This window comes from Anastrepha ludens, chromosome 3, assembly GCF_028408465.1.
Source record: "Anastrepha ludens isolate Willacy chromosome 3, idAnaLude1.1, whole genome shotgun sequence".
In the NCBI taxonomy this organism is placed as follows: domain Eukaryota; kingdom Metazoa; phylum Arthropoda; class Insecta; order Diptera; family Tephritidae; genus Anastrepha; species Anastrepha ludens.
Genome location: NC_071499.1, coordinates 2,066,252 through 2,136,791, shown reverse-complemented (window position 1 = coordinate 2,136,791; position 70,540 = coordinate 2,066,252). Strand labels below are relative to the sequence as shown.

The 70,540-nt window shown below is 37.7% G+C and overlaps 7 protein-coding genes across 14 annotated transcripts; 3 read left to right on the top strand and 4 right to left on the bottom strand.

Moving 5' to 3' along the window:
• Positions 1–22,223: 22,223 nt before the first annotated feature.
• LOC128856818 (endoplasmic reticulum membrane-associated RNA degradation protein-like) lies at positions 22,224–36,996 on the bottom strand. Of its 3 annotated transcripts, none has more exons than XM_054092175.1 (5): positions 36,793–36,996; positions 36,412–36,740; positions 35,186–36,354; positions 34,865–35,025; positions 22,224–23,641 (listed from the first exon to the last, which is right to left on the bottom strand). In XM_054092175.1, the coding sequence occupies exons 1-4, from the start codon at positions 36,962–36,964 to the stop codon at positions 34,884–34,886; spliced, it is 1,812 nt and encodes a 603-aa protein (XP_053948150.1). In that variant the 5' UTR covers positions 36,965–36,996; the 3' UTR covers positions 22,224–23,641; positions 34,865–34,883. The 3 variants fall into 3 exon arrangements, with proteins under 3 accessions (XP_053948150.1, XP_053948151.1, XP_053948149.1); XM_054092176.1 differs by lacking the exon at positions 22,224–23,641 and adding an exon at positions 34,203–34,287; XM_054092174.1 differs by lacking the exon at positions 22,224–23,641 and adding an exon at positions 34,306–34,653.
• Positions 30,442–31,974, bottom strand: LOC128856819 (uncharacterized). 2 transcript variants are annotated; one of them, XM_054092177.1, is made up of 2 exons: positions 31,232–31,974; positions 30,442–31,166 (listed from the first exon to the last, which is right to left on the bottom strand). In XM_054092177.1, the coding sequence occupies exons 1-2, from the start codon at positions 31,972–31,974 to the stop codon at positions 30,620–30,622; spliced, it is 1,290 nt and encodes a 429-aa protein (XP_053948152.1). In that variant the 3' UTR covers positions 30,442–30,619. The 2 variants fall into 2 exon arrangements, with proteins under 2 accessions (XP_053948152.1, XP_053948153.1); XM_054092178.1 differs by having other exon boundaries at positions 30,442–31,163.
• Positions 36,997–40,601: 3,605 nt separating the features above from the next.
• Positions 40,602–43,894, top strand: LOC128859395 (myrosinase 1-like). The gene is made up of 7 exons (XM_054096427.1): positions 40,602–40,701; positions 40,769–41,048; positions 41,099–41,629; positions 41,697–42,031; positions 42,092–42,194; positions 43,460–43,563; positions 43,663–43,894. The coding sequence occupies exons 1-7, from the start codon at positions 40,673–40,675 to the stop codon at positions 43,790–43,792; spliced, it is 1,512 nt and encodes a 503-aa protein (XP_053952402.1). The 5' UTR covers positions 40,602–40,672; the 3' UTR covers positions 43,793–43,894.
• Positions 43,895–45,591: 1,697 nt separating this feature from the next.
• On the top strand, positions 45,592–49,616 carry LOC128856816 (uncharacterized). The gene is made up of 10 exons (XM_054092171.1): positions 45,592–45,830; positions 45,910–46,055; positions 46,131–46,219; positions 46,280–46,768; positions 47,506–48,170; positions 48,229–48,335; positions 48,415–48,534; positions 48,614–48,819; positions 48,886–49,072; positions 49,168–49,616. The coding sequence occupies exons 1-10, from the start codon at positions 45,730–45,732 to the stop codon at positions 49,518–49,520; spliced, it is 2,463 nt and encodes an 820-aa protein (XP_053948146.1). The 5' UTR covers positions 45,592–45,729; the 3' UTR covers positions 49,521–49,616.
• On the bottom strand, positions 49,607–50,727 carry LOC128856817 (proteasome subunit alpha type-7-1). Its single transcript, XM_054092173.1, has 3 exons — positions 50,509–50,727; positions 50,193–50,422; positions 49,607–50,138 (listed from the first exon to the last, which is right to left on the bottom strand). Exons 1-3 carry the CDS (start codon positions 50,608–50,610, stop codon positions 49,709–49,711), a joined length of 762 nt encoding a protein of 253 aa, XP_053948148.1. The 5' UTR covers positions 50,611–50,727; the 3' UTR covers positions 49,607–49,708.
• A 2,893-nt stretch (positions 50,728–53,620) lies between these two features.
• Positions 53,621–68,693, top strand: LOC128856813 (katanin p80 WD40 repeat-containing subunit B1). 2 transcript variants are annotated; one of them, XM_054092165.1, is made up of 11 exons: positions 53,621–54,144; positions 54,245–54,372; positions 54,429–54,646; positions 64,160–64,510; positions 64,570–64,705; positions 64,768–65,892; positions 65,946–65,987; positions 66,053–66,240; positions 66,370–66,459; positions 66,519–66,593; positions 66,657–68,693. In XM_054092165.1, exons 1-11 carry the CDS (start codon positions 54,111–54,113, stop codon positions 66,889–66,891), a joined length of 2,622 nt encoding a protein of 873 aa, XP_053948140.1. In that variant the 5' UTR covers positions 53,621–54,110; the 3' UTR covers positions 66,892–68,693. The 2 variants fall into 2 exon arrangements, with proteins under 2 accessions (XP_053948140.1, XP_053948141.1); XM_054092166.1 differs by lacking the exon at positions 65,946–65,987.
• LOC128856814 (peroxisomal multifunctional enzyme type 2) lies at positions 56,253–58,902 on the bottom strand. 4 transcript variants are annotated; one of them, XM_054092168.1, is made up of 4 exons: positions 58,686–58,902; positions 58,366–58,499; positions 57,507–58,283; positions 56,253–57,444 (listed from the first exon to the last, which is right to left on the bottom strand). In XM_054092168.1, the coding sequence occupies exons 3-4, from the start codon at positions 58,204–58,206 to the stop codon at positions 56,357–56,359; spliced, it is 1,788 nt and encodes a 595-aa protein (XP_053948143.1). In that variant the 5' UTR covers positions 58,207–58,283; positions 58,366–58,499; positions 58,686–58,902; the 3' UTR covers positions 56,253–56,356. The 4 variants fall into 4 exon arrangements, with proteins under 4 accessions (XP_053948143.1, XP_053948145.1, XP_053948144.1 ...); XM_054092170.1 differs by having other exon boundaries at positions 58,406–58,499; XM_054092169.1 differs by having other exon boundaries at positions 58,410–58,499.
• Positions 68,694–70,540: the final 1,847 nt, after the last annotated feature.

Genomic DNA, 70,540 nt, shown 5'->3' with positions numbered 1-70,540 from the left:
AATGGCTGAAAAGCGAAGAGGTGCGTTTGTTCAACTGCCGGTGTTTGTGTATGAGTTTCAGATAACGTGGAAGGTGAAAAGAATTTTTCCACTCACTTTAACAAAACAAACACGTAACATTGGAAACGCGTTTTCCTTCACAAAGCACGTGAAGGTGTATATGTATAAATATCCACACATATACATACATACGTTTGCGTGCGTTGAATAGAATGAGTAGAAGCAATACTTTTAAACAATATCTTTAACTATTTAAATCAGGTCAATCGTGTTTCTGGGAATATTTAACAGATATAGTTTCAGTGTCTTGTGATAAAAAATTGAGAATAAAAGTGTTTGCCACGCAAAGGGCTTAAGTAGCAACAAACATATCGCAACATATGGCAAAAAAATGTTTTTCTCTTGAGGACAATTAAGAGTAAAGTGTGCCCGTGTTGGCTGGTTAGCCAAACAACACTCGCATCGAAAGGTGAAACCTACGCTGAGGAAGGAAACGGCACAACAAAAACAAAAGTGGTTTTGTCATAAATGCAAAAACGTCAGTTTAATGACGGTGAACATCTATTCGTACATTTACTTTTTTGTTAGAGAAACATAGTAACTTAAAATCTTTCATCGACATTTCGACATGAATACAAAAAATATTAATAAACCATCGAATATATCGCATGACAGAAATAAGTCCGAATATCAGCCCGGAAACAGTCTGAAAATAAGATCATGCACATTTTTAGCTTCCAAAAACCTGTTCCCCGAAAATTATATAACTCCGATTTTTTACTATATAAATACTTTTTGTCAAAATCTTTTTTTTCATATAAAATTCTTAAAGCATATTGGTAGTGTGATGCGAAATATGAATACATTGAGAATTACTTCTGAGGCGCTAAAATTAAAAGAGATAAGATAAGGTTTCAGTTCCAAGGTTTCAGATGGGCCCATCGATGTTTCGATCGTTAAAAAATTGAGAATAAAAAAACCCTCAATTAAAAGTCGATACGGTAAAGGCAATTCATGGAGAAATGCAGTTTGACATATTCGTCCCTAGAATTCTACGACTTTTTGAAAACAAAACAAAAATATTTTGTAAGAAATTATGTCATGTGTGACGAAGAAGTCAATGAAGATGGATAAATGTTAACTGATTAGTTTGGCAGAGTTTAGCATGCGCGTGCAAGTTCATTGAAAGAATAAAATATACTAGGTTGTTCAATAAGTTTTGCGTTCGATAAGAAAAACATAATTTTCGTTTGAAATACACTTCATTACTCAGTATAGTCTCCCTGAACATCAATACACTTGTTCCAATGAGATTAAAATTTATGAATTCCATCTCTGAAGTGAGAATCCGGAAGGACTGCAAAATACGTCTCCACAGCTGTTATGGCCTCATCATTTGATGAAAAACTCTTTCCACGCATGCATTTTTCTTAGGTATAGAAGCAGATGGAAGTTGCAGGGGCCAAATCTGGTGAATTCGGTGGATGCTTCAACAATTCGAACTTTAATTCATGGATTTTAGCCATTGTCGAAATGCTCTTGTGACACGGTGCATTGTCCTGATGAAAAAGCATTTTTTTCTTTTGCAAACTGAGTATATTTTTTACGCATTTCAGCCTTCAGCTAGTCTAAATGGTTACAATAATATTCACAATTCATTGTTTTACCAGTTTTCAAATAATCCAGAAACAAAATTCCTTTCACATACCAAAAACTGATGCTAACACCTTTTTGGTAGATTTCTGACCATGAACTCGTTTCGGAGCCGAAGAACCAGTTCACACCACGCTTTACCCTCTTGTTTTGATTTAGGATCATGGTGATAGACCCAAGTCTCACCCATAGTGATGAGTCGCCGCACAAAATTCACTTTATCCTTTCGAAAAGGCTCTAAATATTGCTGTCACTCAAGTGTTTCAGTGACTCGACAATTCTCCAATACTATATCCTGTAGGTTTTCTATGATTTCTGGTGTTGTTGCTGTTGAATGTTCTTGGGAGGGATCATCTCCAAGGTTTGTACGACCACGTTTAAATTCAGTAACCCATCTTTCTGCTGTACTAATTAATGGCGAAAAGTCGTTATACACTTGCAACATTCGTCCTAAACTTCTTTTGCTTTTAAACCTTACAAAACTAAAAATTCAATCACTTGATTTTTTCTGTTGTAGACAATACTGTGACACGTCGATGCTAATGCTGAAAACAGTGACCGACGTACGCAATCCCTTACCGCAGCCCTAACGAGCACAAAATTGAGCAAAACTCAACCCGTAGAGAACAACTGCGTTCTTTTAGTTACATATTTACACAATACATCGGTTTGTGTATGTATGTGTTTGGTTGTATCTATACAATGTTGCCATTAATAATTTTTCACACATCCGCGTTATCAGTTACAATTTTTCATTGTTTAATAAACCAAAGCCAAAAACCAACAAATGCAAATAGTTCATTTATCTATAATTAACATTATTCAACAGTGTTTTTAAGTTATTTTAATAAAAATTATCATTTTTCTAAGTTTATTTTGTAAATGATTTCGAAATGTACTGCTTGGCAACACTGTGTGGTGAGAGAGCAATCAGCTGACAGGGTTCTACGGGAATTTTCAAAAATTGTGAAATAAAATCTACGATACTACGATACGGAAGGAAGTAATTTTTCATTTACATGGGGTTCTCATCAGTTTGATCGTAACAGCTGACAGGGGTCTGCGTCTACGTCGGCCACTGTTTTCAGCATAAATGTCTTGGAAACAAAGAATTATCTGACAGATTGAAATAAAACTTCGCGCACAGTCATATAAAGGCTGTAGCAAAAGTATGCAGTAGCAACGCCCTCTCTTATCGAACCGCAAAATTTATTGAACAACCTAGTATATAAATCTCAGAAAAATTTCTCAACTTTGATATGCTTTTATTCTACCTTATTTTCACTGCGATATCACACGAAATTGTTGCCCATAACTTATTTTTCCTATTTTTTGTGAAACATGATGGCAAGCAGGCATTTGCTCAGGCTCAAGTTTTAAACAGAAAGGTCGTTGTGCCTGTATAAAATTTCCAAGCCTTAGATTTCAGTTCCAGTTACATTTACATTTGCTGCCTTTGTGGCTCAAAATAACATACAAATCATGAAGGAACAAAACTAATTTAGAAACTAAGCAAAAAATTATACAGTTTCAAAATTCACAGAAAAATTAGGAAGTGCCCTGTTTTTAGAAATTAGTTAACACCCAGGCTTCAACAAAAAGTTTCGGTAATAATTTAAACAATGGCACGAATACTTTTCGATTGATTTAAAATTTTGCGTGAAACAAAGGCACATTGAGCCGGTAGTGTCAGCAGAACAGCTTATTTGATCTTCTTCTAATTTTGTTTAAATTAAAAAAAAGAAATACACTGCTCTCGCAGTTTTGCGCTAGTGTTTTTCCTACTACCTGTTCAATGTGCCTTGTGAAAAGAATTGAGAAGCTGTGCTCAATAACACACCGTTATTCGGCTCTGAGCGAATTTGACAGAATCAGCTGATGGGCTGACGTAACAAGGGATGTGTTTACAAAAGAACTGAGATTGTTTTGGTGATGTACGAAAAAAATCACTTCGTTGCCATCGGAACAAGGACTGATTGATCGAGTGTCTGAATACATATGCCGAATACTTTGTGACGTGATAGCCGAAATTCCCTTACAATTTTCTTTTTCATCATAGCTAATAACCAAACCTTAGAAATCTATCATCCTTGCCTTGCGTGAAACTGATTTTTATATTTTTTGTTATAAAAACTGAAAAATTATATAGAGTTGTTCAATAGGTGCGCTTCAACTTTTTTCCGATAGGGAGGGCGAACGACGCAATATTTTTTATTTTTCGCTTATCATTTGTAAACTTCATTAGTATACATTTCATCATGGAACGCTACACACTTGAGCAACGATTGCAAATTGTGCAAATTTTTTATGAAAATAATCGTTCTGTTGCTGCTACTTTAAGAACATTACGGCCATTTTACGGTCCATTTAACAAGCCGTCCCGTTTTGGGGTTATGTGAAGTCATTGGTCTACAGTAACAAGCCGGCGACGATTTGTGAGCTCAGAGCCAATATTAAACGCGAAATTGCTGGAATTTCGGCCGATTTATGCAAAAGAGTGGTCGAAAATTGGGTTCCACGATTGGACTACGTAAAACGTGCACGCGGTGATCATGCAAAAGAAATCGAATTTCATACTTAAATGTATATGTTCAAACTCGATAATAAAAAAAAATTAGTTAAAAAAGTCGAACCGTTTGTGTTTTATTCAAAAAAGTTCAAAAGTTGAAGCGCTCTTACTGAAAACCCCTATATTTCTTTGTACTCATTTCTTTGTTATCATTTTTTTATAATTATATTTGTCTATTTTGATTTCATATATAATATAAGTAAAAAAAGGAACAATTACTTTATTCAATTAAAGTTAAAGTTAAATTTTCAGTATCCTTCCAATTAAACTATGTAAGCTAAAATCAATCATAAAAGTGTTTTTAAGCAAATCACGTTAAATCTGATTGACACGGTTGGTTCTTTCTTGCATCTGGAGAGTCAAATTTGGTTTGTTATTAGCCATAGAGAGCGCCAAAATATTTCATAAATATATTTAGTGAATTTTCAAAACTATCACCTAAACCTCACTAGTATAGCTTATATTTTTGTGACATTTTGTCATCACTTTACCAATAAGATGACTGTCATCTCTACGTCAACGGCAAACTAGTTTGACTCCTTCCCCAACACAGTTAATTAAATGTCAGCCCCAAAGGGACCATCGCTGCTTTTCTTATAAATCACTGTCCAATTTTCGTAACGACAACAATGACTGAACCGAAAATTTGCCATGTCATGTGGCCCTCACTGACTTACGTTATGCCACACCCAAGCACTTTGAGCTGTGGCAATGCAACGAAATCATATAAAAAGCGCATAGGAGAGAAAATTAAGGCACATTTGCTTTTCAAGTTTGATTTTTCTTCTACTGTCAAGCAGAAAAATTATTTCAAAGAAATCAGGCATTATAATTTATATTCTTACGTCTTTAAAAGCCCAGTATGTTCAAGAGCACAAGGCTGAATGGATAAACTTTCAAGTTTTTAAATCGCTTAGTCCCACTGTGTCTGAAGACCAGTCAATCTAAGGAAGCGGAAGCAGCAGGACAATGATTCGACCAAAGTCTGATACGTCAGCTAATACTTCACACTTATTACGCTTCGTCGAATCGAAAATTGCAAAGTCACATAGCTGAACACCCTCCCCATTCGGCCAACAGAGTTTGGTGTGTCTTACTATAAGAAAATTCGCAAATGAACAATCATGGCAGTCAACTTCTACAATGAAAATGTAGACACATGTAGTTGAAGCATTTTGCTGAATTCCATCGATTATTTTGTTTGAAGGATCGAACGAAAACTTTCTAAAACACCAGGAGGACTTTTGATGTCTAAGAGCTTAAGAATAAAAATACGGTAGTGATTACGTGAAGAACGCACTTAGTCGCGTGGAAGGAAGGAATATTTCAAAATATTTAATGTTCCTGCAGAATCCACATGGTAAACATAAAACGACGGAACGGTAGACATAACTAGCTTTTGGTCTGCCGAGGAACCAGCATTCAAAATGGGCATCCCTCACAACACACACTGTCACAGTTGTAAACAACCAAAGAAAATGAAACGATTTTACATTTCCTCTGCGAACGCCCTGCCCTATAGAAGGACAGAATGTTAACCCTGTGCCAACCGCTGTTCGAGCAACTGTCTGGCTTAGAAACCAAGGGTTCAATCTTTCAATATTTTCTTGATTATTATTTATCCTTATCACCAATCAATGATTCATCTTATCCAAAACTGTGACTTAAGCATGTACTGTGTCATAAATTTATAAACAAGCAAAGTTATATCAGACTGCAACAAAAGTTGGAACCCCCCCTAAATCTGAGGGCCTGCTGTAAATAACCGTTAAACAACTTACGTAATAGCGAGGATGTGGCAGCAAAATGGTGCGGAAAGGCTAGTTGAATTCAGGATGAATCACCACTTCAACCAACCAACCAACTACTGCTGTCACCTTTTTTGGATTCGCGATTTCGCCTTTTTCCTTGATATTTTTGTCAAGAGAAATATTATATAATTCAGAAGTCATTTTACAATATCTGTTTCGTTTTAGCTCAAACGTCCGCTGAGATGATCTAAAAAATGTCTATGAAGGTAACCGATTTGATTTATTTTTAATTCCACAAACTATTGTAATATTTATATGTTCAGTGCATCGGTTATTGCAATTCCAGCTCTTTACTTAGCAGTGATGAGAATCTAGAGATGTTTTCTTGAACATTAGAGTAGTATCCGGATTAATAAAAGTCTGTTGGGGAAAATTTTTGATCGTCATCGTCTATGGAACAACCGTTTTATATTACTCCTCGATAGCAATAAATTTAATTAATAAAAAGCTGGAGCATATCAAAATGGGAAAATGATAAAAGGCTCCAAACATGTACATATGTATTTGTTTTAATCTATGTGGCTGTATGGATGTAATCGGCTGCATAATATGCATACTGTGAAAGATAAAAAGACTCATACATGGGTAAAGAGGCCCATGCATGGAGTCTCACCAATTGGAAAATCTCGATTGACATGTGTGCACACATATCAAATAGAAGACTTTGGCAAGAAATATCCATCGCATGCATTTCAATTCAAATCGAAAGGGCAACCATTAGCCAATGTCCTCCATGGTGGACTGGAATATACTATTATTTACTTTGAATGGAAGCAAAAAAAAAACAGGGATAAGTAAATTTTATTACGAGAATTGCATTGCAATGGACTTTGCATCAAAAGATTGGATGCATTGAGAGACATGAGCTGGGCTGGTAAGCTGCTGAGCTAGTCGAGAGTTGAAAGGCATTCACAGATTCAATGCAGCAAACAAAATGCAGCCTTCACAGTAGAATCCATGCCTCTTATTTTATAAAAGGGAATTAAATTGTATATTTATTTGAAAGCATTTCTGCTTTGCACTGTTGGTAGAGGTTGGTTGTTACATCAAGCTAAAGTCGGGTCGAGCCGAGTCGGGCTCTACTTCAAATGTTCAAGTTGCGCAACGCGGCGCAATAAGGACTCTCGGCAGAAGTTTACATTTGCAAATTGATTTCCCCATCTTAAGCGGCTATAGAATTGGCATCTGGTTGCCATTGTAAGGGCTGAATTATCAAAGCACTTCAAGCACACATACACACACACATTCCGGACTCACTCACTTAAAAAGTCACAGCACACAAAGTCACCAGACGGCTACTAGAAAAGGCAATAAAACACAGAATTGAAAAGGAAAAAGTCAAGCAATTTGCAATTATTCAAAGCAAAAAACCTCCACCCAACTCCATATCTTCTTCGCATCTCAGCTCACACCTCGCATAGAATGACAGCATGTGTGTATGTGTGGGTGAATTTTTAATATACTTTAATATTCGCAATTTCATATTTTCTTTGCTTCCTTTGGCGCTGCTGATTGTTATTCGCAAATTTTACAAGCTCATAAAAGTAATAAAACCGACGCTCGTGACACTCATAAATGTTAATGTGACAAGTAAACATATTCACGCCATTCGCCGTTTGCCAGATGTCTCGGCATTCAATTGTCATTTGAATTCGAGTTCACACTCAGCCCGAGCTTAAGTCGAAAATGCGCCTTCTGTATTTGAGGGGTTGGCGTCTCCCGTTTGGCATAGGTGAGTATGCGGGCAAATTGATTTTTTGTTTCCTTCCGTCATGCGAATCCACACACCTCGCTGCACGTAGCGATATTTAAATACACAGGTTGCAGCCATAAATGCCAGGCATTTGTATAATTTTCCAATTTTCATAAAATGTGATTCACACATTTCGGCGTTTCTGGATAATAAAATAATCATTTAAATAATTTATACTTGCAAGCGTTTAAAAACATTTACATACTTACATACATACGTATGTACATATGTGCATGCCTACATACCATGATAGATATATTTGTTTAAAAATAAATGTATGTAGCTTCATAAGCGTGTATGTAAGCACATAAGTGAGCACCCACCCGATTGCTATGAAAATTTGTGATTTTTTTTGCGTATGCTCGCGAGGTTTTGTAAGCTTATAAGACACCAGCTGGTTGGCGCTGAAGTCGAGATATATTTAAAAATCATATTTAGGGTCCGATTTGACTGAAACCTAAACTTATATGTGCATAATGTACTTACGTATGAGTCATAAATAAAAAAATGGTACTCTAGGTGCCAAGGTACTTATGAAAAAGACTCGTACTCAGACAAGAAAAAATATTCTACTGAACAATCTGTTCAGGGTCTTAGGCAGGAGCACAATGACTTTCCAGATGAAAAATATAAAAAAAAACCGATGACCAACAGGATATGTAGAAGCGAACATTCTTAATGGTAAACAGAAAGTATAAAATATTTTGATTCCGAAGACCAATCAGGCCGACAACTCTGTATAAATTATTAAATCTGGGTAACCGTATTTTTTGCATGGTCAGTTATGTTGCTTGCTCTCGAGAGGGGCAAAGACACAAACAATGAATTATTTTTACACAGGATAGTAAAATACTGTTGTGGCAGCGCAGCAAAGCGGACCGACGTACTAATTTTTAGAAATGTCACACAATTTTCTTAGAAAATACACAAACTAAAATTTATATCTATTATATTTTTATTTATTTAATGAATTCATACACATTTAGCATTTGATGCGGTAGGTCTGCACAGCACTTCAATTTGGAACTAAGTAAATTCATTCAGAATTATATCTCTATACTTAAAACAATACTCATGAATTTATAAAGAACGAAATAATATTTTCCTGTTCCTCTGCTACCACCAGCTGGTACCGCATCGAATACTTTCAGAGCCGGAGCGTTTGTATCCATTCGGACGATATGTCCCAGCTAACGGAGCCGCTGAATCTTTATTCGCTGCGCTATGTCTATGTCGTCGTAAAGCTCATACATGGCCTCATTGTTCCATGGCCTGTGATACTCGCCGTCGCTAAGGTGCAAGGTAAAGCCTCTCTCATTAAGCTTTGGTAAGCCGCCTCTAGCTCAAAAATCGAGCTTATAGCATACGAAGGGAGCTCATCATTAAAATAAATTGATTCTAACGACGCCAAATGTGGAAAAAGATGAAGTGTTAATGTCCTTCGGCCACATTCAGCAAAAGCTAGCAGCTTCTTCTGAGTCAATTTATATATTAATAAGGACAAGCTAACCCTAATAAGCGGGAGGCAATGGGGGTACCCATATCTACACTATATAAGAAGTATATTTTAGTCCACTCTTTAAACCAATGCGATCCCTGCGTTATTGCCTCGTCAGCCAAGATGCGAGGGGCTCTGTTTGCCCGATTAAGGCCACGTACAATAAATTGTATGGGATACTATAGAGAGTATCGAAATATTGCGGTAACAATCCTGATTCTAGGTGAAGCATATAGTTTAGGGTGTTTGAAGGTAGAAAGATTAACTTTTTTAGCTTTAGTTCATCCTTTTTTAGATGTTTCTCCTAGCTCCTTTTTGATGTTGCCCTACATATGAAGTGACCCCAGTTTAAAGTTGTCTCCAAAGGCAGACAGTTCTTCACGAGAATTTTTCCATAGCAGAAATACCAACAAAGGCAATCTATTACCGCCCGCGAGGCGACCGCAATTAGAAAAAGTATTTATTTTCTCTTTAAGCTTTGAATAGTTATAATGAAGAAGGTCGGCATAAATACCATTTAGCTTTCGAGAAGGTCGAAAAATCTCATGCTCATCTGCAGGAAAATGTTTGGAGAAGTCTACGACGTACATAAATAAATGGGTGCAGTGGTATACTGAAGTTAAAAGCATTAACATTACATTCATGTTTTATGGAAAAAGGGTATTAATGTATCCAAAGACACGATTCGAGAATGTTTACGTGCAGAAGGCCTCAAATTCCAGAGGACATTGAAAAAACTGCTACGCTCATTATCACACATTGAAAAAAGGTTTGAATGAAGACAGAAGGGAATTGGCCAAATGTAATATTAATGGATGAATCTTTTGTTAGTTGCTTACTGATCCTTTTGTACTGCTGATATTCGACAACTTCAACAGTTCGTTGAGCATCCAGCTTAAGGTTCATATTTGGGGCTGCTTTTCCGAAAAATGATTTGGCCGTTTATTTGTATTTACCGCCAATTTCAATGTAGTTTTGTTGAATAAAATTTATCAAAAAGCCAAGCTTGCATTTTACAAAAAGGCAACGATCCCAAGCATCGAGTCCGAAGGTGTGGAAAGTGGAAAGAAGTGGAAACAGCGAAATGGGAATGAAATGTTATATTGGCCTTCACAGTCGCCCGACGCCAACTCTATTGAAAATGTTCGGGAAATAGTTAAGCAAAAACTCAAAGAGAAACAATTACGGACGCTCAAACAGTTATCAAGACGAATGCGGCTGATTTGGTGGAGGAGATTTCCTTTACAACTTGCCTATAAACTAGCACAAGCTATGAATCGAAGATATGGGAGCCATTAAGGCCACTTGTGCTAACTATGTATTCATTGAGAATATTGCGTATAATAAATAATAAAAGCCTATACAATACAGTTTGTGGGAATCGAATTGGTCAAACAGTTTCTAATTTATGACAGTCATGCATCTATTATCATCATCATAAATTCCTACATAGAGTTCCAGTGTGGAACGTGGGGCCACAACGAATTTCTTCCATTCGGGTCTGTTTTGCGCCAATCTCTTCACTTCATTCCAGACTTCAAACTGCATAGCGCAGGTTTCTGACCCCAGCAGTCGTATCCGGGTATTCGCTGGTCTTCCATGTCTGCGTTTTCCTTGGGCGTTTCAGTCAATGGTGATCCTTGTTAAGTCAGCATTGGGCTCAGCTTCTATTAGACAGACTGTAATTCGGATGCGAGATGCGAATTAAAAAAACTCCCACATTGAATTCGCAAAATATTGCGTAAAAAATTCCCACTTTAAGTAAGCAAGAATTTGGGTGGTTGCTTATGCAATAACTTTCTTCATTTTAACAGAATTGTTGAAAACACTTTACTTACAACGTCTGAGCTTCGTGCGTATCTGTTTTTTAATGTCTGATGTACAAAGGGAAATGTTTTCAATATATTCATTTAATGAAGCCACATAACAACTATTTAGTGTAATTTAAACAGCAATTAGGCCACAGAACGTACAAACATACATGCATACATAATTGCTGATGGAGATATATTTATCATGGACCTAACTTCATGAAGTCCTTATCCCAGTTTGTGCTTCTATGCTTGGATGTATTTACAATCAGTTTTTGTATGTATGAGTGTATGTATGTACATAGTTGTAGTGCGGTTATAAGCCAAAGAAAGACAAACCAACCGTTGTTGTGTCCGGTGTGCATTCTTTGTCCATTGTAAGCCATAGCAGCATTGACGAAACTACAAGCAAAGTTCTTTAGAGTTTTCCGTCGCTTAATAGTGCACAACAATTCACTCACACTTTGCATCTTCTATAAGTACATACGAAGCTTATTGGATCGGATTTGAGGGGGAGGAAATTAATGCGCTACAATGGATGGCATGTAATATGCATAGCAGCTCATTAGGCGAACAGAATGGCTTAAGGATATTTTGCAATGTTTTGGTCAATCTACAAGTGAATAAATAGCAGCAGAGCAAACAAGGCGAGGCGGGTGGGCAGCTGGAGGTTTTGAACACGCTAGCAAACTAAAATACCGTGCCCCGACACTAAATGCAAGGAGTGAATAAGAAAAATTACAATGTGTCTTGGCACTTAATCTTGATCTGCTCCAAAATTCAGTTGTATCAATGATTATGAATATACAAAAATTGATATAGGAATAGTATATTTTTTATCCGCCACAGTTGAACCACCCTCAAATGGCATGGTCAGGCAGCGGACAGCGAACACCTCGCGGTGGCCAAATGTCACTAAGCTGTCACATGAAACAAATAACGACGATGTATAACCGTTAAGCCCCTTGCGCTAACCGAAAATGTCAAATTGTTATTGCGATACTTTGACGCTAAGTACCGTTATAATGGCCTCTAATATACCTCAAAATCGCTTAAAAACGAACATAAACAAACAACTAAAAAAAGATGAGGAAGAAAAAATCCAGAAGCAGCTAAGAAAACGGGAACTCATCATGCAATTAAGCCGACTATTATGGCGTGTTGCATATCCTGTATATTAAAAAACCTGTTACAAGAACAACAATAATAATAACGGCAATAACAGCCACAGCACCAAATGAATTGTAAATTAAGTGCGGTGTCATGTTTCACGAATTTCACACCGCGTCGACCAACCGATTAGCCACCACCCCCACCACAACCCCCATCCAAAATTTTCTGACGCTGCGGTGGAACTTTCAAGCATTCAGTATTTCACTTTTTCCGCATCAAAACACCCCAAAATAAGCTCGAGCAATTTTTTTTTATTCCAGTATTTTCGTTGGCTGTTTGTTTTCTCTTCACGGCGCAGAATTTAAACGCAAATTTGTGGCTTTGGCACCACATGTCAACCGTAATTAGTAATTGAAATCTGCTCCAAGATGCGCGCACTGCACTTGGCGGATGATTAATGGCTGTCGCTGGAGGCGGCACACGACGGTGTACGGCGAGAGAAGGGTGGCAGTCTGCCCAGAGTGCTGCCGTCCATTAAACGGACACCACGGATTAAATGCTTCTTTGCGTCGTATTGTTGTCCAATTCGGAGGCCGCCAGTTGGTTGTGAGTTCACTAATCACCTCCTTGGAATTTTTTTTTCTGCTATTTCGATGTTTACAAGAATAAAGAAAGATAAAGTGTCGTAATTACTTTTAATAAGTTTGGAAGAAACAAAAATTATAACTGTAGGTGTAATTGACCGAGGCTTGGGGTCTTAATAGTAAAACTGCGGTAGCTAAATGCCTTAGAGTGGTCGGCTTTAAAATACGAGAAGCGAATTGAAGCAAAACTCTCACTCTCCCTTTACTTTTTAAGAATGCACGTAATTGAACTGATTCTTTGTTTTTTCTTTAGGTACGCTGATTTTTACAAGCCTTTCCAGGGGATGATTTACAAAATCTAACAGCTTAGAATTACTTTAATAAGAAAGAAAAGTTTTTAAGTGAGAATTGAAAATCAATTATATTACTCGAAAAATTTTTAACCGATCAACTTTTAAGTTCATACGGAATCCTCTGGTCCTATAATGGAATTAACTAACGAATTTTAACGATATTCGCATGGTTATCTTTCCTTAACCACAATTTTAACGATTTTGCTATACGGTAACCCGTTGTATAGCAAAAATTGGTAGGTCAATATCAGCTGTCTCGGTTAGGAAGCCGATTATTGCAATTTAGATGACAACAATTTTGGTGCGGTTAACTCGAATAAGAAAATAAGAATTAGTGGTTTTAATTAAAACGGTGAAATTACATTATCAAAAGGTTGTTAAGTATTTGGCTAATGATTTATTGCGTGGACTGGTGAGCACTCAAACTGTGGATCGACGTTTGCTCGGGAATGTGGACAATCCGTTTTCTTGTATGGAAGCTTCTAAAAGGAGCAGCTTTAATCCATTGCTACAACAACCTCCGCGTTTCCTTTTCATACGTGGAAGGAAAAGGCGGCAACAGCTGGAACGCAGACTGCAAATGCAGTTAATGAATCTGTACTGTCATCAAGATCAATCTGAAGGTAGTGTCCATACCTCAAACTTTCACACGGGGCTAAATATTTGCGCAGTGATGACAGATTGAACAGATAGGTGTCCTTACTCTCGGGTCTGTCCTTGAATATTAAAATATGTTTTCATTTAACATTTTCCAGGTGTCAGTACATTTTCAACATATCCTACACCATTTCTAATAATGTACCACAAAGTGTAACAGAGTTTAAGGATCTTGGAGTTGGAGTTTTATTCGATAAAAAATTCTCCTTCAGTGTTCATTTTAATTTTATTCTTTCAAAATAGTACTCAGTTCTAGCATCGCCATTCATCTGAATTTTCTGATCCGTATACCTGCTGTTACGGATCTTGTTCGTTCTCACGTAGAGTATCTGTTATCATTTGGAGACCTTACGACCAATTTCGATAAATAGAACAGTGGGCGTTCAAAAAATATTTCTTAAGCAGGCATTACGTTCCCAACGAGTTAAGGCCTCTGTTCCATCCTATAATTCTCGATTACAGCTAATTAATCTACAATCTTTAGAAAAGAGAAGAGAACAGTGTTTTCAGTTTCGTTTATTTGCTGTGTTGTTAAGGGGGGGGGGTAAGGGATAAACGCTAAAAAAAAACACTTTTTTCATGAATTTATTGTAGCGAAACGGTTCAAGTCAGTTTATTAAAAGTTGTTGCATATTATAAAGTAACATTTCAAGAATATTTGATCAAATTTTCATGGAAAAATATTGCAAAATGAGCACATTTACGTAGACGTCTTTTCAAAAATACATTTTGCAGTAGTCAGCATATCTCAGCGTAGAATCATCTGAAACCAAAAAAATCGAATAATTTAGTTAAGGTATGAGTTAAACTTCCCCCCAACGTTTATTTTGACGATTTATTTTCATTTTCAGCCATTTGGTAGTCGTTTGAAGTAAAAAGTGATTTTTGACGAAAAAATGCCGTCATTTTGTAGGTGTAAAACCACCTTAATATAAAAAAAAAATGGCGAAAAAAAACGTTGGGGGGAGGTTTTTTATATGTAAAATATGTGTGCAAAATTTCAAAAGGATCGGTTGAGTAGTTTTCAAATGCCAATGACTACGCACTTTAAAAAAAAAGGTTCGAGAAAACCGCGTTTAAAGTTTGTAACGGACTACGCGCGCAACTGCTGCGTCTCGGCAGATGTTTGAGGCGGCTAGGCTTTATGCTCTATAACTTAAAAAGTTTTGCTCGGATTGACTTAAAATTTTAACACGGTATTTTTGAAATGTTTTACTACAATAACATGCAAAAAAAAAAAAGTCGATTTTATGGTGGTAGTCGGTCTGCACGACCAACTCACTTAGACCTTACAGGTCCGTTGTCATACCACTGTGCTACCCGGGAACCTCTTTTATCTTAGTTCGTGGAACCATTTTCTGGCTCTTATGAAACGTAATATTGATCCCAATCCCACGCCAGATAACTCTGTAAGAGAATTAAAAAAGTGTTTACCTAGAAAACCTGCTCTGATTTTATCTAGGGCTGGACAATTGCAAAGGAAGTACTCGACTGTTTCTTCCTCCTCCTCATCTCTGCAGATTCTGCAATATTCACGGGAAAAAACTCCTAGTCTCGAGGAATGCCTGCCAAATAGCCAGTGACAGGTCAAAAAGCCACGACCTTCGAGATATTGTCTCTTGAGAGACTAAGCAATTCCTTTGTTCTTTTCTTGTTTATTTGCGGCCATAGTAGCCTAGCTGTTACACGCGTATCTTCATTTCTCCATGACCTATTGGCCTCTTGGATAATGTGTAATTATTAATTTACTCGTGGCCATGAGTATTCCAATGGTACTTTTATCACTGAACAGTTGAAGAGCAGTACCTTTTCTGGCTAGCTCATCAGCTTTACAGTTTCTCTCAATATCTCTATGCTCCGGAACCCAAATAAAGCTGACCTTGAATACGTCACTAATATCATTTAGGGCCGCCCAGCATTCCTGTGCAACCTTCGATCTTAGTAAAGCCGCATTCATTGATTTGATGGCCGCCTGGCTATATTTTGTATATTGTATTTTCTATATATTGTATTTATAGTAGTTTTTGTTACGGCGTACGTATTTAGATATGTAGCTACTTCTTTTATAGCTCGAACGGATAGTTCCAGTCCTAATTCCTTCGAGAAATCTCCATAGCCAACCTTATCATCTAGCTTCAAAACATCTGTATAAAAATTTAATTTCTCCCTTCTCCATGGCCTTGGTTTATGGCTATTCAGAGAGTGCAAAATAGAAGCGTGGCCAAGCCGCCGGTCTTTCCATAGCGCAATACTTTTGAGTCTGAGCGCCGAGGCGGCGGCCACGTGATTCCCTACCAGATTCAGGGCAGGTAAATTGATTAGCACTTCCAGCGATTTATTTGGGGTAGTCCTTAAAACGCCAGAGACTCATAAAAAAGCTGTTCTTTGAACCTTACTCATGATTTTAGCGTAAGTCGCCTTTTGAGCAGATGGCCACCATACAAGTATTCCATACATTAAGATTGGCCTAACTACAAAAGTATAGAGCCAGTGCGTAACACGAGGTGATTTGATACCGACCGCTTTTTTGCAAGTATATAATGCAACGTTGGCCTTCTTTACTCTTTCCTCAATATTAGATTTCCACTTGAGTTTCCTGTCTAATATGAGTCCTAGGTACTTGACATTCTCTTCAAAGGATTCAAAGCATTTCCTCTTACACTTGGTTTTTTATTGCCAGAAATATTTCAATAAAGTTGTTTAATCCTTTATGCTCACCGTCAATGACCACCTCTCCTACTTGACTACGCCCCTGTATATGTACTATGACAATATTTCACAAATGAGTGGAACACCACGTCTTTTATGTTGATCAATTCTGAGTGTTTCAATTGAATTTACTCAATCTCACTATTTGCCGACTTTAGAAAGGTAAGTAGAACCTTATAATTTACTGTTCCTTTCAAATCCCACCAAACAGACCGAAGCATTTTCTTTGGCTTAATGCCAAATCAGCAGAGTTTCGCGAATGGAAATACGATTGATTTGTTTTAATTTTCACACCTGTTCAAATGCAAATAACTTTTGTTTAATTCTACAGAAGATCGTTTTTTGGACGTGCTATATGTAGTCTTACGAGATACTATATGACGCTATTTATACTTGGGTACATATAATATAAACGCCTGCACATTCATATTTCGTGTTTATGTCAACAAGAAAGGCGTTGCGTCTACGGATCTAAGGAAATCAAATCAGATAATACATGCATATATGTATTTATCCATGCACATAAAAATGTCCGTTATCGCACCACATTTGTCTAGAACTACATTTTAAATATTAGTCCAGCCAACCCACTAACCATTTTAAGCTTTTTTCGTATCATTTTCAATTTGTTAAGATGCATACTAACGTAAATTTTCTCTCCTAAACGGTATTTTTTACTAGTTTGCGTTTTAAATGAAAATCCAAAAAATTATAAATGCAAAGCACCACACTCATTTCACACTCAAGTAATCTCGCTTCGCTCTTAAGAAAATATTCCAGTGCACATGCTCGGGAAATTCACAAGAAAATAAAGAGTAAAGTAATTTGAAGAAGAGAATAAAACTCAGGTTCAATAAAGGCAATTTCGCTCTCGTTTGAAAGCAAACCGACTTCTCAGGAATGCTAAGTTTTTTTTTTCGTTGTAAAAAATAAACAGCAACAGCAAACCTTCGTTTTTTACATGGACTTTTATATAAGTTCATATGTATGTACATACATGTCGCCTTTGTCAACTACATATGCCAATATGTACATATTTCTTTTTACTCCAAACAATATTTCAACCCCAAAGTGGAGGACAAGTTGCTCTCAGCGCAAATAGCATTGCGAACTCTGGTGACACTCCTACTTGCAAGCAATAACAACAATAACAATCGTCGTTATCGCTGCATAAGTTGCTGCCGCTGCCGCTGCCACCGCCGCAGTTTCTGTGACAAACCAATTGTGTCCTTTGCGAGCAGCCAACTTGGGTCATTGTCGCTCCAAATAAATTCCAACCAATAAAATCGAAGACAATTTCTCTGCTGCTCTACTCTCGAATTACGCCTGCCCCTCACACCATGTCAGTTGATGCTGCCCGCATGAGCACTCCCCACCACCTCCAACATTTACAAGGAGTTGTAGGAATTTTCACGGAGGGTTTGTTAACCGTCTTTATGTGCTTCGGACGTAGGGAGCATTTTTACATCCTGCTTTTTATACTCTTCGTTGGATGTTCGGCTAGTCATAGGTATATAAAATGTGCACATGTATTTGTATGTGAGTGAATAGGTTACCCCAATGGTGAGTGCGAGTGCAATGTAAATGCAGTGTCCTTTTATTTAGTAAATATAAATAAAAATGATATTCCAGCATACATTTACTTTTCTTTGTTCAAACTGAATTTGGAAATGGCTTACAGCGGTTTGTTGGAATGGTACTCGCCACAGTTGGGATGTGAGATGCATACGTATGAATGTGTATGTATGTTCTTGTGCAATATATAAAAGAACGTGGACTAATACATACATACATATGTACATAATATTTATATATAAAAGTAGAGTGAAGGAATTTTAGTAGATAAGCGAAATGGCTGCAACTGAGCGTACTGGATGGTAATATCGTTGTGCGTGCAATAATGAATGCACTGCAATGTCCTTCTACAAGGTTCATCAGGCTGGAGGAGTGTGCATATCCCGAATTATCGATTTTCTGGAATTGTCTAGGGAATAGCACTCACATACATACTTATATATCTACATATATACAGGCTTACGTCTGCTATTTAAGGCAAAATTTTGCAATTTATACTCGTAAACCCTAGAAAAGAGTAAATGGATAACAAGTCGGTGTGGGCAGGACTTTGTTGCCATCAAGGCCGACGAGATTAATGTGCTGCTTGATGACCCACTCATTACGCAGGCAAATGTTGTAAGCGTTCGTGCAACGTGTGAAAGTGTAACTGGGCATCAGCTGCTGCTGTACCCCGTATTACACATCTGGTATATATGTATGTGTATGTCCATATATTTGTTTGTAGCCATTTGCGGTTTTGGAAGCCCGAACAACAACTAGGATACTTGTACAGAAGGAGAGACTGCGGCGAACTGAGAATAATTAACAAAAAGACAATTTGAATTTGACACGCAAAATGCGAAAATGTGTACGAAAAAATTTGAAATTGATTAAGTTGAATGTGGTAACGCGTTGACAGCTGGACGATGGACAAGCCAAACTAGAAGGACACTCACTTGTGTCACGGAAATGTATTTGCTACACCTCGCCCAAGCGCAAACGAAAGGGGATGGAAAAGCGCTCCAGTTAAGTGACACTATTGCAATATTTCATTAAAGCTACGTTCTAATGGTCAAATTCCGAAGATCATGCGTCAATTGGTTCTTCCCAATGGAATTGTAGAAAGTCCAGGCCGGAACAAATTCAACGCAAATGTAATACAATTCCAACAATTTTGAAGTAGTAACTGGGAGCATTTTAATGAATTTTATGAGTGGGGTGGATGCAAGCACTTCGATCGCCCTTGTGTGTACAACATTCAAAACATTATTCAGCAGTAAATATAACAAAGGGCATACACCGGTTAAAAAAAAGGGTACTTTTGTAAGTACAAGTAGATTTTACGGCAAATATTTTTCACTAATCAATACACTCGTCTTCATCTTTGAAACACACTTTTTCCCGTTTTCCAAATGAGTTATCTACGTCCTTCTTAGAAACGTGATTTAGGATGGTGGTCACAGCTGCCAAATGGCTTCAATCGATTTGATACGCTTTATTTTCATAATCAAATAAAGTGTGCGGATTAGCTAATAAGTAGACCGCAGGTGCCAAATCAGGTAATTACAGTGAGAAATAATAAGGAATAATTTTCGCTTTTGTCAGAAATTCGCAACTCTTGGCCGATGTAACGAGATATTATCGATTTGTTGGTCCTCTGACATCTTATGTGCCACAAATCATGAATTGGTCTTACGAAAGCAGAATCAAAATTAATTATTTTCAAAAACGATGTCTTACTATTTTCAATAAAATTACCCACCATTCCGCTGTTCTCTGTGGACAATCCACCCTGATGATAACTTGGTCTTTCACCGTTTCTCTGCCTAACCGTTTCTCTGCCCTGCAAATTTGGGTACGGGATAAATAACAAATAGCGCTGCTCTAACATTTCAATACCACTTTTGTAGAAAGGTTTATCCTTTGCCTCGATCGAGCGAAATTTCTTACCGGCGAGCATTTTTTAAGGTCTACGAACAGGCAGAATACGGTGGATGTGAGAGAAATTCGAAGTTCTATTAATGTAGTTTTGCCTTTGGTCAGAATCATCAACTTGTTTTTAGTCAACAGTGAGCAAACGCACCCACTTTGAGCAGACCTTTCTCATAATGAAATTCTCATGCAATATAAAAAACAAACACGTTCTTTTGATAACTTTACGATGTCAGCTAACGCACTCAACTTCACTTTTCGATCATTCAAAACGATTCTGTGGATTTTGATGATGTTTTCTGGTGTTACTGCCTCATTTAGACGTCCACTGAGTTGTGCATCATCAGCGCCTCTACGGCCACATTTGAAGCCAACGAACCATCGTTTTATTTTTCTTTCTGATAGAGCGGAGTCCCCATAACACTTTTCAAGCCATTGCTTCGCTTGAACGAAATTTTTTTCCATCAAGAAGTAGTGTAAATTTAAAACATGGAAAACAAAAGTAGCGTCGCTCTTACCACGATAAGTTCATGAGAATGGAATATCATGAAATTTTAACTGCTACAGTTAACAGTTTAAGGTTAGTACTAACGGAAAAAGAAGTGAATGCAATAAAACTAGTGCCATCTATGTGTTAGGCCCGGGACTTTTCAGTCCATGTGTTACGTGTTTATTATTTCCGCCTTTTCTCTCAATATTAATGACTATTTAATCGATGTTTGCAAGATCCAACTTTATCAGGTTAGTCCATAAGTTCGTGCGTATTTTACCCATAATTTCACTTTTGTACGATTTTTGCATACAAAAAATTATTCGCGAAACACAACGGAACTATTTAGATTTTCTTGGATATATTCTGCATTCAAAAAGTGATTTTAATCGCGGATAGAAGCACGTGTTGTTAAAAAATAAAATGGAATCTTCGAACGCGTATAAGAGGCATATTTTGTATTTTTTTATAGAAGGGGTAAAAATGCAACAACTGCTGCTGCACAAATAAACACTGTTCACTGAGAGGATACCGTGAGTGTGAGGACTGCGTAAAAGTGGTTTTCAAAATTCCTAAGTGGTAACTGCGACGTGAAGGATGCCCCGACCGCTGGTCGTCCTGAAGTCTTTGACTCCGACACCTTGCTCGAACTCGTGGAAGCTGAGCCAAATTTGACAGTCGATATAAAAGCTAAGAGGTTAAATTCATCGCATAGAACAGTTCACAGGCACCTGGTTCAGTTGGGAAAGGTTTCAAAGCTGTGGAAATAGGTTCCGCATAGACTTTCCGTCGCCAACCTTCAACAGAGAGTGAATGTGTGTTCTCAGCTGCTGCAAAGGCTTGAAAATTAAAGTTTTTTGAACCGTATCATTACTGGTGATGAAGAATGGGTCCTTTACAATAATCCTGTTCGCAAATGCCAATAGTTAGATAAAGATGAAACACCAGAACCGACCCCTAGAGATGGCCTTCACCCCAAGAAGATTCTCCTATCTATTTGGTGGGATATGGCCGGTATTGTTTATTATGAACTTCTGGAACCAAACCAGACGATATCTGCTGATTATTATTCCCATCAGCTATCAAACCTGAATGAGGCACTTAAAAAAATCTACCGTCTTTAGTGAATAGACGCAAAGTTTTCTTTCACCATGACAACGCAAGACCTCATACCGCAAGGCAAACATTAGGCAAGCTGAACTAGATTGGATGGGAGCTAACGCCGCATCCACCATACTCTCCGGATATTGCACCTTGTGATTATCACCTTTTCCGGGGACTTCAATCCCATATGAGTAACTAGAACTACTCCTCAAAAGAAGTTATAAAAAAGGATATCGAGGCGTATTTTGGTTCCAAGAACAACAAATTTTTTCAGCTGGGAATTAAAAATTTATCTAAACGTTGGGAAGACATTGTAAATAATGAAGGAAAATATATTTGTGATTAATAAATACTTTAAACATCTTTTTTATTAATTTTAAAACCACCTTTATAAAACGCACGAACTTATGGACAGACCTGATACAATGCATTGTTCTTGTAAAATATTTCAATGACTTACCTATAAACTGAAGCAAAAAAAATTGAGCAAATTCATAAAAAAAAAAAAAAGAAATCGTTCGTTAAAATGTTGAAAGACACCCAAACCAGAGTAAAATCGGGAAGAGTCTTGTATCCTTGTATCCACAATTCCAATTTTTCTCACAATTTATTTTACAAATTATTCCCTATATATACACATTTCATTTCAAACAAAGCCTACTTATTTTCACAGAAAATTATAACAAATAGCAAGAGTTGAAGAACATTAAAGTGTTTATAATGAAAACATATTTCACAAAAGCGGTAGGTTCTATGCATGTATGTAGGAGAAGAAAGGAGCTTATTTTAATCGAATACTAAGTTGGACTCATCAAAATCCCTTGTAGTGATAAAACCTATTTTAAGTTGACTATAGCCGAGTTATGAAAACCATTTTTTTATTATCATTATTTTTTTTTTAATTCATTCTACACGAAGCAGTGTAACATTAAACTACTTACTTTTGCAATTCAAAATTCTTTCAATATCTGAAACGCACATACAAGTATATACATACATACATACATACATACATAAATATGTATGTGAGGCAAACTTAGTTGCCTTGTGATTATCGAGCTTTGAACTGTCAACTGAGTATACGCATACGCATGCAAATTCGACGCCTTAAGCCACTTCCTGCCATCGCGGAAATTGCATTTGTTTTATTTATTTGAGTTTCCTTATTTGCCGCTAGCATTCTTGGCTCTGTTAATGCCACTGTCCCACCACCAGCTGTGTTGATGTATCAATTTGCAGCTAATGCGCGTAGAATGTCGCGCGAGAGAAAATAAATTCCCTGCCAAAAATATTACCTCCCACGACGCGCCGGAGCTGGTGTGTATGACTGCCGAAAAGCGCAAGTACCGTTCGCTGAGCAGCATTGTTGATTTTGTGTGCCACAAGGCATATCATAACATTTTTATTTAGGCACGCTTCACGTCATTTACATCGAAGCTTGTATGTGTATATACATGTACATATGTATGTATGTGTGGAAAATTGTTTATACGTTCTTCGGCTTCCTTGATCTTATGCCGGCATCGCCACTTTGCCGTTTTGTCGGCACTTTGCGTTCACATTTACGTTGCCATTTATCTTCCAGTTGACTGACTCACCTAATCCTGCACTGGCGGGCACATTTTAACTTCCCTGCAGAGGACTTTGCTTTACAGCGTTTCCGCTACTGTCGACATTTGCCTTCGAGCTAACACATAGAAGTTGTGCTTTTCAGCACTGAGAAAGTATTGTCTTTGCGACTAAATACCGCACGTAATAATAAAACGTCTGGCACTCCCTGTCCTCCTCCTCTATTGTCTCTGCACTTGGCGAGTTATGAATATCTGTAATAACTGTCGTTGCAGAAGTATGAGTACTATATATGTACATATGTATGTGTAAATCATTTCATTTGACTGCATTAAAGACGAGAGCTCCGTGCATTATTAAAGAACTTGGCAGTTTCTGCATAGGTTGATTTTCCTAGTCAAATTCCGGCAGTTTCGAGTTTCGTTGGAATGATTTTGATTTTCAGAAAGCTAGCTACGCAAAACTGTGCTCATCGGATCTAAAAGTATGGAATAAACAAAATATGCTTTTAAAATTTAATAAATAAATTTCAATGTCACATCAGATATTAAGCCCACATACCTCGCATGAGAAAGTAATTAATTATTAACTAAAAAATCGCACTCAAAATCGCACATTCACTTCAGCTCAATTTCCTGCCTGTCGAGGGAGCACAAATGTCCCGTACCACTCGAGCCACCACCAAACTGAGTTCCTGTGCATGTTTCGCATCTGAATTAAATTATCACACAATGTTTGTAAACAAAGCAAACTCCAGTTCTGCTGCAATTTACACACACACATATGAAGGAAAACCTACTTTTCATTCAGATATATAAATTTGCATATCGATATGTAGATATTTTCATGCACACCTACCCACCTACATACATATGTATGTACATACATATCTATACGCAGCATACTCAGAGCGACCAAATAGCGTTGCGTATACGCCTCTCAAATCAAATGGCTGGTATTTATTTATTCCCCCTTAGTAGGTAATTGATAATGGCAAAATTTATCCCTGAACGTAGCCAGTATTTAACAACAGCAACGATGCACACATGAGTATGCACATTAGGGTGCCCTACGCGCCGGACAAAAAGAGGATGCTTTTACGCAAAAAAGAAATCCCGTTGAACAAGTCTTCGGAATGTTCGCTTATTTCTTAGCTTTTGCGAAGACCTATACGCAAAACTTTTTATGAAAATTAAAACAAATGAAAACAACAAAATCATTAAAACCAGATTCTTCGTTAAATTTAAGGCCAATTTAGAGGTGCAATAACCATAACCATATAAATCTGGAGATCGAACAAACCTATGAGCAACACTGTAATCGATTAGAGGTGACTTGCCTTAAGTTCGTAGTTGTGCGAGGGGTGCATTTTATATGTCGGGATTAGAGAACAAAAACAAATTTTAATCATCGAAAATCACTTTATTGTTTTTCAAAATATTCTCCATGAAGATCTATACACTTTTGCATGCGTTTGAACCAATTGTCGAAGCACTTTTGCCACTCTGAATGAGGTATCTCCAAAACATGCATTCTGAATGCCGCAACGGCTTCTTCAGGTGTCGAAACACGTTGAGCTCTCAGTTTGTTTTTTACGTACGGGAATAAAAAGAAGTCATTCGGTGCCAAGTCAGGACTATACGGCGGATGACCCATTAATTCGATGTTTTGGGTGCTCAAAACTGCAGTTCTTTGAGCCGATGTGTGAGAGCTCGCATTGTCCTGGTGAAGAGTGATCCGTCTTTGGCGATTGGTTTTCCTAATTTCTTGAAAGACAACTGGCAAACAAATGGTTATGTACCACTCAGAATTTACTGTTCTGCATTGTTCTAGTGGTACGGTTGCGACTTGTCCAGTTTTTCCGAAAAAACAGGCGACCATTTGCTTGGAAGTGCTTCGTGCGCGAACAACTTTTGTTGGATTTGGCTCATCTTGAAACACCCATACAGTCGACTGCTGTTTACTTACGGGCTCATACGCGTAAATCCATGATTCAGCACCTGTCACGATGTCATAGACGTGTTTCGAAGCCCCGCGATCGTATTTTTAGAGCATTTCCTTTGAACCATCCACACGAGCCTTTTTTTGAGCGATTGACAAATTGTGTGGGATCCAATGCGGACAAATTTTTTTGACAGTCAAATGTTTATGCAATATTGAATGTATGCTGGTCCCACTAATGCCTAAGATTGTCTCAATCTCACGATAGGTCACATGACGATCTTGCAAAATCAGTTCGCGCACAGCATCAATGGTTTTCGGAACAACAACTGATTTTGGACGACCTTCACGAAATTCGTCTTGGAGTGAACTACGACCACGATTGAATTCACCATACCATCGATAAACACTGGTCCTTGATGGAGCTTCATCGCCAAAAAATGAATTAAGTTCATCCATGCAATGTTGCTGATTAACGTCGAAAGTTGTAAAAAATAATCGCACGAAAATGTTCACGATTAATTCCATTTTTGGACCGAGATGAATCTTTTAAGTTACTGTAAACAACACAAATAGCCCTGGCATTTCAAAACGTTCTGAGTACGTAAAAGCCAAAAATTTCAAACTTTGCGATACAGCTGTCAGTTGCCAGATTGCAACACCAGCGTTGCCAAATCCCGAAATATAAAAGGCACCCCTCGTAGTCATAACCGTAACCGTACAGACTAATTGGATTTCGGTTTTTTGCCGTAGCCATAAACAGTTGCTGATTTGCTGCATTGTGGTATTCGAATGTTGTCATCTTTTCTTTAGTTTCTGCACTTTCGAAATTAACAAATAAATTATAATACGTGTAAATATGCGCTGATTATGGCTATGGCATCAATAATAGATAAACAGCTAGATATTTCGTTTTCCATGGTAATGAGCTATTATGGATTTTAACATTGATGCACTCCAATAGGTTTCCAATGTTATTTTTAAACAGAGCTTCTCTCGCAATCCGTAATCAAGAAACGAGATTACCCATGGAACATTTCTCTCCCGAAATCCGAGATTATAGATACTTTTTTCAATATAATTCTGTGTTTTCTATGTTATCGATAATTATTACTACGAATGTTAGGATAAACGTCAAAATAAAAACTAAATAAAATGAGCGCCGGCAAAGAAAAGTGGTTTGTAGGCATAATTCCAATAAAATGTGTATTAAATGTTGTTAATTATAAATTATTTAATTAATTATAATTATATATTTGAGAAAAACGCATGTGTCTATAGTCGCTTTGGCTATTGTTTATTATGAAATTTAAAATGTAATATCGAATTTCACATGCGTATTGCTGCCATAATTTTTGCAAACTCAGTAGACGTGTATTACTAGCAATAAATTGCTAAATTAATTAATTAGCTTCTCTTTGCCTTTTCTTCAAATCGTAAATAATAATTAAACAAACCAAAAACTCTAAAATGTTCCACCAAACCAATTCCTATGAAGAAAAATCTTTCAAAACGGTCTTGACACCAGATTGTCAATTTTGCAGCTAATCTGTCGTATGTGAACGGGTAGATAATTTTTGTGGATTTATCGCTAATCACTGTGTATGTGAACGTACTTTCATATTATGTGCACATGTGTTAGATTACCGACATTTTCCACCTTACTTGATTTACTGGTTACTGTGTTTTCGACTATTTTGTTAGTCTTGAGACGCAGAGGAGAAACATCAAAAGAAAAACGAAAATGGAAGCCGACCAAAAAAAAGTTATAAGTGCACAAAAGGCAATCGCAATAACGTACAGTGTATAGAAGGACCCCTCATTCTCGGATCATTCTAAAGCTTTTTCTTAAAAAGTGGTCATCGTCTGAAGGTATTTCAAACTCCCAATACGTGCTGTGCCTTTCAGCAATATACGTTCACACCGCATTTAATTTAGTCGCTTCCGTGCGTATTGCCGCAATACTCCTTTGCTACTTTAGTAATTCCCTTTTCTGATTTTTGCCAATTGTCTCCCACAGGCGGTCGATTGTGCCCTTAAATAAATTGCTTCATTGTTTGACTTCTGACTCTGAATACACTAATTTAATTAATCTGAAGTCTGATTACACAGACGGGTAGATTAATTTCTGCAATCTCATTCGATAATCTCGCATATACGAACATAACTTTAGACTTTCAACTGTACTCTTCGAACATTAGGGTCAACCATTTCTTCCGACATCAAACATGTTTTTCTGTGATTTGTGCGCTTGATCTTAATGGAATCGAAACAGATATATTTATATTATATAGTATGTACTTGTATACAGGGTGGTTCATATAGTGGGTTTTTAATCAAATGGTATTTTGAGAGAAAGTCAGCGTCATATCCGCGCGGAACGAAATGAAACGCTTTATACTAGAAAAACATTGGGAAATATTGTTAACTCATTTCCAAAGTCAATGATGTATAGCCCAAGCAGCGAGTTTATTGAAAAGAAGTCAAAATTATATTTTCTGATGAAGCGCATTTCGTCTTTCGGTCAACGTTGAGCGCTACAGGGATAGGATAAACGATCTTTTGTGGCCGGAAATTGAATACATGGACTTGGACGATTTTTGGTCTCAGCAGTATGGTGCGTCAGTTCATGCCTAAAGGGGATTTTCGCCCGCCAAGTTCGGTAATTGTGTTGTCAGCCGTCTCGACGATGTCAATTGGGCATCTCAGAGCTGCAATTTGACTCCGCTCGACAGGTTTCTATGAGGTACAAGAGCGAGCCATTCGTGAGATATATCCAGAAATAGTCTCCAAGGTCTTGGAAAGCTGGGTTAACAAGATGCGCTACTGCGAAGCCAGCCGAAAGCGTGTTTTATAAATAATGAAAGAAGCGAATACCGAAAAAAAAAATATATGTATATCAATATTTTGGAATTTTTAAAAATAAATCACTATAAAAGGATCGAATAAAAAATATATTTATACGCTTACGCTCTTTTTGGGTGTTTGGCGTCTTGTGCGACGTTGGGTGCGTCTTGTTGTTGTTCCACAAATGGGGCGCCTACAGTTTTAGGTCGACTCCAAACGGCAGATATTTTTTATGAGGGGCTTTTTCATGGCAGAATTGCACTCGAAGGTGTGTAATTGGTGTGCATTGTCAAGCAGTTGAACCATATTTTTTTGAAAATCGTCGAGGGCAAGTAATTTCTGTAGACGGTGTCTCTTAACGATTATTTTCTGCCAATAATTAGAGAACATCTTTCCTTCAGTGGATGTTCAGTAAGATGGTGCCACCCCGCGCACGTTCAGAGCGACCACAGCGATACTGGCCTTAACAAACTGATAAGCTGTTTCGGCGACATATCCTGGCCACCCAGGTCGCCCGATCTTACCCCTATAAACTTTCGTCTGTGGGGGTACCTCAAAAGTAAAGCCTATAAAACAAATACAGCGAACATCTCAGCACTAAAATATAGTCCGCAACAATCACGGAATACCAAGATTGTATACGACGTAACGGCCAACATTTAGAGAAAATAATTTTGTAAGAAATAATCTATACTTGCCTTATTTCTAATAATTATTGAAATAAATGTTTACCATTCGTAATTGTTTTTTAATGTATCTTGTAAATCTTATTTCTGCTTCCGGACACGCTGATTGGCTATGATTAAGACTGAGAGACATATATCGGATATTGAAAATTCGATTTCACCTGAGCTTCAACGCTTCTTTACTTGGTTTTAACTATGTGGGCCAGTGAATTTATATTTTAAGTTTATTGAAAGAAAGCACGATTCTTTAAAAGTGTCCCTTGTACGCAGCCTCTTACTGCCAAGTGGTCTAAAACCACAAAAATGGCATAATATATGTAAGAAAATTTTAAAAAAAATGTGTGTGCATTTAAGATGTGGTGCTCCCAACTTAGGACAGAAGACGCTCCCTAAGCCAAGCAAAGTGTACCAACACAAAAGTGAGACAGTTTTCTGCTTCGAACAACAAAGCGAAACTTCTTAAGCAACGAAAGTTTTTTCATTTTGTTTCTCAAACAGCTCGTCAAGGAACTTTCAAACGAAACTTCGGAGCTAAGGGGGTAGCCAAAGGTAGCTAAAAAGAACTACAAATACTGACAGTGGACAACACAGTCTGCCAGCCGCTGAAAGCTGTTGCATACATTTGCAATAAATTTAATTAAGAATTCTACAAATTCTTTCAATACCAACCCACAAAGGCGGCGAAACAAAGTCAACTGTCAGCACTCTCACTGTGGCAGTTCGAATAAACTTGCAACCACAGCCGGTATTGGCTGAAGCCAACATTAACTTTGTTCAAATTCACAAACAGGGCTATCTTCTACACCCGCGCCTCACCGCGCCCTGCGTCGCAAAGGGTGGAGTGCTGTACTGGTTTGTTTGTTTGCGCAGCCCAGCGGCGATGTTTGCGCGAGCGCTTTTGTCCATCGATAGAACATTTCAACAGTGTAAATTCACAAATATACATATGTATGTAAGCATTACATACACACATGCATGCACTTAAGCATAAACAATATTTAATGAATTTAAAATGGTTCACAGTGCCCCTCGTCCCTCAAACCAAATTCGTTACTTCAAGCCGCAACATAAAATAAGTATTTTTATTTCGAAATTCCATTGGGTGACTAGCACGCACGTGCACACTGGCACACACATACTTACGTACAAATGCATACTCGCAACAAAAACGAATGCTGGTGAACGCGTCATCGTTTTATTAACGCGAGATTAAACATATTTCCGGTGGGCAGTCGGAAGTGACGCTGCCAGTCATTGTTGTTATGGTTGTGCTGGCTCAAAAGAGAATGTAAATTTGTGGCCGGAGCACACAGCCAACCACTAGTGGCAGCGCAAGCATTGGACCGTTTCGGTTGTCGCCGGTGATGGTGAAAGGCGCTGCCACGTTGCGTTCAAATTGACCGGAATATTTATTAAATGCGATTCTTTGTTTGCCTTCCCAATTTCAGCAGCCCGCCGGAGTCATTGAAGAGTGACATCGCAGTTCGTCTGCCACTCCTACGTAAACTTACACACTCATCGCGCTAACTAGGATTATTTGTAATTAAATTGTTGGCCCAATGATGCCTGTCCATTGGTATGCCAAGCCATCCTGAAATTGACTTGCAAATTGAAATTTTTGTTTTCTTTTGATTACTTAAGTGTAAAGTACCCGAGCCGCAAGTGAGAGATTTGCACTGCATGCCATACAAAACACATTTAACAGGGATATGTATGTATGTAGTGCTCTGCACGTTCACCCCACAAACAACTTTTTATAAATCATAGGTTTTTATTGAAACATTTAATTTAAGTATGAAGTAATTAATATACATGAATGCAATATTATAGATTCGGATAATTACGACATTTGTATGTATGTAAAATATTAACTACAAGCTATGTAACTTTATTTTCCTTTGAAAATTTTCGGTTTTTGTCTGTGCTCTGTTTGCTCTCTCTGTGGCAAACGGACAGTTTGTAGCTTTGAGCTGCGCCATCACTTACTGCCTGCCACTAACGCTAACCTTACTGGGCTTTGGCGTTGCCCGATCCTTCTTGTCGCGCTTCATGTAGTCGTAGGAGTCTGTGTTTGCGACGGTACCGCTCAAAGAGCTTCCACTACCAGACGCCTGTTTGTCGTATTTATACGCTCCGGTGATGGCTTTATTTGCCTTCATTAGGTCGTCATAGCGGTCGTATCTGTTGGCATAGTCGTAAGGTGTGCGCACAATTTCCGGTAAATGTGCATAATAGACTATGCGGCGTTGATTCCGCGAATATTCTGGATACTTGGCCGACGTGTAGCCGTCAACAGGTGGATAATTAGCTGCCGGATAAGATGCCTTATCGTAGATTTCATTATTGTAAAGTGGAATATAGTCCCTGGGCTCTGGTATGTCGTAGCGGCGATCGGGATAATTGTAGTAGAGTTCGGGATATTGTGGAAAACGTGGACTGTAGCTATCGTAAGGGTCGTAGCGCCGACGATATAAGTAATGGTCTTCATAGTTGTAGGGATCGTAACGCGAATACGGCTCATCAAAGCTGCTGAAGAAAAATTATATTAATATTAAAAACTGCTCAACCACTTTAGCAGCAGCGTGACATTTTACCGATCGTAGCGTCGTAAATATGGCGCGTAAGAGCGGGATGGATACATTTCATAGTTATAGGCTGGTGCAATAGACGGATATTTTGCATCATAATGAACTTTGGGAATTGGCAGTTTGGATACAATTGGTTCCGTCAATTCCTTCGCAGCGTCATTAGAATCCTTTGTGGGTTGCGTGATAAAATTGACGCGCGCTTGACGTCCTCTCGATACATAACTATTACTAGCATCAGCCATGACATCCTCGACACCAGCGGGTGCACGTGACGCACTGCTCGACGCGGACGATCCATAAGCACCATTCCACGAGGATATGTGCCGCTGTGAATAGTAGTCATAATCGGGGTCCATTATTTGTTTTTCCGCCCGTGGCATATCGGCTCCTAACTTATCATCCTCACTCTTTTCCTCCTTTTCGTGCACCTTAATATGCTGGCTACCAATATTTTGTGTAAATTCCTGAAGGTTGTTTGATTGCGAACCGCCTCCCACCACCAAGCCTTTAGCCTGGTCGTATTCTAATGTTGAACGTTTATTGCGAATGGCTTTTTTAAACCCAGATAGCAGGCTTCTTGCCTCATAGTAATTTGAATCAGTTGAGTAGTATTCGGGCGATTCGTCAAACTGGTATCCTTCAAGTATTTCAACGTCCTGAGGTATTTGCATGGCACGCACCAGCAGAATAGAGTAACTAGCAAGCGTAAGGAATGCCAGCACCCATTGCTGAGGTCGGTGGGCATACATTTCTGGCTAAAAGTGTTGGCCCTTTTGAATGAGAGCAGACAAGTAGATCTAAGCAATCGAATGCAAAATATTTTATGATACACCGTTAGCCCTGTCCCCTTGCGACAGGCTATCAAATACAAATATTCAAAACTTGTAAACGTGTGTATGCACTTGAATCCACTTAAATTATCCTCATTTTAAATACTCGGTTGTGGTATATTATTACTTTTCGACAAAACAAATATCGACCGTTCGATGCAGATTCTAAAAAGCAACTGTAGTGAACAGCGTTAAATGGCCTTATGGCATCCCGAAAAGAATTTGTAGCAACGGTGTTTATGTATTATGGCCAATGTGTGTATGTTGCCTTTAAAATAGTTCCGATTATCATGGAACGATCAGCAAAAACTAAACAACCACATCCACACACTCAACCACCTCTTCATGTCACCAGCAAAAGCAACAGTTAAAATAAAATACAGAAACAAATTAATGTTAAAAACAGCAAACTACCTCAGGCAACGAACCCGCCACCAACGCTAAAAAACTGGGTTGCGCTCCCGGATCAACAAAAAAATAATAACAATCATGCGACAGTTCAGCTCAACAGATCCGCTCTTTCTATTCGAAATCACTCAAGCGCAAGATGAACCATATACGCGCATAAATACACACATACATACAATGATTTAATACCATAACGCGGAATCGCAACTAAAAATGTATGTAAATACCCGGCAGTAAAACTTGGAACAGTTTAAAGCAAAGTTTAGTTCTTTAATACGCGGAATGCAGTGCATCACTGCTTGTTGCGCTAGTCTACCTTTTGTTTCATAAATAGAAGTTAAATCAACTGTAATTTATAACAATACGGTGCAGAAAAATAAAAAAAAGCATGTCATGCTTCTAAGATTTTTCCCCCATAAAATATTACGCCTATCTATAGACAATAAATAATTCAATTTACATACTTAGGACCCTGACTGATGCACCTTAGTACATACCTAACGCAGATATCGATACTATTGAAGTGGCAATACAAAGCGCTAGCAGAAGACACATAAAAAGACGCACACAAATCCTGTTATGAGATGGCTCCCAAATAAAGAAAAATCTCCCCAAAGACGGCTTAACAGCCAAACCTCAACAGATCTTGCAAAATCTATGTATTAAATGTCAAATATTCGCATTTGTCATTATTTTAAATACTATGCATATTTCTTCTAAATGGGCTTAAGCGCGTTGGCCCTTCAATATCATTCTCATTCCTCCGCTTTGTACATTTCTTGGACTGCACTCGTTGCAGTATACTTAGATTACTTTTTACAGCAGTGCCCCAAATCTCAATCCTATATTTCCAGATCGGTACAATTGACGTTCGTTAAATAAGTTCTTTATTTAGCAATGATAATTTGGACTGACGTCCAAACAGCCAGTATAGATTTCGAAAGCGATTTTTGATTTCCTTTCGCATTTTCTTTATATTTTATATGATCCTGCCAGTTTAATTTTGAGTCGATCGTAATGCCCAGATATTTTGCTTGGGTGTCATATGCACGTCGGAATTGCCATCCCTAATTGGTTCGGTGGTTGTCCTTCAGTTTTTGTAGTTTATTTGCGTTAATTTCGATGTTCCATTTTTTTAACCACTTTAATGCCATATTTAGCTCGTTTTGCATCTTTATGAGATACCATTGGAATTGTGTCATCCGCACATATTGCAATCATGCTGTTTTCTAACTTTAGTACTGGAAGATCAGCTGTATATAAGAAATACAACGTTGGTTTTAAGACAATGCCTTGGAGAATGTCCGCGTGATAGGATTTTATAATATGCAGCAAAGGGTTAAATCGCTCAAAAATGAACGAAGTTATAAACCAGATCTACAATGTCTACTATGCCAAGTTAAAGAAACCAATTGGATCTAGCACGTGATGGAAACTGTTACAAGATCGAAGTGTGAGTGCAGCTACCCATCCTAAATGGAATAGTTCTGTACTAATCTGGCTAAGTGGGAAGTACCTAAGGGTATGTCCATACATATATATATATATAGTGGCACCAAATTCGTTCACATAACGTCGGCATCTGCATAACAAATGAAGATATATGCGCGTATGCTTCGCGGTACATTGACGCTGTGAGTTTTAAATGCCTAAAATCCATCAACATTGTAATACGAATGTTCTGCCCATATTTTTCACTGGCATGAATAACATCGATTTACCGGTGGAAATTTGAATAACGCCGCTCTTCGCCCGCACATTACCGTTCCCTCTTGAACTCGTACTAACCTTTCATTCACTATTTATGTTATGGCCAAGGGAAACCTTTAATAAGAAAAAAAAAAGCCATGCATGTGATTTACTGAAACCCATTCGTATGAATGTTAATCACATAAACTTATTTTAGAAACAAATAAAATAATTAGCAAGTCTAAAATGGCAATGGATCACATCCGACTAGTTGCCATGGAATACAGACAATAATAAATTTGTACCACTTTTCTGAAAAAATGTACGTATACACTTTCGGATTGAATGGTTTCTTTTTGTTGTGGGAGCAGTTAAAATGTTAAGTATTTCTGTTCTATCCACAGCTTCAACTAAATCAAATTAATGTAAAGCACTCATTGATAATTTCTTTTACACCCTTTTTGACAAACCAGTAGAGCATAAACGCAGACCCCGGCAAAGCTGCAAAGACAAATTAAAAATTCTTTTCGCGTAGCCAGAAGTTGTTTAACAATAGAAACTGATTTAACATTAAAAATACTTTTATCAAAATAAAATTTATAGCAAAGTTTTTGAAGCTCAGAAAAGTTTCACATTTCGTTCATTTATGCCCAACTATGGCGAATCCTAGTGTTGCATTGATCGGTTGAAAAGAGAAATGCAAAATACTTACATTTCAGGGAAATGCGCGGTCATAAGTGTTGTTCTGAATAATGTTGCATTTTTACTTCATGAAACTTTTCACATAATTGCACCGCTTTTATCCATTCGTTGTTGCTTTTGTCAGAATATTTAACCATATTCTCATTCAACTTTAAAGTACGTTTTAAGAACCTATAAAAAATTCAATTATAAACCTATATTTTTGTTATTTGTGAAAAAATGGCATAGTTTTCAGACTGAGATCCAGTGAATGTTGGTCATTCATTATGTTGACTATGCGAATCTTAGCACTTTCAGAAATTAGTCTAAAACGTAAATAAAGAACTTTTACCTCAGCAGCTTTCCCAGCGATTCCTCACATTTGTAAATTGCGTCGTCAGCCTGCATCTTTGAAAATATATGCAATAAACAATTTAAAATGTCGCATAAAACAGTGCAAATCATCGGCAATGTAGATAACATTCGTTCCAAAGTACGTCGCCTCTTTGAATGCAATTCTCGTTGTGCCAAAAGCTCTAATTTCGTGTCAATAGAATGTCCATAATTTACACAGGTTGCCTGAACTAAATTTGAATTTCTCAGCACCAAAAGCACAAGTTCCGACTCTTTTTTGGGGCGCAGGAATATTTTGATTCTAGGAGGTGTTTTCATTTCGCTGATGCCTTTTAAAATACCTGCAGATTCTTCCGTCAAATGTTTCTTTACGAGCTGTTCCAATTGCTTGGTTGCACCACACAAAGCTTCCCTTGCTTGGCAATTCAAGTGAAAAATACTTTCGTACTTTTGAAACGGCAATTCAAAACTTAGCAAGCCCAATGACAAGTACAACAGAATATCGCATAATTCCACATTGTCTATTTCCGTAATATCAACTTCACCGTGGCTGATTTTGTCGCGCAGGCGTGGCCCATTTGGCGCAATAAACAAATCGTAGACAAATTTTAGCAACTCCTCACTTACTACACGCTCATTTAGCAAGTTATTATTAATGTTTGTTTTCTTGCAGGGCACATCAGTTTCAAATATAGAATCCATTGTAATATAGTACTCGCTCAATTTGGCAGTAACATCAAAATTATTTACTTGTGCATATATCAAGCGCAATAGCAATTCTATTTGTGGCAAAATCAGCATTACCAATTTCCAATACTGTTGTTGTTTATAGTATTGCAAGAGTTGATACCAATAAATTTTGTAGTTTTCATTGAGCCATACATGAGTTTTTAATTGATGAACGTAGCTATTCTCATTAAACCAACTTGAAGGCAATATGAGCTGATTTGATACCTTTCTGCAAAGCTTCCGAAAGTCTATAGATTTCGGACGTTCAGTTAAACAGATTTTAGTTTTTTTTAGCTCGTAGCCCAGGCTGTGTATTAAAAGCACCAGTATTGTGTTGTAATAGTCTGGTATTTCCTGAGGTTCTGGGAAGCCATGCCAAACAATGTTTCTTAAATTTATAGAATCGGGAGTGCCCATTATAATTTTCAATAAGGAAATCTAAAATATAATCATTTTCTTAAGTTCCGGATATTTCACTACAATAAATGGACATACTATTTCCAATCCGAATATATTGTACAGCTCCTCTGTGCGTAGCAGGTCTCGCAACAAATGCGGTGGTGTGCATTTGTTGCTTGTGGTAAAATACAAATTTGCCAACGCGTTCTCCAACAGTGAGGTCATTAGAAGAATTCTTTCTACAGATAGAGTTGCGGCGGTTTCCTCCACTTGTAATGAAATCAGCAAATATTTACAGTTGCTACCTAGCCATTCCAATTGCAAGTGGTTTAAATCTAACTTCTCACTGCAATACAAATGATGGATTCCCTCGAAAATAGGAAGCAATTTGTGGAAACAGGCCAGATACACATCATATCGACAGGCTAAAAATATTTCATATTTATTCAAATGTCTAGTGTTGCAGTTAGATTTTACTTGTATCATTTGACTCCAAATGGCTCGCGAATAGTCCATACAATTCTTTGAAATTTAAACACCAATTGGAAAATACATATTTTCCAGTTTTTTCAACTGCAAATGTATTAAATTTCACAAAATATTTGGAAATTTTTTCGCTTATTAAACTACATTTTCCTATTTGTTGCATTGTTTTTGATTCACAGCTGTTTAGCGCGAATAATAACAAAAGGTGTGTTCAGTTAAAGAATGCACAGTGTTGCTTCTTTTGAGAACCGGAATAAAGCATGACAAATGGATTTATCAAATGCCAAAGAACCTAAATACTATGAAAAGCGTGAGCGCCCTGAACTAACCTTTAACATAAAGTATGTATGAAAAGTGCCAAGGTTGAGCTTGAAGCACTAGATTTAGAGTTTTTTTAAATTGTTTAGTGCATAGTACACATGCTGAAACAATTATTCTTTCAATAAATGCGTTTAATATATTGTGGTTCTGGTTCAATAGCAGATAAAAATATCAAAATAGAAAATATGACTTGAAGTCAATTTTATGGTAAAATTTTTTTAACAGAAACTGTTATGAAAAATATATACCTTAATTTAAAAAAAACATAGTCCTTTAAGTATGTGTGGAAAAACGCACTTTTTTCAACCTTTGTTGCTTTTGGAAATTCAAGTTGACAATAAAGTACATATATAACCCCTTCTTTGGAATAGGAACTCCCCGAAAGATTTTTCTCTACTCACTATCCTCATTTCACGAGTAAAGCTTCTTAGAGCATTTTTTCTACTTTTTTTCTTTTTATCACTCACAAACTTCGAAAAAAGGCAATTGAGTAGGGATTTGGAAGGGTTAGGAAATTGAGAAAAAATAGGCATCACAAATGCATGGTGAAAAGATTTTAAAGGTGAGTTCTTTAGCAGTCCGTTATTCGCCTCTGAGCTAATTTTACAAAATCAGCTGATGAACTGACATCACTTGGTGTGTTTACAAAAAAGCTGAAATTGTGTTAGTGATATACGAAAAATATCAACCAATGACACTTCGTTGCCGTCTGAGAAAACGACTGATTGGACGAGTGTGTAAATGCATGTGAAATGACGTGGTAGCCAAAGTTCTCTCACAATTTTCTCTTTCACCATAGTTAAAGAGCCAACCTGGTAAATCTATCATCCTTGTCACAAATGTAAAAAATATGCATTTTCTAGCAAATTTTCCTCCAACAAAGTGTGAGTTCTAGTAATACAATAACATTTATTTTATTCTGGAAAAGTTGTATTTATTTTATGCAAAAATAAGAGAAGGCTTTATCGCGAAAATGCTTTTTTAAAACTTGTTGCGCCTGTGTCTGACGCTCTAACGCAGCAATTTCTACTTCAGAAATCTATATTATGCTTTGTTTATTCTGTTTATTATTATGTTTTATCTACTTTTTGAAGTGAAACTTTTTAGCTATCGATAGACGAGCGAGAATGGAGAGTAAAATTTCAAGGCCATGAACGTTTTGAGCATTTTCGTTCCGCGAAGAAAAAAAAGATGTAATGTAGAGGAAGAGAGAGAGAGAGAGATATACCTTATATATCTTAGATACACTTTAGCCTATTTTTCCTGAGTTCTTCCTTGTGGTTGCTAATTTCTAGTGAGAAATAACACTGCCTACTTTTTGGTGCTTATTTGTTGGTGCAAACTTTTAGGAAATACATGTTTGATGCCTACTTTTAGGCGTTATATTTCCTTGGTGCCTACTGTTTGGGGCGTTTTTTGGTCCCAATTTTTTAGCGTTTTTGTTTTGTCTATTTTTTGGCGCTTATTTCCGTTTTCTGGCTAGTGCTTGTGCTATTATGCATATTTCTCAAAGTAAAGCCCGTTCATTCATAAAACGAGCCCGCTACGTCTCGCCTGACGTACTTGCCATGTATAGGTAAATTTTTCTCGACGAAGGAAAAAATTGTAAATCTAACAAGAAGAACCACTGACGACCATTTGAAAATAGTCAACATTGCATTTTTTTTTTATTATTTAGAATTAGTTGCTCATTTGCGAATATTTGGTAAATCGTTATATTTTTGTCATGGCGAGTGCGTGAAGCTCCGTATATAGGTACATATGTATGCACCCATATATTGGTGACTTTATATATATTTTTTATGTTAAAGCTAATTTTCCGTCTCTCCTTCTAATACAAGCTAAAACTTTCATTGTTTAAGTATCTTTTTAATTTCAAAAAATGAACGTTTAACTCCATTATAATTTTTTTCGAAAATGTGCGCGGGTATATGAAGCCCGACCTGGCTCCCATTAAGCTTCCGTTGCTTGTTTTTTTAATTTTACGCCTTAATGTATGCAACATGTTTGCCCAACTTTAGGCAAAGACGTTAAAGCATCGCAGCTATAGAACCAAATGTGCGGTTATGTAACGAATTTTAAAATGAAAACAAATCCGCTGTTTGGTAAGTGCACAAAATTGTCGTTGGCCAGGTGCATTAGAATGTTTATAAATTAACCCTGCCATATGTCTACGCTATAATGTTTTGAGTTGATTGAAAACAGAAGACTTAAGCAACAAACACGAATCGTGAATTCAAGTTGTTAAATGTTACAACCAACGAAATGTAACGGGTGTAAATTAATGATATACCCACAATTAATGCAATTTGATATAAAAAAATTGGAATTAGTTACTGGCGTGGGCCGAGGAGAATGGTAAGTAAAGTTCAAAATTTCTTACAGTCTCGACATTGCCCATCGATAGCGGTTAAGGAAAACACCATTGCACTTTTCTACTCAAATGGTCTTTAATTGCTTTTTCTAGAGTAAACTGAGGCCAAAAGGTAGAGCTGATAAAACTTGCCACTAAATATAAAACTGACCTTGGTTCAGTTACTCCATTGAATGTGTACTTCACCAATCTGAAAATGTGTAACAATACATTACTCTCGATAGATTTAGATGAAATTATCATCGTCATAAAACCTGAAGTAAGTAAGTTACTACAGCCAGAACTTGAAAATATTATATTAAAGCAGTTTGGTTCTTAGAAACAACATAAACTTAAGTGTTGGCCTACCTCTCGATCACAGGACCCCCATAAACTTATTCAACTGGGACAGAGGAGTCTCCTCAGATGAACTCTTCTTCATGATTTTATCATACAGCCTCTTAAAAGCTTCCACCGGATAACTGGACAGGACTTCTTCTGACCGGAAGTCTCGAATAAGCATTACAGGGTTGAAAAAGAGAAAGATTTCTAACACCTACCATATAACTCGGGAAACATGCCTTGGCAGGAAGTTAAAATTCTTGATCAAGAAGTTTGAATAAACGCGTTTGCAAATATGTGCACTGGTATACGGCTAAAGAAAGTGGCTAAAGTTTTTATTAAGTCAACTATGTATTGACAAATACTTAGGTGTAAAGTCCTGGTTTCAGTTTCGACTTTAGATCCACCACCACGTTTGACGTTTCTCAGAATACTTCAGAAAACCATATTTGCAACCGATATGGTGCATGATGTCCGTGGTGAGCGTAAGATGCTACGATAGCATAATGCTATAGTGGTACAGGCTATACTTAATGTATATGAAATGAAGAGTAAGAAACTTTTGATATTTTTTATTTTTATTACCCCTTAAATACTATTAGAATCGAATGCAAAGCATTGATGGTAATGACAGAAAGAATTTCGAAATAGCCCAAACACTCGTTCGCGCAAACCCTTAGTTTGTTTAAGTCGGTTATAGTGTGTTTGCAACTTAAATAAAATCATTCGACAACAATAAATTTCCAAACAAATTCTTATCAATTGCTGCTCTTAAGTTGAACAGTCCAATCAGTCAGCCCAAACCAACCGCACAGCTCTCTATCGCTTCTGCTCGCATTGCTAATTATAGCTAAGATGTGGGATCAACTAACGCTTATCCTATGGTATTTTCTAAGGAAATTAGATCGCTTGTACGTGTGCTCATATTTCTATTCCATCCATATATTTTAGTTTAACCATTTCTTGCGTATGTTTCGCTGATGCGGATGTGAAATGTGAACTACAGCATAACGGGAACAATAAGCAATTTCCAAAAGAATTTTCATTTGGCGTATCAACAGCCGCCTACCAGATAGAAGGCGCATGGAACGAGGATGGAAAAGGTCCCTCTATTTGGGACAATTACACCCATATGCACCCGGAAAGGATTGCCGATCACTCAAACGGAGACAGCGCTGCAGAATCGTATCATCGTTTCGGTCAAGATTTGGTCGCACTAAAAGAGCTAAAGGTCGATTGAATTTATATAAATTGTATGTGTATCTCACATATCTTTTCTAGGTCCGCTTCTACCGTTTTTCTATTTCATGGTCCAGACTACTTCCAAAAACAGATACTACTGAGAAAAATCAAAAAGCCATTGACTACTATAATATGGTGATCGACAAACTATTGGAAAACAACATTGAGCCGATGGTAACAATGTTTCACTATGACATGCCGGACGGTTTGATGAAATTCGGAGGCTTTACCAACGACATTGTTATTAAATATTTCCGCTTCTATGCGGATATTCTATTTGAAACTTTTGGTGATCGCGTCAAGAAGTGGATTACATTTAACGAACCTTTCGACTACTGTTTGCCTGGCTATGGCAGTGCGTATTTTCCGCCTATGATTCATGCACCTGGTGTAGCAGATTACATCTGTATGGACAATCTTTTAAAAGCGCATGCATCTGCTTACCGTCTTTACAAAGCAAAGTATTTCCACTCACAACGCGGCAAAGTGGGTATTACTATCAGCAGCCGTTTTTATTACCCAAAAACTAATGATGCAGAAGACGTTGTGGATCGAGGGCTGCAATATTCGGTGAATACATATTTGAACATACCGTTATTTGTATTATTTAGATTTCATAATGCGATTTATATTGCAGCTAGGTTGGTTGGCGCATCCCATTTTTGGCAAATCGGGAAACTATCCTTATAAAGTTATTGAGGACATCACGAGCAACAGCATGAAAGAGGGGCTTGCGTGGTCTCGTTTGCGTCCCTTCAACTTTTACTGGTCGAAAATAATAAAGGGATCAGGGGACTTTCTGGGCCTTAATTATTACACCTCGCGTTATGTTGAGATAGCGGATCCCCCATTAGGTGAAAATCCATCTTGGGAACGTGATTCACGTCTTAAGTATTCGGTAGATAAGAACTGGAAACGTGCCAAATCTAATTGGCTTTTTTGTGCACCAAAGGGTTTGGAGGACCTTTTAAAGTGAGTTTCAAAAACAGACTCAAAAAGTCCATTGAATAGTTTCATTAATCTACAATTTAGATGGATTCGGGATAACTATAACAATGTAGAAGTTTACATTACTGAAAACGGTTGGTCAGATAATGGCGAATTGAATGACGCGGATCGAATTGATTATCTTAAGGTATTGCAAAAACAAATTCAAAACATTCACCTGATATGTACACACAAGTGTGTGTGTATATAGACCCGGCCAGATATTCGGAGCACTCGTGGTAAATGAGTCTCGCGTATGGAAGATGTGTATCTAAGTTTCAAGAAAAAGCAATATTAAGAAAAGGCGCGGCTCATATATAAATCCTTTACGATACTATTTGTGATAGGACATTAAGGTTGAAACGGCACCTTAACAAAACGGACAATAACAAAACAAAGAATACAACTTAGGAATTCGTATGTGATTGTTTGGTTTTTGTAAATGAATTATACGAAGCATTGTGAATGCAAAAAAAATGGTTCTAAAGCGCACTGGACCATGCAAAATATAACGCTAAGCAAACCGCCGTAGACGAATAGGTTGGTGCGTGACTACCATTCGATAGCGCCCGTGCTCAAAGTGAACCCTGGACACGAGGCACAAGAATTATAGAATTTTGCCTGTAGGCAATGGTAAATCTTCGCGTGCATTTCTGTCATGAAAAAACGCCACATAAAATACCATCTGCCGTTCGGAGGCGGCGCAAAATTGTAGGTAGTTTGCGGAAAAACATCAAGGCGCACATCATAAATGTCACGAGAAGCTCGGCCAAATATCCAACAAAGTGTGTAAGCGACAGATATATATGTAAATACATATATGTCTATATGTAAAAAGCAAAATTATCATTATTATATCAATACACCCATGCAGGCATTTTCTTTTCCATTGATGAAAAATGTTTATATGAGCATATTCATCAAAGAGATTCGAATATTCCTCTAAAATTATTGGTAAATTAAAGGCCAAAGAGCGTCTAAAATTTGTCTTATCGGGGTAAACGCTCCGAGCTAAAGCTCAACAATGATTCTAAATATTCGCTAAGGATATGCGTTTAAAAATAAATAATTGGCGCGTACACTTCTGTTAGGTGTTTGACCGAGCTCCTCCTCCTATTTGTGGTGTGCGTCTTGTTGTTGTTCTACAAATGGAGGGACCTACAGTTTCAAGCCGACTCCAAACGGCAGATATTTTTATGAGGAACTTTTTCATGGCAGAAATACACTCGGAGGTTTGCCATTGCCTGCCGAGGGGTACCCGCTATTAGAAAAATGTTTTTAATAATTTTGCTTTCACCGAGAATCGAACCAACGACCTCTCTGTAAACTCCGAATGGTAATCATGCACCAACCCATTCGGCTACGGCGGCCGCATTTACTTGTATGTAATAATTATGTTTATATTATTTCCAGGCACATTTACAGGCCGTCCTGAATGCAGTCAACGATGGGTGTAAAGTTACACACTACTCGCATTGGAGTTTAATCGATAATTTTGAGTGGAATATGGGTTTTACGTAAGTAAATGCTTCATTCAAGTTCCCTCCTCTTTGTTGCTTTGCGATTGCGTGCTAGCGACACCTTAAACCAACAATAAACGTTCATTTCCATTGCAGCGAAAAGTTTGGTCTCTATTATGTGAACATGACAAGCAAGAATAAAGAACGTGTTGCCAAAAATTCGGCACATTATTACAGGAGTGTCATTGAAAGTCGGAAAATATCATCAAGTGACAATTTCGTGTGAAAAGTGGCGCTACATACATATTTATATAATGAACTAATAAATTTGAATACGAGCATTGAAAGGAAGGTACCACTTTGTGATTTGATTATAAACACATGCACACCCCCACTGCATGCGAGTATTCGTGCAAGTAAGTGAATAAAGTCGAACTTAATTTCGTCGGAGTGCTTGAAGTAAATGGCTGAATTGGAAAAATAAATAAAATTTATTTTATACTTAGATAAGAAATATATGCACGTATACGCGTATATATTGTGAAGTGCAATGTGTTGCAATCGTAAAGCTGCAGACGGAGGTCACTGAGCTTACTCAGCCTTTGAACTGTACCCAAAGCAAGGGAATACGGGGCTGAATTCAAAACATATTCCCAAGGCATTTCAAAATAGATAATCGTGTTGCAGGGAGTGTACAAGTGTTGGTTCTGAATGTAGCCTTTTCTTCCACATGACGGGAATATGTAAGGGACCATATGTGAGCTACTAAATACTAAATATTCTTGGTGGTGAAGTTGGAATACCTCTTTTTTGAGATGTGTCAAGATCAGCCAAACTGTATCAATATCTGGAGCTGCTTCCAACTACCCAATTTGCATATAGCAAATTCATCCAGAACACATATATTTCTTACTTGTAACGATTATTGGGCGTTATTGTTGTATTTTCTGCGTCAAGCTCTCTAATACACAGAGGACATGCGGATGGATCATAATCCCTCTCAATTCCCACCAAGCGGTGCAATGCCTTTGGTGTTGCATTGCACGGCCTCCAGTGTCTTCCCTATTAGCGAAATTAGAGTTATCGATCGCTAAGACTACCCTTCGTTGTTCGTTTCCACCAGTCGGTTCTACGTTACCGAAACGACGCGGATTTATATCCGGTGGAGGACTGTCACTCCAGTAGCAATCCCCGTATGTAAATATGGGGAATGTTTATGCTGCTACAATAACAACAACAACTACCCTTTGTTGGTGGGTTTCCCAGCCTTCAGTTGGGAAAACCCACCAACCCCGAGTCACTCCAGTACGTAGAACCCCCTCCTGTGACAAAGGATATGCTCTATCATACTCCTTTCTTCTTCGCATAACTATAGGCATTCTTCTTCCCATAACTATAGGCAATCAGTTCGGTTGTCAGTCAAATGCGAAAAGAAAACAAAGAAACTAAATAAATCAGCTGTTCTAGTTCTAAGATTCGCCTTGAGATTAATTCCTAAATAAAGAATGCGATCACTTTTTATTGTTATGAAATGGGCCATTCGTGCCAAGGCGAGTTCACAGAAAGTGACTTCGCTAGAGCAAAAACAATGTAAGAATGTATACATGCAACCAAATTGTCTTACCCGGTTTGCTTCGATGTTTGAAATTTGTCCAAAAACAAAGAATACATGTTTTACTTTTAAAAATACTCAATAACAAAAATAATAATATCATACTAATAGACTTGCGCGTGCATCGCTTCAGCATCAATTTGGACGTACATCCCAATGTTGTCCACAAATGCAGAAGTTTTTATGGAAAGCGTTTTCATGGCAAAAAATGTTTGGGGTTCAATGTCTGCAAGTAGACTTTAGAATATATGACTAATGCTGTTTTACAAATTCTAAACAATTTAAAACAACATTTGTAACTATATGATTGAGCAACTCACATTCCACAATCGAAATACAAACAGAGATGAGAGTTGAGAAGTTTCAAGCTTTGCTCTTTCGCACAACATGTACTTTGAGCATGATTCAATTATTACGAATGTATTTACGCTGCTTGCAGTAACCAATATTGTACAGTACGAAACGAATTAATAATCCGTAAATGTAGGGTTAAGAATGCAACGCTGATTTAAACTTAATTTTAAGTGAAGTGACATTACTAAAATTAAAATTAACAGGGAACTATAAAATATATTAAGAATACAGTAGTACATTGATGAATTAACACAAATATGGATAGAAAACATCCAGGATTATCTAATTTTCAAGAAGATCAACGGGCAAATTTCCTCGCTCTTATATTGTTGGATGCACTGGAGGATGGAAATGACAGGTAACAAAACGCCAAGTAAACTTGACAATTTTGCATATCTGCAAAACATAGCACTTGTTATTAAATATTATTTGGGTAGCGATATAAAGTCCATACTTGAAAAGAATAATGTGGATCCGAGTTACGTTCCTGTCGACCGCGGCATATCGCCGCTGCACTATGCCTGTGGAATGAAGAATGCAGAATTGGCTTTGGAAATTACAAAAAGATTCCTGGATGACGGTGGTAAGTTTAAAATGATGCCCACTGTACATACATACATTGTAATCATAAATTCACAAACAAATACGTATAATAAAGCTGATGCTAATGTGCGGTCCAACGAAAATATGACACCAATTCATGTAGCAGCGATATTTGGGCGTGTGGATATTGTCAGTTTACTTCTGGTAGGCATGTTTAACTTATGAAGTAAGCAAACTGAATAGTTAATTCTAAGCCAAATGTAGAAATATGGTGCGGATCATGATGTGATGGACGATGAACGTAAAACACCGATGCACTATGCTATAGAGGAATGCCATTTCGAAGTACTGGAAGTTATTCGAGATCACATCTTTCGGCATAAGTACGAGCGAAGACTTGAAAAGCAAAACGAAGAGAATACCCAAAAAATTGCCTCTCAACGTGAACTTTCACCACCGCCGAGAAGACGAAGCAGACCAGATGAAAAATCATCAGATATTACACCGATCAACAAAATGCTTGTGAACGTAGTTGCCAAAGATGGTGGAAACCACGACACACCAAAAAATATGTACACGCCTAATCGGGTGCACTATAATTATGACGTGACGTCCCCATATTACATCAACATCACCCATCGCAGACACAGACCTCAGCCTGTCTTTCCAGCTGTTGAATCCCCGCTCACTTCTCAAACTAAATTAGCCATAACGGAAGATGTACCTTCAGAAGTGCAAGTTAGGGGTTCTGAGGTAACTATTAGAAGTATGTACATATTTGCTAGTAGATATGTACATTTTTATTTTGAATTAAATCACTATGTTGTGCAGATGTAACGTAATAGTGAATAGATTTTTATGTATGAATGAATACATCGTTCTTTTGCTGGAAGTGTGTCACAAACTTGCTTAGAATAAGTAAAATCGCCAGCTGTTGTAACAGTACAAAATGTTTCCCATGTGTTTTTGGCGCTAATGTGACAGTTCTTGGCTGGATATAAAGCCGGTAGCGCTGGTAATACGGCATCAACTTTTGGGGAAACACCATGAGAATGACCAGCAGTTGTGGTTATAATAGCAGAAACGTTTCCTATAAATATTTGCGAATGCTGCTGGAGTGACCCTGGGCCGGGTCAAGATTTATGGTCGCTCAGGTAGAATCGACTGGAAAAACAGCCACCAGCTGTGTAAACAATTCAGAGCCATTCGGGGAGCTTCTGCAATTCATTGAAATTTTCTGCAATTGCAAATAAATTCACTCGGGAGTATAAATTTAAGAACCTGCCTGAATATCTAATTAGAAGAATATGTGTAGTTACATTTTCTTAAGGATTAGAAGTAAAATGATTAAATTATTAATTAAAATTACTAATTTTCGAAAGACACCCTTGCAGCAAATGAGCGATGAGTATATTTTAGGACTATAATTTTAACATTAGTTGTAACAGAAGTCATTAAATTAGATTGAGATGTTCATTTTTTACCAACAGGCAGCCCATCTGAATGCACTACCTGCTCCGCAAAAGTCCGTTAATGTTTTTGAACTAACTGAGCAAAACTTGAAAGATCTTTCGCTGGCCACTTCTAAATTAGATCGTTCGTGCATGTCAATGGTGGAGGCTTGGCGCAAGAAAGTTGAGTGCTCACGTGCGAGAAAGTCAATTTTAAGGCAATACACTAACGTGGAAGAAATGTTGGAGGAAGTAATGAAAAATGAGCATCTTAACTTTACTAACACGGTCTTGCAAGAAAAAGAAAAGACGGCTTCAGAGGATGAGCCTGCAAAGCCTTGCACTGAGTCCGTGGGAAGGTTGTTTCCTAATTCGAAACCCTCATTGGGTTATATAATGCAAAAAGCGGCGCAGGCCCATGTCGTAGATATGGATCCTCCAGGCCCTGGCCCAGAGCTAGACAGTAGCTACCACACTGTTCCACCGCTAACTGAAAATAATTTAAATGAAAACGTGAGGAAAACGTTACCAGCGGCCGATATACAAAAATCAGCAAAAAAAGATTCTGAAGCAAAATGTACAAAAAATGCAGCGAATGAATACTTTTTGCAAATGACTGAGGCATACGTTCACACTGACGATGAGAATGGACTAGTTTTTTACGAAACCAAGCTACTAAGTACCCAAAGCCAGGCATCCAATGGGTAGTATTAGAACATATCGAATAAATATGCGCGTATTAAATTATTTGTTTGCTTGCAGTGATCAACAAAATTTGAACTGCACTGCGTCGACTAATATTACAATCCCTTTGGACTACGAAACAGATGAGCTGCGCGCTGAGCTGACACATTTTGGTGACCCACCAGGTAGGCCAAATAAAAGTTTTTTTTGAGATGCGTAAATAAATTTTAATTTATTTCAATTTGTAAATTTTTGCGTGTTAAGGACCAATAACGAAGAGTACGAAAAAGCTGTATATAAAAAGACTGATAAAATACAGAAGGAATGCGCCAGACCCGCTTGAAATCGATGCTAAGAGGAAAAATAACACAAATGGAAATGCAAGTAGGTGGTTTCTCAATCGAACAGTTCCTTATGTACCAGTTGTTACCTTGTCCTCACACTTAATTTCTTTTCCCCTAAGACTTCTCGGTTGAGCTGCACCGCACCATTCGCTCTCCAGAACATTTTTCTGCAATACCGGAGTATCTGACGTACGAGTCTAAATCAGCTGAATACTTTGCTAACCTTCAAAATAAGCATAAAATGAGAGAAGGTCATCTAAAACAAAGTTTCATATATATGCTGATCGATCCGCGCATCTCCTGTAATTTACCCGGAGAAAGAGTGGTAGATATTCTTAGACTATTTAAAACTGTATTCTTGAAAATATAAAAAAATAATTCTTATTAACAGTACCTGGACGAGCATAAAGCATGGGTACGTTTCCTCAATTCAGTATTTTATGTGGGCAAAGGAAAAACTTCACGACCATATTCCCATTTATATGAAGCAATGAAATTGCATTCACGAGTTCACAGTCAGCAGAATTTTTCAGAGGCCAACACAAAAACTGTGAAATCCCAACGGAAGAAAACTTCCTGTAAGATCTTTCAACTATTTTTTATGCGCAAATATCTGCATATGAATATTCTTAATTATATGAACAATACCACATAAATATTTGGTTCATTTTAGCTTTTCAGAAGTCCACTCTTTGTGTGGATATTTTGCACTCCAATCACAATAAGTCTTTGGAAAATAAAAAACTACGGCGGATTCTGGATATTTGGGGCTGTGGTAAAGGCGTTGTGTGCTTACACGTCTTCCACAATATATTGCCCTGCGAAGCGTATACACGAGAAGCAGCCATAATCGATGCATTCGGTCTGCAACATTTAACCAATTATAAACGCGGTGATTACTACGGACCATCGCAAACCTGGACTATGAAAGAAAAAAAGTTTTTAGGAATCTCTTTGCTGTACAAAGCGATGCAAATCTATTTAGCCGAAGGAGAGTCGCAGTTGTCTCCAAGTGATCTTATTTAAATTTGTTAGCTATTTGCACCGTGTATATTTATATGTATAAAATGAAGAAATGTGATATTTTTGTCTATCCTAAAAATATATTGACGTCGGATTGTATAGATCTTTATTAAAACATGTTTTATTTCCAATTATAGAAGATTTACATTGGAAAATATTAAGATGTGTGGAAATCTTAAGACTATCTGTATTTACTTTTTCTGGCTTTTTTTCTCATTCTCTTCCTTTTCCTCTTTTATAGCTTCAATATGTTTCATAACCTCATCTGCGGACAGGGTTACTAGTTTTGGGCTATCTCCGGGTTTCTCCGCTTTCTTCATCACAACGATTTCCAAATTCCCACTGGACTGTGCCACTTCTCGGAGTGCTTTTATTGTGAGTCTAACTGCGGCATTCTCTTCCGCAACACACTCCTCTTTGTAATGTTTTTCCAAATACTCGCGTACTGTTTTGGCTGCTCGCCCAACTGCATTTGCTTTCCATTCGTAATAATTACCAGAGGGTTCAGTTTGGTAAAGATGTGGCTCTCCGTTGTTATCAAATCCAGCAATCAAACAAGATATCCCAAATGGTCGCCGGCCATTGCTCTGTGTGTACTTTTGCTTTAACTGAGCGATATACCTACCATAGTAATTTGTTAATTTCAACACACCTTTTTTTTCAATCACATCTTACCGAGTAATATATTCCAATGTTACAGGATCTTCGACATTTAATTTGTGGCTTTGGCATTCAACTCTGGCTCGGTTAATAAGAATGCGCGCATCAGCAGTTAAACCGGCAAAGGCTATGATGACATGATCATCCAATGTACAAATTTTCTGTACTGTCCGATCTAATTGCATAGTAGGCATAGATTTCTTTTCTACACCCAGCACAACTACATCTTTTCCACGTACTCCCACCTGGAATTTCAGAACGAGAACATAGAACATAGTATATGGCAACTCAATGGAAAAGGACATTTTCATAGGAGGTTAAGTTCACTCACCGCCGAAGATCCTCGGCGCACCGCTTCCTGTGCATATTCCACTTGCAACAGATGTCCATCTGGTGAGAAAATTGTAACGGCGCGATCGTAACGTGCAGACATTTTACTCTAAATGAGATATTACAAACAAATATGAAAATTTCAACGACCAGTGGGCAATGATTACAAAAATTGTAAAAAGTGTTTGTCAGCTTCGTACAAGAGCACTGCCAGCATTCAATTATAAAACGCAAAGATGCCAGACTAAAATATAAAATCATACATAGTTCACAAACAGATGACGCGATCTAATTCCTTCTTACAGTAGTGGACAAAAAAAATATATTACAATTGTAGTGATGAACCCCATAACAATTATGAAAACATTAGTTTATTTATTTATTTATTAGTGAAAATCCTTTACATCAAAAATACTATATAATACCGCATGCTTTTGAAAAGGGGCGTGGAGGGGCATATTCTCTCCTTAAATTCAAAACCTAAATCTGTTGCTAAAGTATTCTATTTTAGCGAAAAGTTGTTGCCGGACAGCTTTAAAAAGAGGTAAAATTTTACAGAAACGTTGAAAGGGTGGGAATAAATTGTTGTGCAAAATTATTTTACTGATTAATAAATCATATGCTAAAGGAGTTTAAAAACAGCAATTTACAAGATAATTTGTAAATAGTGTTAACGAAATTGTATAGGGGTAGTAGAAACTCTTAATTTACATTTTTGCACTCCGCATAAAATCTCTCACAAGAATTTCTCTGAGTTCGATCACTGCATTCTCAAATAAAAATTGCAAATCAATGGCAACACAACTTGCTTAACTCTATTTCCTAAAAATTAACTGTCTACTGTTACTCGTATTAACAATTAATAACTATAGTAATTTCTAGGTTTGGCAAGTAATATCTTCTGTCGAGTTCTGTCTGGCCAACACGAAATCATGTTTTTGTATTGTTGCTCGCGAAGATTCCCGGTTCTTTACAATATGTATTAGATATGTTTTAAACATTTTCTCTGTACATACAGTCTTTACTGACATATTATTAAATTCATTTAGTTTTCTTTCTACTCCATAAATTATAGGATACACTAGAACTTTGTCCTACAATACCTGGCCATTGAATTATGTCCAATGACATTTTTTCTGAAAACTTCAAATATCAGGTAAAATGTTCAATCTAATTTGGGCCTTTCCAAATAAAAAAGGGTATTAAGGGGTTTTTAACCTGTTCTTAGATGTTTTTAAGAATTTCCGGTCAACTGGCCCGCGTCGATTAGAAAAGGATCAGTTTTTTGCTTATAAGTGAAAAGTTAATTCTGCAAGTGCCAGGCGAATTAATTCGATCTTGTGTGAGGAGCATAAAAAAACTAATTGAGATCGTCTGAAAAGTGAAAGAATTGAATAGTTAATATTCATATATCTAAAATATAACAACAGTAAGTAAAAAATATACATATCCTTTGAATTTGTCACAATCGCCAATTGTCGTCGAGAACGCATCACCTCAACCAGGCAGGATCGCAAAATTGTCCAAACAGTTCTCTGGAACAGAAATACTTCAAGTCGGATGGTTTTGAGAGAGGTTCAGGAATCTGGAGTAAATATTTCAGAAAGAACGTTACGACGACGCTTATACGAAAATGGACTTTTTTGCAGACGACCAGCAATAAAGCCAAAACTGGCACCGTGTATCCGAGACTTCGACGCGGAATATTGGAAAAAAGTAAGTTTAAAAAAACATTTTTTTCCTTTGTCAAACAGCACTAGTAAGGAGATGTGAATATTCACACTTTTTTGTGGTTGTGTTTTTCTTCTTACAGATCATCTTCAGCGATGAATGCCGATTGGAACCGGTCACAAAAACAGCAAATTTTGTTCGCAGAAGCGCCTGAGAACGATAGCCTGAAGATTGTGTGCTTCCAAGAGTCAAACACCCCCCCAGTGTTATGGTTTGGGGCTGTATAACCTCAGAGGGACCAGGTCCGCTACATTTTGTTGAGGGAACAATGCGCTCTGTCCAGTATGTGGAGGTGCTGGAAAAGGTGTTGATTCCATATTTAGAAACCCGTAAGTGTCCGAGAAGCGACTACACCTTTATCCAAGATGAAGCTCCATGTCACATAACCAGGATGAGCATGAATTGTCTTAATTCAATGGAAATAATGGTTTTGCCATGGCCTGGCAATTTACCGGACCTTAACCCCATCAAAAATTGTTGGACATACCTCAAATCGGCAGTATACCAGTGGAATAATACCAGCAACAGCTTAAGGAAAACATCGAAGATGTGTAGTATAATGACCAAAATCTTAAGATGAAGATAACACAGTGCCTAGCCAGTATGACTCAACGAATTGCGTCCGTCTTAACAGCAAGAGGAGGAGCCTCGAAATATTAGTTTAAAATAAATATTTTTAACGTAAAAATGTCAAGAAGCCTTTAACAAAAACAAATATGTAAACGTTTTTGAATGCTTTAAAACCGTTTGCTTTTTATTCGCTTTCAAAGTTATAAATATGTAATTTTTATCATCGGTCATAATTCAAAGGCCAGGTACTGTATACAGACAAGCAAATGCAATCCGGACCGTTCCTAACTAAAGTCGTGTAGAAAATTTCACCACACAATGAACGAAGTGGAACCAGTTACAAGTATAATCTCTTAAAATTTCTGCAAATGTTGCATTTGATCTGAAATGCGGCAGAAGTCACGTACGCCATCTATAAAAAAAGTAAAATTTTGATTTCTTATTTGAATTTTTGTCTGAGTGATATTTACCGAATAATGCCAGTTAAAGTGTTGGCACAATGTAGATTTGCATATTGGATGGGCGAACTCGGTCAATAACCACTCCCATCTTACATATTAATATATTTTATATATTTAAAATTATTAATTAATATTTAAAAAGCGGCGCTAATTCAATTTACTTGAATAGGATCCCTCAATGTTTGCTTGTCGAGTGCTGTGAATATTGTAACTTAAATGTAGGGTTGGCAGCCCTTTTTTGTTACATTATTCCATTGCAATGAGCTTCATCGTATTTTTCTTTGGTTTTCAAAGGAATTGGGTGAATTGTCATTGTCCATTTTTCATTTTCTCAGAAAATGTCAGATGTTTTTGACAGTGAGTGTGAGTAGTAAACGTAAATGTAAACGTAAAAGTAAACGACGTCGACGACGACGACGACGACGACGAAGAAAAAAGAATTTTGTTTTCTTTTTTATTTTATACAAAAGAAGAAAATAAAGGTTTTGTGTTTTATTTTTATAATTGGAAAAGTATCTATGGACGTTTGTCGCGCAAATTGATACAAAAATAGAAAATTGCGTAAAAATAAAGACTGTTACGGTGACGGCGAAGAAGGGTGCGTGAAAAATTCTTGAGCTAAAATTGAGACTTGTAGAATTAGTAAACGGTAACAACGGTGACGGCACGGAGACGTAGTCGACAAATGAAACATAGCAGGGAAAGCAAACAAAAATAAAAAACATAACTTGCTTTAAAATCTCAGGAATTCTTAATTTTTGGTAGAAAGTGAAATATATTTGGTGGATTATATAGATTGAGCAGCGGTACACTGAGGAACAAGTAAAAGTGGCTGAAAGTTATGGCATTGGCTCGAAAGTTAACAGCAAAAATATGTAAGTTTGTGCCTCTGTTATGGATATAGCATATAAACCACATAAATGCCGAGGTACACAAGCTCCGATTTAACATCATTTTTCCCTTTTGTCCTCGCAGATGAGATAAAAGCTCATGACGGAAATGTTACCAGTCTTGACCTTGGTGAAACTGGTAGTGTTTTAGTCACTGGTGGTCAGGACCGTAATGTGAATTTATGGGCGATCGGTCGGGAAGAACTTTTCATGGTAAGTTGTACTCTCTGCTAAAATTAGAGTCTTCTATACAATTGGCAACTTTTCAGTCATTAACCGGACATAACAGGCCTATTGATTGTGTACGCTTTGCATATAATGATGATTTCGTCTACTCAGCAGACGATATTGGCATTATTAGACGTTGGGATCTAAACGCGCAGACCATATGCTCCACTTTGAATGGCCATATGAAAAGTGTACGCACCTTAGACTTTAATCCTTCCGGGGAATATGTGGTATCGGGCAGTAATGATACCACCGTTAGGTAAGTTTGAAAACTTAATTATAAGTAATGGAAAAATATGAACAATGTAAACTGCTGGAACGTTAAATGAATTTACTCAATTCAAAGTGGTCTTATTAAACAACTTAGAGCGACTTGTCATACTATTTAGTCATTGAAATATCGTAATTTTTCGCTAACATAACTTATTTATGTAGAAATATTTAAGATTTAAGTATACTTTGTTTCATTATTTTCGAATTCTTTTTGCACTTCAGTGTTGCATTGCATTTCAATGAAGTGCCAAACAAAGCCAAGGCACGTTTATGCGATCGTTATCGCGTAGGAGTTATCTTTGTTTGTTTTTGTGCTGTCAACTGTGGGCAGACACTTTATTTTCGTAGTTATTGAATTCTTCACTTTTTAGTCCAAAAACTAAAGTCAATCACATATCCAATCACGCTCTATTAAAATCTCGTCAATCTGCAATTAGCTACATTGATTATGGTAGAGATTCCAAATATGATATGTATGTATGTATGTACATATGTATATACATACATAATTGTATAGACGAGCCAATTAAAGCCGTTCTATTGCTCTTCATTCTCAAGCTTATATTTTACACGAGAGAAATATTCATATTTTATTGTATTTTCCGTTTGAAACCACAAAAAATATGCAGGTATGGTTTAAGATGTGAGGACAAATTAACTGCTTTTGATCGAAATACATAATATGTGTGAATGTATGCGTACATATTTGAAATTACTCCCTGCCCACGCAGCGAAGGTCTATGCCTTCTCAGCTCAGCCGCTTTTCATTGTGATTAAAATAAGATATTTCGAGCTTTGGCTGTTCGCAAGATTTTGCATACTTGTCGTCCATATGTTTACGAAATTAAATTGAAACCTTGTGACCATATTATTTCCACCAAATATGCGGATGTGTGTTGATATGAATGTAGGGGAAAAAGCGAAGTTAAATTCAGATATTTTTTACGTTTCGGTCAACTATTTAGTTTCACTTGCGCAAACTTTCATCTAAACAAGAAACGACAATTAAGCCTTGATTTTGTGACACTTTAGCTCCGCATCGTTCATTTTTTGTAATCTTGCTCGTTTATGACTGTTGTACTTATGGTTTTCATTTTAATAGTTCACAATTACGTACAATGCAAATGTACGTATGTATGTATGTACACCCCTACAAACAACTTGTTAATAAAACTACCTGGTCGTAATTGCTAATGAGTATAGTTGTAACTGGTTTGAAATAGAAATTAAGGCACTGGTATAAATTACTTCAACTGGCTTCTTTGGTTGCTTTGTAATTTACTTCGAAAGCTGTCTAGTTAGGGATCTTCTTCTTTTCGAGAATAAGGTTGTAAAGCAAGGTAGGCAGGTCAGCCTCGTATTGATATACCTACATATATTTGTATAGATAGATAGATTTTCACATAAGACGCCCGAAATTGTGCTCGACAAGTTTAATTACTTGTAATTCTTGCGAAATCAAGAAATATTTCCAATACTTTTGGCTGGGGAATTGAAATGAGTAACGAATTTTCTAACCCTAGATACTAAAATTAATTCACTTAAAAAACTGAACTTCGTACTAGCCTTTTAGGCATTGTTAGAATACTCAATTGTGTTTAAATTGAAATAATAAGAAAATACACCTTTAATATCCGTAAATACTCATAAAATATTACATTGCCTTAATTTTTATCAACTTGAGAAAATTATATTTTTACAATTTGGCCGAAGTATCCTTCAGATCAACATATCCCCCGGAAATCGCTTCTTTTCCAGTTTCCACGACAGTAGTGGTGAAGTGAATTCGTTTGGCTTCCTTCCACATATCGATCCTAAGTGTTTGGCCGGGTATGACTGGAGCTGAAAACCTAACTTTTACAGCTTTGAAAAGAACTGGATTGTTGCTGGCGTACTGTGCCAAAACCGCTCGTATTGAAAAACCCAATGAACACAAACCATGTAATATGGGTGTGTTGAAACCGGCTACTGCTGCGAAATCTGGATCAATATGTAGTGGATTCAAGTCGCCAGAGAGACGGTATAAGGCGGCTTGATCTTCGGATGTTTTATAGTAGATTGTTGAGTCGGGATTCCGTTTGGGTGCGGGCACAATGGGTATAACACCAGCAATAGGTGATTTCTTTCCTCCAAATTTACCTGCTCCGACAACAAAAATAGAGCTCTGATTTTTTACCAAAAGGCGACCTGTTTTATCATAAGTGTCACTATTTGTAACAACAAGTGCGCCAGATCCTTTGTCCATAACATCAAATACTTTGCCAACAGTGGTGAGGCTACCGCTTGTGGGTAGATCGTCAAATATTTCCAAGTACTGCTCCCCATGTAGAATGTTTGATAGGTGGGCATTTCCAGAAGGTAATGCATTGACTACAAGATTTGATGTCATACTTAGCATGAGAGCCGGCATAACAAAATATGTAGGGATTGCAGAGAATTCAGGATGGTTTTCGTATAGAAATTTAAGATCATTGCTATTTTTAACAGTTGCACCAATACCCAAAGCATAAAGAATTAAGTCCTTGCTGTTGTATTTGAATGTATCTTCAATTCCACCAAGTTTTCCCTCTTTTAAGTTTTCTAGCACTTCCAGCAGATATCCTGATGCCCGAGCGATTTCACATACGGGTTCGGCGTCTGCCATATCTGTGACCTTTGACCAAACACTTTTGACGTATTCTGGCGAGATGGTCTTTTCATCGATGGAAGTACGTAATACAATACCTTTTCCACGAACTATTTGCAATTTAGTCGCCCATCCAGCGGCACTTTCAATGTACGAACCTAAGGAAGTTTAAATTTAATCTTTTGCAAAATTTCTCAACATATTGGATTAAGCATCTTACCATTATTTTCGCACGACTCATGACACAAGTATGCTACAACAGGTGCGATCAAATGTGGTTTCAATTCATTAAAAAGTATATCTGGAAGGATACCCTCAGTCATGCGACTAGCCGCAGTTGGAATAATAACATTGCAATGAATATTATTTTTCTGACCCTCGATAGCCGCAGTATTAGCCAAACCTACGAGCCCCATTTTTGCAGCCGAATAATTGGCTTGACCAAAGTTACCATACATTCCCGAATTTGATGAGGTCATAATGATTCGCCCATAATTTTGCTTTCGCATGTACGGCCAGGCTGCTTGTGTGCACTTGAAGCTTCCTTTTAAGTGAACTGCGTGCACTAAATCCCAATCCTGATCCGTGGTTTTAGCAATGCTGCGATCACGGAGTATACCCGCATTATTCACCAGTATATCGACACGTCCGAAATTCTTAATAGCTGTTTCAATGACCTTTGCACCATCGACTACCGAATTGTAATCGGCCACAGCAGTACCCCCTCGTGCACGAATCTCATCAACTACAACATCTGCGGCACGTTTAGAAGCACCTTCACCTTGAAAACTTCCACCTAAATCGTTGACCACTACTTTTGCACCTCGCGAGCCAAAGAGCAGAGCATATTCGCGTCCCAACCCGGCTCCGGCTCCAGTAACAACCGCAACACGGCCATCGTAACGTAATTGTTCCGACATTTTCCTGTTTTTTGTGTCTGTGGAGTACTTGATGCTTTACTGGTCAGCGATGAAGTGAGCTTGATTTCGGCTTTATTCTAGAAAAATTAAAAATTTACATCTGATTACATATTTTTTGCAAGAAAGTTCAGTGACTTGATACTCAAAATGTTTATGTACCTAGTTTATGATATTGGACTGATTGCTTGCTTTAATCTACCTACATTTGCACAATAAGATACGCCTGATACTGTTTATATGAATGTATTTTCTGTGGGATTTAAAGTCCACTAACACATATAAATGCTAATTATCTGTAAAAAATGGTGCCGTGTTGCTGGTGAGCAAAGTTCGTTTTAATTGTATTGATTTATGTAAATAATAAAATGTGAAGATGTTTCAATACATTATTTTTAACAAAATTCGTGACTTCGAAGTGATAAGATAACTGCATTTTCTAAGGATAATGAAAAATTGCTAGTTCATTGCACGCAATTCACCTTGATGAGTATGTATACGCGTTACCGTTTTACTGCGCTTCTGTGATCTGTAATCAGGTTGGGGCGATAGTTACTGTGCGACTAGAAATCTACCAAAACACAATAATGATAGAACACAAGATTCTTCTATTACACCAATCTTGACACGTATTTTGCGAACCTTTGCTCCACTACAAGCACGGCGTTAAAATCAACAAATATCTGTTTCAATTTTCTCTGTCATGCCTGACGTCTGTTTGATTTTGTTTTCGTTTATTTCTTCATATTGATGGTTTGCGTCTTTGGTTAACATATTTACGCCTTTCAGTAGTGTTGCCAACTTTTGTGTTTCAAAAACCATCTAAACTTGGAAAGAAAAAGCTTTGCCACAATAAGATACCAAAGTAAATAAATTTACACGCAATGTATCATATAACGGAATAAAACAAAATTTATTTGTTCACTACGATTCTGTAAAAAATTAGTGTTTAATATTAAATATCACCAATTAAAACCAAAGTTTATTTCCGCATAATTTTCCAAGATATTTACTTCAAGTGATATTTTCAATTTTGATAAAGGTTTTTATTATCGATTGACAATTAACATCATGCGGTATATTATAATTGCCCCTATAACAATTTTCTCTTTTTAATCCGTAGTAGAAATAATTATTTCTTATTTTTAACTATCTATGAGAAATGTATGTACATTGCATTTGAGTACAGAAAAAAATCGCTAAAAAGTGCGTTAGGCGTTTTATGCTGAAAACAGTGAACACCGCACGGAATCCCTTACCGCAGTCCCTTACCGTGCACAAAAACTCACCCCCGAGAACAACTGCGTTCTTTTAATTACATATTTAATTTCATTTGGTTGGCGCTGTTTAATAATGTCAGTTTAAAGCTGGTTTTTGATGTCTATTATTGACTAAAATATAAACCAGATAACTCCAGAAAGGTAAGAGGTATTTTCCGACTTCTTCTTCTTCTTAATTGGCGCGATAACCGCTTACGCGATTTTGGCCGAGCTTAACAAAGCGCGCCAGTCGTTTCTTTCCCGTGCTAACCGGCGCCAATTGGACACACCAAGTGAAGCCAAGTCCTTCTCCACTTGATCTTTCCAACGCAGAGGAGGCCTTCCTCTTCCTCTGCTACCACCAGCTGGTACCGCATCGAATACTTTCAAAGCCGGAGCGTTTGTATCCATTCGGACGACATGACCCAGCCAACGAAGCCGCTGGATCTTTATTCGCTGGGCTATGTCTATGTCGCCGTAAAGCTCATACAGCTCATCGTTCCATCGTCTGCGATATTCGCCGTTGCCAACGTGCAAAGGTCCAAAAATCTTACGCAGAATCTTTCTCTCGAACACTCCAAGCGTCGCCTCATCGGATGTTGTCATCGTCCAAGCTTCTGCGCCATACGTTAGGACGGGCATGATGAGAGTCTTGTAGAGTGTTAGTTTTGTTCGTCGAGAGAGGACTTTACTGCTCAGTTGCCTACTTAGTCCAAAGTAGCACTTGTTGGCAAGAGAGATTCTACGTTGGATTTCAAGGCTGACATTGTTATCGGTGTTAGTGCTGGTTCCTAAATAAACGAAGTCTTTTACAACCTCGAAATTATAACTGTCTACAGTGACGTGGGTGCCGATACGCGAGTGCGCCGACTGTTTGTTTGAAGACAGGAGGTACTTCGTTTTGTCCTCGTTCACCACCAAACCCATTCGCTTTGCCTCTTTATCCAGTTTGGAGAAGGCAGAACTAACAGCGCGGTTGTTAAGGCCGATGATATCAATATCATCGGCATACGCCAACAATTGTACGCTCTTATAAAAAATTGTGCCTGAGCGATTAAGTTCTGCGGCTCGTACGATGCTCTCCAACATCAGGTTAAAGAAGTCACACGACAGCGAGTCACCCTGTCTGAAACCTTGTTTGGTATCAAACGGCTCGGAGAGGTCCTTCCCAATTCTGACGGCGCTGCTGGTGTTGAGCAACGTCATCTTACATAGCCGTATTAGTTATGCGGGGATACCAAATTCAGACATCGCGGCATACAGGTAACTCCTTTCCGTACTGTCGAAAGCAGCTTTGAAATCGACGAAAAGATGGTGTGTGTCGATTCTTCTTTCATGGGTCTTTTCCAAGATTTGGCGTATTGTGAATATTTGGTCGATGGTAGACTTTCCAGGTCTGAAGCCACACTGATAAGGTCCAATCAGTTGGTTGACGGTGGGCTTCAGCCTTTCACACAATACGCTCGCTAGAACCTTATAGGCGATATTTAGAAGACTAATCCCGCGGTAATTGGCACAAATTGTGGGATCGCCCTTCTTATGGATTGGGCAGAGCACACTTAAATTCCAATCGGCAGGCATGCTTTCATCCGACCATATTTTGCATAGGAGCTGATGCATGCACCTTACCAGCTCCTCGCCGCCATGTTTGAATAGCTCAGCCGGCAGTCCGTCGGCGCCCGCGGCTTTGTTCTTTAGCCGTGATATTGCTATTCTCACCTCGTCATGATCGGGTAACGGAACGATAATTCCGTCGTCAACGATTAGGGTATCGGGATCTTAACATTCTCTATGACATGCGCAGCTGTCACTGTTTAACAGGTTCGAGAAGTGTTCCCTCCATAATTTAAGATTGCTCTGTACGTCAGTCACCAGATCGCCGTCTTTGTTCTTACAGGAAAACGCCCCGGTCTTAAAACCTTCTGTAAGCCGCCGAACTTTCTGATAGAATTTTCGGGCGTTGTTCCTATTGGCCAGCATCTCAAGCTCCTCGCACTCACGTATTTCGGCCTCTCGTTTCTTCTGTCGGATAATACGTCTCTCTTCCTTTTTCAGCTCTCTGTAGCGATCCCACATGGCTCGCGTTGCGCCCGATCGCAGCGTGGCTCTATAGGCGGCATCTTTTCTTTCGGCGGCAGCATGACATTCCTCGTCGTACCAATTGTTTTTTCGGGCTCGCCGGAATCCGATTTCTTCTTCGGCGGCGGTACGTAGGGAACGAGAAATGTTGCTCCATTGCTCGCGCATGCCGGTGTGTTGGGCAGTGCTCTCCGAGAGCAGCAGTGAGAGTCGAGTGGCGAATCTTCTGGCTGTCTGTTGTGATTGCAGCTTTTCGATGTCGAACATTCTTTGCGTAGGTAGATGTACGTTTTTTGCTGCACAGAGGCGTGTGCGCAGTTTGGCTGCAACAAGGTAGTGATCCGAGTCGATGTTGGGTCCTCGGATCGTACGTACATCTAATACACTAGAAGTGTGTCTTCCATCTATCACAACATGATCGATCTGGTTTCGCGTTTTTCGATCAGGAGACAGCCAGGTAGCTTAGTGTATCTTTTTATGCTGGAATCTGGTGCTGCAGACTACCATGTTTCGGGCCCCGGCGAAGTCAATCAGCCTCTGTCCGTTACCGGATGTTTCGTTGTGCAGGCTGAATTTTCCGACTGTGGGACCAAAAATTTCCTCCTTGCCCACCCTGGCGTTGAAGTCGCCAAGCACGATTTTTATGTCGTGGCGGGGGCAGCGCTCATAGGAACGTTCCAAGCGCTCATAAAAGGAATCCTTGGTCGCATCGTCCTTCTCTTCCGTCGGGGCGTGGGCGCAAATTAGCGAGATGTTAAAGAATCGCGCTTTGATGCGGATTATTGCAAGACGCTCGTCCACCGGAGTGAACGACAGTACTTGGCGACGAAGTCTCTCTCCCACAACAAATCCGACACCGAATTTGCGCTCCTTTACATGGCAGCTGTAGTAGACGTCGCAAGGTCCTATGTTTTTCTTACCTTGCCCCGTCCATCGCATCTCTTGGATGGCAGTGATGTCAGCCTTTACTCTCACGAGGACATCAACCAGCCGGGCAGAGACACCTTCCCCATTAAGGGACCGGACATTCCAGGTGCATGCTCTCAAATCGTATTCCTTATTTCGTTTGCAGGGGTCGTCATCAGTGTTGGAAGTTCTCATCCGAGGCTTTGTTGCTGTTTTCATTCGGGGGCTTTTTAAGTGGCGGGTCCCAAGCCCAGCGCACAACCAGCTATGCTGGGATGCTTCGCCTTCTCACGTTAGCTCACTCCCGAACGGGTGTTCGGAAGCTAACCAGAGGATACGTGGGCTAATCCCGGACGTTGTGAGCTGCTTGAACCATATGTAGAAGAATCGTCCTGGCCACTCCCAAGTGAATGGCGATCAGTAACTTTCCCCACTTGCGTGGACTTCTACACATGGAACCATCCTCCGACTAGTCTCTTTTAATTAATTGATTTCAAAAAATTTCAGAAAAGACCGAAATTGTTAGTACACATATCGCAAAAAATGAGATACAATTTACGAGGTTTTATTAGCCGTCTAATGTTTACGTTGCTTGATACACGCTGGAGAAATATTTTTGAAATTGCCAATCTCCGAGAATGTTTATAGGTGAAAACAATTCAGGGATGTCGCAAACATCAGACCGTTAACCGGTTCTCAGCGAATTTGAAGGAATCAGCTGATTGGCTGGGGTAATCGGGGTCATGACAGTAGAGTTATATATAAATAGGAAAGTCAAAAACATACATGACGTAATAATGTTTCTGTCAGAAAGCTTTTTGCCCCCAGTATTTGCTTAAGGGGTTACATAGGTTTCGTCCGGCAAAAAGAGGCCTATTTTCAATATTTTTATGTAAAAAAATATTTATTTAATTCAAACTTTTTTCTGTGTTATAGATACATATTTAAAGAATAATTTCTGAAATTAAAAAAAAAAAAAAAAATTGAAGCTCCTCCATTGTGACGTCATTTCCGGTGACCCCTCGAAAAAAAGGTGCGTCCGCGTTATCAGCATAACTCCTGACAGGATCATCAAAAATGAAAAAAAAACAAAAATAAGTGTTTTATTTAAGACCATAAACTCATGCTTGAACGAAGGAAAAAAAAAGTAAAAATTGGAATTTCGGCAGACATTTTTCCAAAAAAATGAAAATTTCGGTGAAATTTGCTTGACATTTTGTTTTTATTTTAAATATGTAGTTGTAAATGAAAAACAAAAATCCTCCGTCCAAGCACGAGTAAATTGTATCTCGAACACCTGTGTAAAATTTCATCAAGATAGGTTGAGAACATTTGACAACCGACTTTGCAAACACGGTTCCGAGAAAAACGCGTTTAAAGTTTTGAATAACAATAAAAGTGGCTTGGAGCGCACACCTTCCAAAGGCTGTTTTCCGAAACTACATATTATTCGGATCGACTTGAAAATTTAGGATAATATTCTTGAGATGTTGTAGAAATTTATAAGCCAAAAAAAAAAAAATCGATTTTTTGAACCCATGAAACCGATGTAACCCCTTAATGGAATTATGTTAAAGTAGAGTTATCACATAAGATGTAGTACGAATTCAATAAAAATAAAAATAATGATATCGAATTTAGGATTGAAAACATTTTGCAAAATAAGTCGACAAAAGCCTCCTTTAATTGGTTGTTTTTATAAAAAATTTCAGACTGTGGGATGTCAGAAACCAAAATAGATGTATTAAGATTTACCGAGGCCATATCGCTCAGGTCAATTCAGTAAAGTTCTCGCCGGATGGATTGTGGATTGCATCTGCTGGTACAGAAGGGTCTGTAATAATCTGGGATATACGTAAAAGCAAACAAATCATGGATTTCAGTGAGCAGCCGCCAGCAGCCGCTATTACTTGTATCCAATTTCATCCCTTTGAGTTCCTATTAGCCGTTGGACGCGTTGATGGGACCGTTTGCATATACGATTTGGAGAGTCAATTGCGTATATCTCAGACCGAGAGCGAGAGCCAATTTTATGGCCATCCAATAAAATGCATTACATTCAGGTAAATTGCGAAATCAACGAAATTCCATTTGCTCTTTGCTTACAAAACGAAACTTGCAGTGAGAACGGGGAGTGTCTATTTGTGGGTACCGCAGCAGGTATTTCTGTGATTGGCTGGGAACCAGATCGCGAGTTTGACCATATAATATCCACTTGGACTGCATTGGGTGATATGAAAGTTGTTAATCGAAAATTGGTATGTCATTAAGATGGGGAATGTACTGTTGATATCCTATTATCTTAATTTTTATTTTATAGATCTGTGGTTCTTATGAACAAAGCATTGTTTCTATAAATGCACTTAGTATTGACCGAGTATTTCCATTTTACAATCCATCCAATACCACACCCGCCGCTTTCAGCCATAATTCGACTACACGAAAGAGCTTTTCGCGTGGCAGCCAGAAGTTGAGGCTTTCTATCACAGGTCCAAAGGCGTCTCGGCTGGTCGAGGAAAATGAGGATAACAGGAGTCCTAGTCTGGACGGCCATTCATCGCCGAATTTAAGTCTTGAATTGGTGGACGAATCTTTGTTGGACACTACTTCTCCGCCCCAGGCGCCGGCGTCAGCTATTTCATCATTAAATGGCATGAGTAGTAATAGTGTAAATAGCAATACATTAAACTTTGACGCGTCGTATAGGGGAATGACTCATCTGACGCATAAATCTAATACTTCTCCACCCTACAATTTTCCGTCGATTGCCTCGAGTACAGGGTATAGTTCATTTAGTGGCAACGGCATTTGCTCGCTAAATTTTGACGGGCCCAGCTCATTAAAAATGCCAGGAGAACGTGATATTTACCTCCACATGCCGATGACCAACTCATTTGCTAATGAGATTGAATATAATTTAAATGAAAGTAATCCGCCCGTCATATCAAATTATGACCATACAGAGATGGTTGAAGATTTTCCTGTAAACCAAAACAATCATCAACAGCCCAACGGACCAAATTCGGTAAGCTCAACAACAGCGACAATGGGACCAGCTCAGCAAATTCCAGCATTTAAAGGTTCGAAATCTAAAACAACAACGAGTGCACAAAAGCGCACCACTCATATAGCCATTTCAACGAGTGGTAAATCCCACACAAACTCTTCCCACCAGCAGCGCAGCAAGTTGTCCCAGGTGTCCTCGGTAAGCTCTACAGAGCTGCATAAACTGGACGACAATATGCCACTGAAAAAGTCAGCTTCGTCCCATTTTGTAAACAAGACAAAACGCGTGAATGACACACAGTCCAATCTTAACAAAGAAAACGCACGAAATAAGAATATAAGTGTGCAAATCTATGCCAAGCCACCGACACGCTCGCGTACTACATTGGAACTGCGGTCGCCGCAACGACAAGTTGCTGCTGCTCAGAGGCAAGCAAATGTAAGTTTATTGAAACAAAACTTTGGATATTTTACTTATGGTATTTATTGTAGAGATTCTCAAGTTACAATGCGGATGGCAGCACTATCACTAATGTAAGATTTTGTGGAAGGCTCTATTGCAGGCTATTAAAGAATTATATATTTTATTTATTTTGTAGATACCAGTTAACTATCGGCCGGATCCTACATTACTGACACAACCGAACATGAACCAAAAGAGTTTTGGCAATCGACAAAATATCGACGACAGTTTGGAGATACAAATGCTACTGGCGTCACATGAGCAAATCTACCAAGAGCTGAGCAACAGGCATGCCACATTGCAACTAATACGCAGCTCTACAAGGTACTAGAAGATGCATTACAATTAACTAAAAAATGCCTGTGCCACAATCACGAGGATCGGTGGCCAAGCACTCAAATTAATTTTATGCGCTTTATTTGGAAAATAATCAATAAATTTGTTATTTTACAGATCTCATGATATCATCGGCGCTTTGAAACAAGCTATAAAGACGGGTCGAACTGTGTTTGTTGATCTCTTAGGTGCGATAATGGAGAAAACGTAAGTAAAGACAGATAATCGACCCAAAGACTGTACTAATCCACTTATAATGGCTGCAGGTCGTCGTGGAATTTGGATTTGTGTCTTTTATTACTACCGGAGATCTATGAACTCTTGCAGAGCCCACACAAATTGTAAGTACAATGACAGAAATGGCCCTTCAAAGAATTTCAATATCCCGTATCTTTATTGCCTAGCCACTACACACGGGGTTGCGACACGCTCAGAGTGATCCTTTCGAACTTCTTGCCAATTATTCAAGACAACATTGATCCTTGGTCAAATATTCTAGGCGTAGATGTTTCGCGCGAGGAACGCCACCGTAAATGTATCGAATGCCAGCACTGGTTGCTCCAGATACGCAGCCTACCAGAAAGCAGCCATTTTGGTAGCACGTTGTCCCAGTTACAAAACATGATTGTCAATATTTAATGCAATCCTCTTGTGTGAAATAATTCAAGTATGCTTTGTGCCCATGTTTATGTTTCATTATTTGTTTATGGCTTCGATATTGTTAATAATTTATTGTTATGTTCGTAAAATGTAAAACAACTAGTATACATATACACGCTTCTATGTTTCAAAGTGGTCAACTAACTGTATTTTAAGTTGCATGTATGTATTTATTATTCAATGCGTTTTGTTCACCGTAGAAACACTGTTAAAAATATAACAGCACAGCGTAAATATATCGAAGAGTGTTACATCATACCATGCAGATTCTTAATATTAAGATAACGCATTTGTAATATCAAATAAACCATACACATTTTAGTTAGTAGAGGAAACACCAATTCCGAGTTTCGATTATTGAGACGGTTTTGGGATTAACGACTTTTAAAACTACTCTGGAAGTGAATTGGTTCCTCTAAATTACCGAATATATGTATTCATATTTATTTTTTTTATATGAAATTAAGATTATAATTTTTGTACAGCCTAAAAAAAATGTGATGAATGTTGGTCGAACTAAATTTGTATGTGAAGAAGCATAGATTCCATAATGCAGCTTCATATTTAAAAAGTTATGTTTTTAGGCAAGCTAAAAACTTCTCTTCAATATTAATTAGAATTTCGAAATGAAGATTGAAAAGATATGTACTTAAAATATATACATTTATACATATAAATTAACCAAATTTTTCGAACATTCCCCAATTATTTAAAAAATAATTGAAAAAAGTCCGAATGTTTCTCTTGTTTTAAGCTTCAACGTCTCCTCCTTCAAGTAAGATCCATTCGTTATTGGAAAGTGCCTTTTTAGGAGTTATGAAAGTGCACTGGAATCGTGAGTAGAATAGGATGAATGATGTCCATTTTGGAAAGTGAAAAACAATGTAATTGTAATAGTAATTTTATATGCGACTGTAATCTTAAACGAGAAATGTTTTTAATGTTCAATGTACATATACATACATATGTACATACATGTAAATGAGCATACAGATGTATTTATGCATGCAATTAAGGCACATGTATGTGCATGCGCAACGGATATACATACATACGATTATAATTAGATTGATAGCAATTAAAAGTCCTTCCATGAAAAAAAAAATCAGCAGCTGAGCGTATTGAAGCTTAAATTACGACAATGAACAATTGTTTTTGTACTCTAGCTTTAAAGTATAACTTACGTGTAGGTGTGTAAGTATATATGTATGTAGTAATAAAGTAGTCATCGAACTTTGAAATTATTTTTATACAAACGATATATGTACACACACACACATACACATATGTATGTATGTAGACTCATTAAACGAAGAATTCGCTATGTATTTGCACACATCCATAAACACATATCAACAACTAGAAACTATCTATTGGAAGTTTTCAAAATCGCACCACTCAATTGAATTTCCCGATTTCCCGTCATATAATGCCCGCAAAAACATACATACATACATGCATACATACATAATTAAATAAAAATTTGCATATTCTCAATAACACTAACATACAGATTACGAGTACTATCCAAATAATCTGCCTAAGCTTAAGGATGTGCTTCTTTCTCACTCCCTTGTACCCTTAGTATTCACTTATACACACATACATACATAGTTATATACATATTTATATAAGTTATACTAGTCCATCACTAAAAAATCCATTCAAAATGCAAACAACTCGCAAGCAATAAAGTATAATCTAATCGATAGATAAAATAATTCTTTAACAAAGTTCAAAACTATTAAACTCATTTACATAAATATGTATAAGGAAAATAATATTTTGCATTTTAATTTCGCCAGGCTATCATTTGCCTTTTAACTACCGATTTTTTACGTTTAACTAAACCATAAGTTCAGCTACAGCAAACTTACATACAAACACAGGTTCAAATGATATGAAATATGTATGTAGTGGATAACACCAATACTAATACACATTTATTTAAGCGCACTTGGACAAGCTCGAGAAATTAATTCAAATTCATAAATAAGGCCTCTTCTTTTCGCCAATCGTTTCCAAGTAGCGAATAGATGAAACAACTGGTATAAATTAACGCATATTGGCAACGCGGGAATGAAGCTACCTAAAATTACATTTGTTTGTAAAATAGGCGAATCTTGTGCGATAACTGTGTTTTTGCCGTCGCATGCAAATTTTTCGTCAAGTGTGTCGAGCAGAGAGATTGCGAACAGAGAAGTGGCGGATAGAAGAGGCCTATACATACATATATGCGTTTTAATATTCAAAAAGAGAATTAATAGTGACGCCAAGCAAATTGTTTTACTAATTTTAAACGCATCTAAGTTAATTTACGTATAAGAAAACGGTTTAATTAAAATAAATATGTAAATTTTTTTAATTAATTATAACTTACAAATTCTATTTGCAAGAAAATAAAAAAACACGTTTTTTAAATCAGAGCTTTTGTTTAAATATTACAATATATGAAGTTGCGGACATCAAAATGTGAACAGCAAAAAAAAAAATATTACAGTTTCTGCATCATTACTATTGTTGGGTGTTTTTTGAGAGCTTGAGAACTTCAAATGATAATATAAAACATAAATATTGTTGGAATGAATCTTTTTATTGTAATCTGGTAGATCAATGAAAAGGCATACCAAATTGCAAAATAAGCAGAAGATAATGGCACTACCATCGAAGTTGAATAACTGTCGAAGAAGCTTTGAGAATAATTCGCAGTAACATTTTCTGTGAATGGTGCGATGGATTTCTGTCATCTGCAAGTAAGCAACCTAGTTTTTTTGCACAAATTTTCACAAAGTTACCAGTAAATACCTAGTTCAAAAATTTCTGAAGATATATAACTTAAAAATAAAATAAATGTTGGTTGGCTATGTTTACGATGTCAGTTATTTGCACGTGATTCCTGCCACCGATTCAGGGCTATGTAACCTCTTATACACAGCAAGTGTTTCATTGTGGCAGACTTAACGAAATAATAAACTAACTTTTAGATTAGATTAGATTTGTGGGGGGTTGCACAAGTCCAAGCACTCAGTCAGTAGACCATTGTACTACACCCGGATAGATTTCAGTAGAAAGAATAGAGATAGGAAAGATAAAGGGTGGGTGGTAAGACGGATAAATTAGTTTGAGGTCACTCTTCCACAAATCTCTTGGATTAATTGATGAATTTTAAGAGATCCGGAAGAGGAAGAGTATGAACTTTATCCATACTCAGTATATCGCAACCCAATATCCTAAGTATGATTCTGGAAAATGCAGGACAGCTACAGAGAAAATGCTCTGCAGTGTCGTCATTCTCAAGACAGGATAAGCATATCGGGCTGTCTACGACCCCCATGGTAGCCAGAAGCTGACCACAGACATTGTGCCCTGTGATTACACCCACCAGTACGCTCAGGTCCTTTCTGCTGAGTTTTAGGAAAAAGGTCGCTATTTTCCTGTTTGGTTCTTTCACAAAGCACTTGGCTAATTTGCATGAGTTCAACTCAGACCAACGTCCTCTATGGGTAGACCTTATGAAGTCGTCGATCCATAGTTGAATCGATGTGGAATAGTAGAAACGGTTCAGGGCCTAGTGGCATACTTGTAGAGCCTTCATTTGCCACTTTATCAGATAACTCGTTCCCTGTAA

Excerpts from the sequence above, each read along its gene's own strand:
- LOC128856819 (XM_054092177.1), bottom strand. The coding sequence starts at position 31,974 with ATGTATGCCCACCGACCTCAGCAATGGGTGCTGGCATTCCTTACGCTT. Across the intron at positions 31,167-31,231 it reads TATTTACGACGCTACGATCG|CAGCTTTGATGAGCCGTATT; the intron begins GTAAAATGTCAC and ends ATTTTTCTTCAG.
- LOC128856818 (XM_054092175.1), bottom strand. The coding sequence starts at position 36,964 with ATGCAACAAATAGGAAAATGTAGTTTAATAAGCGAAAAAATTTCCAAA. Across the intron at positions 36,355-36,411 it reads ATATATTCGGATTGGAAATA|ATTTCCTTATTGAAAATTAT; the intron begins GTATGTCCATTT and ends ATTATATTTTAG. Across the intron at positions 35,026-35,185 it reads TCGCTGGGAAAGCTGCTGAG|GTTCTTAAAACGTACTTTAA; the intron begins GTAAAAGTTCTT and ends AATTTTTTATAG.
- LOC128859395 (XM_054096427.1), top strand. The coding sequence starts at position 40,673 with ATGTGGGATCAACTAACGCTTATCCTATG. Across the intron at positions 40,702-40,768 it reads CAACTAACGCTTATCCTATG|TTTAACCATTTCTTGCGTAT; the intron begins GTATTTTCTAAG and ends CATATATTTTAG. Across the intron at positions 42,195-43,459 it reads ATCGAATTGATTATCTTAAG|GCACATTTACAGGCCGTCCT; the intron begins GTATTGCAAAAA and ends TATTATTTCCAG.
- LOC128856816 (XM_054092171.1), top strand. The coding sequence starts at position 45,730 with ATGGATAGAAAACATCCAGGATTATCTAATTTTCAAGAAGATCAACGG. Across the intron at positions 48,171-48,228 it reads CAAAGCCAGGCATCCAATGG|TGATCAACAAAATTTGAACT; the intron begins GTAGTATTAGAA and ends GTTTGCTTGCAG. Across the intron at positions 48,336-48,414 it reads ACATTTTGGTGACCCACCAG|GACCAATAACGAAGAGTACG; the intron begins GTAGGCCAAATA and ends TTGCGTGTTAAG.
- LOC128856817 (XM_054092173.1), bottom strand. The coding sequence starts at position 50,610 with ATGTCTGCACGTTACGATCGCGCCGTTACAATTTTCTCACCAGATGGA. Across the intron at positions 50,423-50,508 it reads TGCGCCGAGGATCTTCGGCG|GTGGGAGTACGTGGAAAAGA; the intron begins GTGAGTGAACTT and ends CTGAAATTCCAG. Across the intron at positions 50,139-50,192 it reads ACATTGGAATATATTACTCG|GTATATCGCTCAGTTAAAGC; the intron begins GTAAGATGTGAT and ends TTACTATGGTAG.
- LOC128856813 (XM_054092165.1), top strand. The coding sequence starts at position 54,111 with ATGGCATTGGCTCGAAAGTTAACAGCAAAAATAT. Across the intron at positions 65,988-66,052 it reads ATGGCAGCACTATCACTAAT|ATACCAGTTAACTATCGGCC; the intron begins GTAAGATTTTGT and ends TTTATTTTGTAG. Across the intron at positions 66,460-66,518 it reads GGTGCGATAATGGAGAAAAC|GTCGTCGTGGAATTTGGATT; the intron begins GTAAGTAAAGAC and ends TAATGGCTGCAG.
- LOC128856814 (XM_054092168.1), bottom strand. The coding sequence starts at position 58,206 with ATGTCGGAACAATTACGTTACGATGGCCGTGTTGCGGTTGTTACTGGA. Across the intron at positions 57,445-57,506 it reads TGAGTCGTGCGAAAATAATG|GTTCGTACATTGAAAGTGCC; the intron begins GTAAGATGCTTA and ends AAACTTCCTTAG.